This window comes from Oryctolagus cuniculus, chromosome 5 (assembly GCF_964237555.1).
Source record: "Oryctolagus cuniculus chromosome 5, mOryCun1.1, whole genome shotgun sequence".
NCBI classification, from domain to species: domain Eukaryota; kingdom Metazoa; phylum Chordata; class Mammalia; order Lagomorpha; family Leporidae; genus Oryctolagus; species Oryctolagus cuniculus.
The window spans coordinates 78,156,467-78,228,555 of NC_091436.1; the positions used below are offsets into that span (position 1 = coordinate 78,156,467).

General features: G+C 36.4%; 1 long non-coding RNA gene across 2 annotated transcripts; it reads right to left on the reverse strand.

Annotated features, from left to right (window-relative positions):
• Positions 1 to 15,362: 15,362 nt before the first annotated feature.
• LOC103349819 (uncharacterized) lies at positions 15,363 to 58,492 on the reverse strand. Of its 2 annotated transcripts, XR_007922879.2 has the most exons (12): positions 58,311 to 58,492; positions 54,496 to 54,585; positions 44,257 to 44,370; positions 42,095 to 42,218; positions 37,720 to 37,819; positions 32,787 to 32,923; positions 28,167 to 28,388; positions 25,569 to 27,766; positions 20,580 to 20,868; positions 18,623 to 18,808; positions 16,432 to 16,552; positions 15,363 to 15,608 (listed from the first exon to the last, which is right to left on the reverse strand). It is a non-coding gene; the product is annotated as an uncharacterized lncRNA (long non-coding RNA). The 2 variants fall into 2 exon arrangements; XR_011388966.1 differs by lacking the exon at positions 44,257 to 44,370.
• Positions 58,493 to 72,089: the final 13,597 nt, after the last annotated feature.

The window sequence follows — 72,089 nt, forward strand, 5'->3', positions numbered from 1 at the left end:
ACCCATTACTAACGTAGACTTAGGGTAGAATATAAGCTTGCATCATTAGAGAATGCTTAAGTGAAAATTAAAATCTGACTATAATTTAAAGAGATAGATGAGATAAAGAATGAGATTTTGGGCTGCAAAAACCAGCACAGGTATCAGTACAGGTAAAGGATAACCATGTTGTGGGAGACTATTGAAATTCCATTTTAAACAAGAGAGTTTTGCTATATATACTTGAACATGAGTTTAAAAAAGTGAAAACCTTCAGAGTGACATTAAGAATAGATTTGAATTGGTGTTAAGCAGAAAGTCTTAAGCTTTCTAAAGGTTATTCGCATGGTGATATTGTTTTATTTTCTCTAGTGAGGATATGCTTTATTTTCACTATAACCTTCTACCAAATGGGCCATTCTATTATAGGTGATAATTAAGTTTATGGAATTTATTCTAGAAAAACGGAGTTAAAACAAACAAGCAAGCAAACAAAAGTCCCATGGAATTCTTGACTTTTCAGTACAAATGACTAGAATGGAAAGATTTGACAGAATACAAAATAGACTACCAAGTGTAATGAAATCTTCCTCTTTTTCAGATGAATGTGGATGGAAGCATGAGAACTGAAAGGCAGTGGCAGTATTAGATCCTATCCCCACATTCTGTGTCCTCCCTCCCCCGAGAATAGAGTGGAGGTGAGAAAAAGGGAAGAATACTCTTGTTTGGGCAAAGGGCAAAAGAGACAAGTGCCTAGTGTCTGGTGGAGCATGACCAAGTCCTGTAGTAGTGCAGTGGCAACGGCCTCAGTAACAATCCTGATTTTGATAACCTTGACAGTTTTGAGAAGTCCTTGTCAGTTATTTTGTTAGAATATACCTCAATTTGTGTTTGTCTGATTTTTTTCCTATGATTAGATTGAGGTTATTATTTTTTTTTAGAAGAGAGATTATAGAAGTAAATGCCATTCTTATCACAACCTATCAAGGGCATACACCATCAACATGACTTATCATGATCCTAACCTTGATCACCTGGCTGGGGTAGGCTTTGTCATTTTTTGCCTCTGTGTATATTTTTTTTCCCTTTCCAACTTTTTGAAAGGAGTCACTTGCACAAGCCGCACATAATGGGTGAGTTGGAATGCTCGCTTTTAAATTAGAAAAAAATACTTAATTAGAGATTGGTCAGAATGAACGTTAAGGGCCAGCACCGTGGCTCACTTGGTTAATCCTCTGCCTGCGGCACTGGCATCCCACATGGGCACCGGGTTCTAGTCCCGGTTGCTCCTCTTCCAGTCCAGCTCTCTGCTGTGGCCTGGGAGGGCAGTGGAGGATGGCCCAAGTGCTTGAGCCCCTGCACCTGCATGGGAGACCAGGAAGAAGCACCTGGCTCCTGGCTTCAGATTTTAACAGCACCAGCTGTAGTGGCCAATTTGGGGAATGAACCAACGGAAGGAAGGCCTTTCTCTCTGTAACTTTATCTGTCAAATAAATAATAAAAAAAGAATGTACTTTAAGCTAATTAGAGAATAAAAGGTCTTATTTTAAAAACACATTGAGAACTGCAGTACTTCTGCAAATGTACCCCCCATTCTTAGGAAATAACGAATTTATGGAATAATAATAATATATAGTTTGTAAGTTGCAACATTTTTAGGGGTATGTTAGTTTATTTGTCTAACTTTATTACTTATCATGAAAGCATTCCATAAAACTGGAAAATAATTGGAGGTTGAATATGTATTAAAATGAATGTCTTTTACATTGAGCTACTCTAAATACTCTAAATATAAATCTCTATATTGGAACTGTTCAAGATACTTTTGTTTATAGGAGGATGAATCATTTGAAGAGCAAGCTATTGTACATGAAACAATTTTATGCGAATATCCTTGAACCCACTGAATGAATTGATGTGGTTGGCCAAACTTTCTTACTTATAGGCCAACTTCAAGAAGACACATAATTTTAAAATATCTAGACAGTCTCTCTGGGCAATAAAGCTTTAGAAACCTCAGGTATCCATTCAATGGTCAATTGTATTTCTTGTCTGCTTTATTTAGCGATTTAGGTACATAGTGGATTGATGACCAACATCAAAAGTTTGGCTGAAATAGAAAAATATTGTGTACAAAAGTCATTGGGTAATTCTGTGTTTTTCATCCTTATTACTGGACACAGAAAGGACTGCGCCGAGTACACACTGTCTTAGTTAGTGAACTGCTTTTTTATTACTACTGATTTTAGAGAGCATGTCTTCTAAGACCACCAAAGGTTGATCAGTAGTTCACCATAATATGGCCATCAATTTCACACAATAACCTCTGAATAAATTTCTTTCTACCTAATCCAAGTCTTCATTCTCTGTCCTTTTCATTTAACATTCTTCCTATCAGGTAAATATCTGGATTCAACTACTTAGCTGTTGTTACTTCTGGCAGCACAGTAATGTACAGAAAAAAGAGAACTTTGTAATTAATATACAATTATTCTTAGGTGTTTAAATTTTAACTGAAAAGTGATCCCTGTTAGGAATTTGGGAAACATTATGTTGAGTGAAATAAGCCAATACCAAAGGGACAAATACCACTTGTTCTCCTTGATAGGTGACAACTAACTGAGCACCAAAAAGGAAACCTGTTAAAGTAAATGAACACTATGAGAAATGGTGACTTGATCAGCCCTCACCCTGACTGTTGATGAGCAGCTTAATATGGTATCCCTCTTAGTATTTTTTTTTGTTTGTTCTACATAATACTTTTGGTTGAATACTGTAATCAATACACAATTCTTCTTAAGTGCTGAAACTTAACTGAAAAGTGATCGCTCTTAAATATAAGAGTGGGAATAAGAGAGGGAAGAGATGTGCACTTTGGGACATGCTCAAGCTGACTTACCTCAAACGGTAAAGTTAGAAACATGCCAGGGGATTCGAATTCAATCCCATTGAGGTGGCATGTACCAATGCCATCTCACTAGTCCCAGTGATCCATTTCTGTTCACAATTGATCATAATGATAGGACTAAGAACCAAAGGGAACACAGAAACAAGAATAGTGTCTGCAAATACTAGCTGATAGAATCAAAAAGGGAGAGAAAGATCCAACATGGGAAGTGAGATACACAGCAGACCCATAGAATGGCAAATGTCCTAACAGCACTCTGGCCTCAGAATCAGCCCTTAAGGCATGTGGATCCGGCTGAAATGCCCATGAGAGTATTTCAGGCATGGAAAGCCAAGACACTCTGGGGGAAAAAAAAAACCTAAATGAAAGATCTCCACGAGTGAGATCCCAGTGGAAAGAATGGGTCATCCAAGAAGGAGGTACCTTTCTCTGAAGGGAGGAGAGAACTTCCACTTTGACCATGGCCTTGTCTAAATATGATCAGAGTCGGTGAACTCAGGGGGCTTCCATAGCCTTGGCAGCTCATGACAAGAGCCTAGGGTGATTACTGATGCCATAAACAAGGGTGTCAATTTGTTAAGTCAACAACAGGAGTCACTGTGCACTTACTCCTCATGTAGGATCTTTGTCCTTAGTGTGCTGTACATTGAGATTTAATGCTATAACTAGTACTCAAACAGTATTTTTCACTTTATGTTTCTGTGTGGGAGCAAACTGTTGAAATCTTTTCTTAATGTATACTAAACTGATCTTCTGTATATAAAGAGAATCGAAAATGAATCTTGATGTGAATGGAAGGGGAGAGGGAGTGGGAAAGGGGAGGGTTGCGGGTTGGAGGGATGTTATGGGGGGGAAGCCATTGTAATCCATATTCTGTACTTTGGAAATTTATATTCATTATATAAAAGTAAAAAAAATGTAAAAAAAAAAGACAACTTTGCAATTTAAAAAATTAAATACAAAGCAACTGTGGTAGACATTTGGCCCAGCATTTAATCTGCCTCTCGGGACACCTATATCCCACATCAAAGTGCCATGGTATTTGGAAATTTATATTCATTAAATAAAAGTTTGAAAGAAAAAAAAAAGAGTCCCCCTCCCCCCCTCATCTTTTTATGTAGATGAAAATAAATAAATAAATAAATATTTTAAAAGGTTAAAAAAAAAGAAATGGCCCCTTAACACTCTAATATATGAAGTTAAATGTTAGTGAATTTAAAAACCTAATAAGTCAGAAAATGAAGTATGATACTTTTCTATTAAATATTTTGATTCAGCCAATATAAGTTGTATCCTTTTGTTTGTTTGTTATAATTTCATCAGTCATTGAAGCAAGATCTAGAACAACATTTTTATATTGATTTTTTTAATTTTAGTTCTTCCAGGAAAATCTAATTGAATGACAATTATTTATTTCTTAATTTTAGAGGATTTGGGGCTAGAGGTTTTATGAGTTATTGAATATTATAATTTCTTTAAAAAAGAAAAATAAGATAAAATAGTTGGTGAAATGATAGAGTACCCAGATAAATATTCTAATCATGTCATATGACAGATTATAAAAATGGAAGCCAGAATAGGTAAATTATTTCTTAGTATACCTGGAGATGTGATGTGACAGATTCTATTAAACATACTTAATAATACCCATGATGATATACACACAGAAAAAAGACCCAAGAAACAACACATAGAAATAAATTTGTTGGAAAGATAACTAGTAGAATTTGGAGCACAAGTTCTGTGGATAAGAGAAGAAAAAGCCAATCTAGATTGTAACTAGAAGTTTACAAAGAATTTGCAAATAACATTACCTTTTTGAGAATTTAATCAACCTGGGCATGAAAAGACAACCTGTCTTAGAAAGACAAAGATGCTTTCAGAAAAGTAAGCTCTGAGTAATTTCTGATTGCTTGAATTTACACTTCTAACAAAATATCTATATCAATCATAATGATGGTAGGTTAAGCATGAAAAAATAAAATAAGCAGCATTACAATGTCAAATAAAATCACTGCCCATCCAAGAACACTACAAGGATGTGAATACTGTAGGACAGATATCTCTGCCCTCTTTCAGCACCTTAACTTCACCTAATTCTGACAATTATTTCAATGTTACAACTAATTCACTGCTTTTTGTAATCCCATGTTAACTAACCTGCTTTCTGAATAAGCTATGCTTTCTCATTGAAGAATCAATCAACAAGAGTAGCCAATCCAAAGAAATAAGCATTATGTACACCAACATATATATATCTAATTGTAAATATATATATATAATTATAAATCAATAGCAAACTTATTAAAATTTCTCAATCCATGCACACAAAAATGTGTTAGCCAGAGGACTGAAATATCTAATACCTCAACGATTAAAGTTTATGCTAACAATAGCACACATATATGATGTGTTGACAACAGAATCACAGGCATGATTAATCTGGTTTGACCTTTTTATGCTAACCGATCAGCCTTTGGAGCCTGCAGAATGAGGACAGTTTCTGGATCACCTAATAAATTCATTATCTGAAAAATCAGGAATGAAACTGAGCTAGTTAAACTCCCAGTATCACCATTTTAATGGCAGGTATTATCTATACCACCCAAAATAAGTATAATTTATTTTAACTTGAATTACATGAAAAGTAGTTATTCTGGGCTCTGTTATATATGTGGGAAAACTAACATCACGTGAAGTTATACAAGTTTTTTGAATTGACACAATTAGTAATTAGTAATTAGAATTCGAGTCATATCTTCCTAGGCAGAGATTGCAATCCCAAATAACTGCAGAGGCAATAAGAGAGTAAAGATGGTGTAGTGTAATAAGGGCAGCTTAAACTTGCTATAGCAACACAGGTTTCCAGTATTGCATGGCAAATCAATAACCTTATTTTATACAAAACTTCTCTGGGCATTTTAGGCTGAGTAAAACACTTATATGATTCAATTTGTTGCTGTGTGACACAAATCTGTGGTTGTCAAAGGTCATTGAAGTTTTATTTGAAGCAATATTGCTTGATGAAAACTGGACTATTAATATTCCATACTACTTAATGCTGGTATATGCATATTCTTTAGAAACCAGAAGTATGACTGATTTTTTTGTACAAACTTGGGAGACCATATCCTACCTCTTTTGAATAGGAATTTCAGATGTACCTGAAGGCAAAGCTAGAATTTTCCTAGAGAAGTACTTACCCATTATTTTACCACAAGGGCAAGCAGTTAAATATTTTCTCTGAATTTTTATAGAATAAGCTAGGATATGATTTTGAATTGAGTTACTTTTAGTATCGGAATTGCCAACAAGACAGAATAATACTTTAGAACTATGTAATTTGTGGTGTATTTGATTATATATAAGTAGACTGCTTTGGAAACTACATTTTACAGTGTGTGTTCAACATTCTCAGTTACACTTTTGGTTCACTTTTCCTAAATCTAAAGTTAAAGAACTTCTGCATGGGGAGAATTCACTGAAAATTGTAATTAAACCAGATAAATAGTACCCTGTGGGCAATGATGTCTTAACAACACTTGGTTTTGTCCAGGTATTTTCTCGTATAAGCTTTCTTGCTCTCTCTGACACAAGAGGGAAAGTTATTTGTTTCACTTTATAATATTTAATATGATACAAATAATATAATTCAAAGTATATAATATAAATATTTCTCAATTTAGACTTAAGGAAATAACTTTTCATTAACAAAGAAACAATAAAGACATTATACAATAGTTTCTATAGATATCATTATATTATATTTCCTGCAACTTGCATAGTATAATTATAAAATATATGCTCCCTAACTGTTGAAATCTTTACTTAATATATGCTAAACTGATCTTCTGTATATAAAGAGAATTGAAATTGAATCTTGATGTGAATGGAAGGGGGAAGGGAGAGAGAAAGGGGAGGGTTGCGGGGAAGTTATGGGGGGGGGGAAGCCATTGTAATCCATAAACTGTACTTTGGAAATTTATATTCATTAAATAAAAGTTAAAAAAATATATATGCTCCCTGTGTCATTTAGTGGTCGAATGTTGCCCAGATAACTACATTGAAATAAAATGTGAAATTTATTAGAATATGACAGTTCTTATACTTCCTGTGACAATATATTCAGTTTGTATCTCCATAGTGTTAAGTTTAGAATAAATAAACACAAATCTGATTATCTTACTTTGTATATAGATTTGTATTCTTGAAAGGAAAATAATTGCCTAATTAAAGTAACAAATATTAAAACTAGGTAGACAACAATATTCTGCAGTACTTTCCCTGTTACATTTATAGATAAGAATGAGGAGAAAAAAATAGGGTAGGTCAATTCAGGGTAAGTGAATCATTCTTAGTTGAGAAAAAAATTGCCTGTTGACTGCAGCCTGGACAATTTTTATTCAAGTTTTCCACTCACTGAGGGACCCAACCTCAGAGACACTATCTACTCAATTGTGTACCAATGACGTATCCATCTTCAGATCAAGTCTACTGAGGTTCAAGTAATATCAGAAATTGACCCAGTGGTGGCCTGAATATTGTACTTATAAAAGCAAGTCTCAAGGTACAATACTTTTTCTTTGACTGTTTAAAAAGCAGAGTTTTGCTTCAAAAATATGAACTAAAATCACAAAACACATCACTACAAAATTCTGTAAAATTTTGTATAGAGGTGTTCTTGTTATTAACAATTTTGGTAATTTTGCTAAGAATCCTAATAGTGCTAATATTTTCTATCCCAAGGATTATAATTAATTAAACTATTGATACATCTTTCTTTTTAAAATGTACAGGATGTTATATCATTAAGTTAATAGCTATTTATTAAGTACCTACTGTGTGTCATTTACCTACAACTGTGTTAAGAACTTACATCTCCAAAATGAACATTACTTGATGTATTCTACTGTTAGAATGATAGAGCTGGGAGGTAGCAACAGGGATCTCATCACTAGGCTTCCCCTAAATTACTGTTGATTGATGGCTATCTTCTTTATCTATGAAGATCTCCTTGGGTGCAAGTGCTATCAAGTCATTAACAAATTCCATCAACGAGAAGTTGTCCCTAATAACCAATGTCATTCTGGAGCCAAAATCTATTTGGTCTAATTTTATCTCCATTAAAATTGTAAATAGCTAGACTATTAATGTGTTCTCGTAATTAAATAATATAACTTAACTATATTTCTCATTTCTTTTTTTATCCGTGCTTTCCTCAAAGAAAGCTGTGTCTGTTTTCATTTCTAACGTGCACCCATCAAGTTTCAAATACCACTCTCACCTTTTGAACTTTGCCCCATTCTTTTTCTAAATGTTAAGTTGCCCTTTTTCCTAACATGTAATTATGTGAAAATTTCTTTAATATTAAAAAAAAATTTTCATCACTCCTCTGCCTCTTAGATAGTATCCTTTATTTTTTTTTTCTTTTAGAAACTTACTTATTTGTTTAAAAATCAGAGTTATGGAGATAGAGGGAGAGACAGAGAGAGAGGCTTTCCATCCATTGATTCACTCCCCAAGTAACAGCAACGGCCAGGGTTGAGCCTGGTCAAAGCCAAGTGCCTGGGTCTCCTACATGGGTGGCAAGGACCCGAGCACTCTGGGACACCTCCTGCTGCTTACCCCAGGCCAAGACCATTAGCATGGAGCTGGATCAGAAGTGAAGTGGGGACACAAACCCCACCTTATGGGATGATGGTTTCACCTGCTGCAACACAATGTTGGCCGCTAGCTTTTATTCTTTCTGTGCTAGTCAGGTTGCTCTGCCTTCTCTTCCATTCTCCCCATAACCCTCAGTAATCTGACAACTTTTCTCACCCCTATACAGAAACTATACTTGCTTGCATCACTAGGATCCTAACTGAAAAGTCTAATTATTACTCATGTCTCTCTATAGCATGAGTGTACAAGATACTTAACACTAACAACCACTGCTAGCACTGTTAAAATGTCAGCTATTTAATTCAGCCTAGTACTCATATTCTCCTTTAAATTTGACTATGTCCTAGATTTTATGGCTAAAACATCTCCTGATTTAACTTTACCCTCTTAACCCTTTCACTGTTATTCATGGTTCCTCTTTTTCCACTCAGTCCTTAGATTTTTTTTAAAGATTTATTTATTTATTTAAAAGTCAGAGTTGCATAGAGAGAATAGGAGAGGGAGGGAGAGAGATCTTCCATCCACTGGTTCACTCCTCAAATGGCCACAACAGCCCTGATTTTGCCAAAGTGAAGCCAGGAGCCAGGATCTCCATCCAGGTATCCCCATGGTGCAGGGATCCAAGTACTTGGGAAATCTGCCACTTTCCCAGGCACATTAGCAGGGAGCTGGATTGGAGGTGGAGCAGCCAGTACTCTAACCAGTGCCCATATGGGATGCTGGCATCGCAGGTGGTGGCTTAACCCATCAAGCCACAATGCTGGCCACCCCCTAATTCCTAGATTTTTTAAAAGTAAACTTTATTTTTAATTTCAGAATAGCCTAAGGTTTACAAAAAAAATGTGAAGTAAATTTTTCATATATCTCATGCCCAGTTTTCCCTAATATTATCATCTCATATTAGTATTATTTATTCATAATAATTAGTAAAACACACTCAGCTTCCTTTATTATAAGCATCTACTATAGTGTGACATATTAGTCACAACTATGAACCACACCCAGTTTCCTGTAAATTTCTTTCCATTTTATTCCTGCCATCTCTCCAAGTCCTATCAGTCTTTATTCAGAGTCACAAGCACCTATTTCTTCATGTTTATTCTTTGTATAAACCCATGTACATACACAGATTACACATCTATTTATAAAAAACAAAATTTATACCCCAACTCAGATGCTTTTCTGTTGTTCACGTTCCAAATACCTCCTGAATTCAGCCTCAATCAGTTAAACATGTGAACTTTATTTTAGGATTTAGGATGGCCTTCCTACTTATATATCGATAAAGATATGAGTCATCTTTTTGTCTCTTTCCCCCTAGAATCCATATCCATTTGGATATCACACATCATCTGAATTATATACCTCAAGTTGCATATTCAATATCCTTTACTGATTCAGAATCAGCTCATCTCCCAAAAGGTGATGCTTTCACTTTCTATAGTTTCTCCTTCCTTTTTCTTGCTATTTTTCATATAATTCCAAAAGTTGTTGTCACAGTAACCTTTTCAAACAAATAATGTATGTATTTCTCTTATAAATTATTTGTTTGCCAATGATCATCCCCAGGTTTCATGTGCTGGTACCTTCAATAAAAAATATCATTTATGATTAATTTTCAATATTATCATTCCTCACTGTTAAAGCACACTTACCCTTGCATAGACATATGCACACATCCTGTGATTCACCTATAACAAATTACTTTAAAGCCCCTTGTATCAAATATGTCTGGTGCCAGTGCCACATCTTTCCTACCTCTGATATCAGTTACTACTCTAGGATCAGCTCCACACAGCCCCATTCTCTCTGTGCTACCCCAAATGCATCACAGCTTATGCAGCTTTTGCTCTCAGATCCTCTTCCCCAGCTGCAGGAGATGCATTATTCTACCACCATCACAGCCAGAATATGGTGATAACATCCCTTGTGGGCGGTACTCAACTACCAGTGATGATAATGTTACACCCTTCTTAGATGGACAAATATTGGAGACTTTTCCTTTGTTTCTATGAAATACTGATGGAACTGAATTTCTGTTGCCTACAGCAGGAAACTCAGAACGAGAACTTACATTTGCTTTCATTCCTCTGTCTTTCCCATGGTGCTTTCTCCCTTACTCCTGTTAACCAGTTTCACCCTCCAAGGAAATCATTTATAGTCAAACATAACTCAGGTGTTACCTTGAATGAAGTCAAGAAAGTCTCTGCTTATCATATCAGTTTTGCAAATGTAATTATCCTGGTCAAAACTACTCTGTCCATGAATGATTCCCATGAAAAAGTCCCATTTCCCCCCACATTGGGATCTGGGATCATATATTGACCCCTCAGTAAAATTTTGTTTATATTATAAACATTTAAAATTTCACCATATTGAATGAATGATTTTTGTATGGCATTTGACTGAAGGAGATGAGATATTATTCCTGTAACAATCACTGATTTAATCAATGCTTCTTTAAATTGGAGTTTAAGGAAAAATGTTAAAGCTTATCTAACAATAGATATATACATACTTTCTAGGAGAACATGTAAGATGTAGAAAGAGGAGCATTTATAATGATCCTCACATTAAGAATTTAGAGAATGTAGTGCTAGCTGGAGTCAAAGGAGAAAGAAGAGAAAGCATTAGAGATTAAATATCAAGTAGAACTATTTGCCCTTTATGTAGAACTAGAAAGAATGTCTTGAAGCTGTGGAATTAAGATTTGTCAGCAAGTCCTCTCACATGGCATGAGAAACTAGGCAAAAGAGGAATAAACCATGTGCAAAGAATAAAATCAATTATACATTCACAAGAACGAAGACTAAGTTTATGGGGACTATTGAACTGTGGAAGACAGCCAGTTTGTCAGAGATCGACGCACACAGGGAGAACAAAATTAAGATGAGCCAAAAATCTGAATAAACTTGCTTTAAAAGATGACAGTCATCAGAGTGACTTAGAGAAACAAGACAGAAGTTGAGTTAATTTGACTTTTTTTTTTTTTTTTTTTTTTTTTTGCTGGAGTCTCAGGCTACTTTGAAGAAGCTCTTTCAGCAACATTCCTTCTGGCTTTTCAAAGGGCTATTCCCAAAGAGGTTGTGAGGAAGTATAAAGTCAAATTGTTGTGAATTAATGTTAAAATAGTGGGTATTTTAGTATATTTGACTTTGAACACAGTTGAGCGGGTGCACTTCACATTATAGGTTATGACATTTCAAGGATCTACTTACTTACGAAGGAACAGCACAGATGGTATTGAGAAATGAAGTACAAATTTTCTTATTTTTGTTCCAAAGTTTACATAGAAATATGCAATGAAAAGAATAGGTATGATGGAAATTAAAGATCAGTGTAGAATCAAAGAGAAGTGATTTAAATATGGGAGTATATTACGTATTGCTCAGCCAATGAAGATTAATATATATGTAGTTAAAATTACATTTGATAACTTTCCTTGAGACAAGTTGCGGTGTGACAATCCCAATTGACTAAAATATATACTATTTGAATGTTAATATATATAAAAGCAATACATCACATTTTTGTCTTCAAATTTAATTACATTTAGGCATTGTGGTGCAGGGGGTTAATCTGTCACTTGGGAAGAGCACATCTCATATTGGAGTGCTGATTTGAGTTCTGGTGGCTCTGTTTCCAATCAGGGGATATAGCTCAAGTGTTTGGATCCCTGCCACCCACTGGGGAGACTTGGGTGTAGTTCTTGATTTCTACTTCAAGCCTAGCCCACTCTCTGCTGTTGTACATTTGAAGGAGCAAGAAAACATGGATGTCTGTCTCTCTTTCTCTTGCTTTCTCCTTGTCTCTGTCTCTCTCTCTTCCTTTAAAGTGATGAAAACGGGCCAGCATTGTTGCATAGAGTGTAAAGCTGATGACTTTGATGCTGGCATCCCATATGGGTTCTTGTTTGAGTCCCAGCTGCCCTGCTTCTGATCCAGGTCCCTGCTATTGGCATGTGAAAATGGCAGGCCAAGTATTTGGGACCCTGCCTTCATGAAGCTCCAGGCTCCGGGCTTTGGCCTGCCCCAGTGCTCTCTGTTGTGGCCATCTGGGGAGTGAACCAGTGGCTGGAAGCTCTCTCTCTATATATAACTCTGACTTTCAAAATAAATTAAAAAATAAAGCTTAAAGAAATAAAGTGATGAAAGTAAACATGGGGCAAGCGCTGTGGCGTAGCAGGTAAAGCCTCCGCCTGCAGTGCCAGAATCCTATATGGGCTCCAGTTTGAGACCTGGTTGCTCCACGTCCAATACAGCTCTCTGTTATGGCCTAGAAAAGCAATGGAAGATGGACCAAGTCATTGGGCACCTGCTCCCGCGTAGAAACGTGGAAGAAGCTCCTGGCTTCTGGCTTTGGATTGGCGCAGCTCCTGGCTTTGAATTGGTGCAGCTCTGGCCATTTTGGCCATTTGGAGAGTGAAACAGTGGATGGTAGACCTTTCTCTCTCTGCCTTTCCTTTTCTCTGTGTAACTGACTTTCGAGTAAATAAATAAATCTCTTTTTTTAAATAAACAAGTATTTGTTAATTTAATTGCAAATCCTTCCAAAATATCCAGATGTGTGTATGTGTGTATGTTTCTGTGTGTGTGTATGATAAACATTAAACATCATGATCAATTGGGAAGTATCCAAAAATCTCAAAGTTTATTTAACAGATTATAAATCATTATATCATATGTACTAGCTTCTTATTGCTATATAAGGTATCATTTTTCAGGATCCATTGATTAGGGCATGAACATCTTTGAGGGCTACTATTTAATATGCCAAAAACCTTCATCTAATTAGAAAAGGAGCCATTCCATATGCAAAATGTATCTATCATATCCCATGGTCCGTAACAGCTCAAGTCCAAAATTTCATCTAAGGCTCCAGAATTTCATTATCCTAGCCATTTAAATTAGCAATGGATGAAGCTTTCAACATTATCCATCCTGGGAAAAAATTCCTCTCCATATGTGCTTCTCAAAACTAGTAAACAAGTTATTTGCTTCTAAAATGTAACATTAGAAAAGACATAGGAAAGTAGCTATAGACATCCTCATTCAAAATGGGAAAAAAATGAAAGTATAATGGAAACAATTTATTGCAATAAAATTCTAAATGTAATCAAGTAAGCATCTCTATATTTCAAAGACTGTGAACAATCTTCTAGACTTGCTATAAGGAACAAGGAGAAATGCTGCCATGTCAACACTTTGCTTGGAAATCTCATTTGAATACCTAAGTCTGTTACCCAACAATTTCTACTTTTCATATAACTCATTAGACACAAGTCATCTGACTTTCTTGCACTGTAGAACAAGGATTTCCTTTGCTTCAGTGTCCAATAACAGTTGAACCTCCAATAATGTTTCTCAAGCTCTGTCCAGAAGAAATTTTAACATTCATATTTCAGGCCGGCGCCGCGGCTCAATAGGCTAATCCTCCACCTAGCGGCACCGGCACACTGGGTTCTAGTCCCAGTCAGGGCGCCGAATTCTGTCCCGGTTGCCCCCCTTCCAGGCCAGCTCTCTGCTGTGGCCAGGGAGTGCAGTGGAGGATGGCCCAAGTGCTTGGGCCTTGCACCCGCATGGGAGACCAGGAGAAGCACCTGGCTCCTGCCTTCGGATCAGTGCGGTGCGCTGGCCGCAGCGTGCCGGGCCGCAGTGGCCATTGGAGGGTGAACCAACGGCAAAAAGGAAGACCTTTCTCTCTGTCTCTCTCTCACTGTCCATTCTGCCTGTCAAAAACAAAACAAACAAAAAAACAAAACAAAACAAAACAAAAAAAATTCATATTTCTACCAACAGTCTGCTAATGACTATTTTAAGTAATCTCAATGACAATGTAGCTTTTTTATCTCCCATGTTCCTACTTCATTCTGAGTTCTATCTAGGGATGTCTTTAATACCCAATTTCTTCAAGGTGATCCGAAATATCATGTTCATCAGACCTCTCCCAGCTGGACTGCTGGACTAAAAAGCCAAAAATGTGTTAGTTATTCTTTACAGCATCACCCATTTCCAGATCCTAATGTCTATACTAATTTCTTGCTGCTATTTATGATATCATAGTCACAGCTCTCCTGAGTTGAGTGGTAAACATCTTTGTAAGCCATTATTTAGTCTAACACATCATACTAATAAATTTAAAGAACACATGATCATTTCCATAAATTAAAAAACAAGCCTAACAGACTTTAATATATTCATAATAAAATTTCTTGATAAACTAGAAATAGAAAATACTATCTTCAATTTGATAAAATACTAAAATCTGAAGATATATAGAATACTATAAGGGTTTAAATTGGGCAATAACTATACTACTTATGGTAACTTTGAAATAAATGTTGTGCAGAACTGAAAATTTGAGATGTAGTGGTTTAATGGTAAAAGCATGAATGTTTTCCTATAAGATGGAAGGTATGCAAGAATGTTTGCTCTTCCACTTCTATTCAACATGGTACTAGGTGTTCTAGCCAATGCATTTAGACAATTTTTAAAATAATGTAGCATAAAACTTGAAAAGGAAGATATAAAAGTGCATTAACAGAAGATATGATATGTGATTCAGTATGTAAAAAAATTTCAAGACATACACACACACATAATACACTATTAGAACTCAAAAATTTAGTAAGGCTAGAGAATGCAATATCAATATATAAAACTGTTATGCTTCAATACTCTAAATTTGAACAATTCAAAAATTAAATAATTACATTCATAATAGAATAAAAATTAAAAATTAACAATACATTTTAAATAATAAATATATAATTTATTTGAAAAAAACACAAAACTTTGTGAGACAGGTAAAAGTACATTCAAATGTATGAAGAGATATTGATTATTGCTGATTATTTTCAGTCCCCTCTAAATAAAGTTTAATTGTTGCACTGGCTTCTGCATCCACCCTAGGATAGGCAGTCACTTCTGTCCTGTGACACACACATAGGCACTCTTCTCTTCTTGGTTGAATCGAACAACCCATGCTTTTCTGTCATTCCATTCCAATGAGAAAACCTGCCTTGATCAGTCCAACCTAATCCACTGTACTCTAAAACCTTCATTTTTGGAAGATATCAGAGAAGGAGATACAGAGGAAGCAAAGAAGAAAGAGAAGATGTTAGATATTCTTGCCTTCTAAGTGATCATTCTTTGGCTTTATATCTACAGGAAAATAGTACCATATTCCATGTTAGTTATATTAAGAAGGAATATTACATTTAAAACATATATTGCATTTAAAGAATGTGAAGAAGATAGCTGAGTGGATGGAAGTGGAAGTTTCATTTACATTGGAAATATATTAGGGCCTGGCTCACTTGGCTAATCCTCCATCTGTGGTGCCGGCATCCCATATGGGCACCAGATTCTAGTCCTGGTTGCTCCTCTTCCAATCCAGCTGTGGCCCAGGAGGGCAGTGGAGGATGGCCAAAGTGCATGGGCCCCTGCACCCACAAGGGAGACCAGGAAGAGCCACCTGGCTCCTGGCTTCGGATGGGTGCAGCGCCGGCCGTGGCGGCCATATGGGGAGTGAATCAATGGAAGGAAGACCTTTCTCTCTCTCTCTCTCTCTCTCTCTCATTGTCTATAACTCTACCTGTCATATAAAAAAATGTATTAAGTGGAGTCATTAATTATCTTTAAATATTTGAAACAACATCATAATGGAAGGGAGGTGGTATAATGGTTTTAACAGGCAGAAATGAAACACAATCTCTCAATGGAAGTGCCTAAGAATGGAAATTAATGATCGCTAGGATTTTCACTCCTGGAGTCCTCAATCATAGACTATGATTATCTCTCATATTAAAATATGCCATTGTTCTCTTGTGCCAATTTGCTGTAAGTTTCCTCTAATGTTAGTGTTAAGAAGATACCAACCTAGGAGTATGCGAAACTTCTGGAGGATCTCAAACTTCCTCAGTATGCGTCAGCTGCTGATTTTATAAATGTTCTTGAACACTCCGCTGGTATCTGTTAGTGGTTCCTGGGGTCATTTCCTCTGCAGTCAGAGAAATATGGATTTGAAATCACACAAGCATGTTAGGCTATAAGTCAATTTACATGGCACACATGGATGTCCAGCCCATGTTGGAAGGGATAGTGTCATTTAGCTGGTGTTATAAACACCTTCAAGTCAATTCCTGGAGAGTAGAAATGAGGAGCTGTAAGTATGGACTACTTGCACAGGTTTTTGCCTTCTTGATGAATTAAAACACATATGAAGCTGAAAAAACTTCCCAACCTTATAAAGCTACTTTTACAGTGTTGCAGCTTTAAAAACATATTAAAAAAAAAAAAAAAAACATGGAAAGTTCAGGCACCTGTATTTTCTTCCATTAACTTACAGGATAAATAAATGGTATAAACAAATAGCGTGATGCAGAATAAATGAACTCAATTTAGTAAGCCATTCATAAATGAGAAGCCTAGATAGGTTTTATTCACAAATATGTCCAGTCTTTATATTTAAAAAAAAAAAAAATTCTTGGAGCTGAACCTTACTTTTACTTGGTAACATAGTTTTGATAAATATAAAATAGCTGCCAAGTACACTTTTATATATCAAACAGGCCTCTTAGGTTTTCACCATATGCACTGAGCAAGAAACAGGTTTACCAGTTTATTCTGGCGACGGTTTAGTGCTTGAACTCCTTGAGAGGAAGCAAGCAATATTAAAGGCACTGTTTGACAAGGCACACTAATATTTGAGTCATTAAATGAGGATTTTTTTTCTTAAGGTTCATAATTTAAATGAGACAGCAACCTGATTAGGTAGCATTAAAAATGAGTTTTTAGCTGCTAATAAGCTTCCCCTTGGTTACACAGCCTGTTGTTTTCCTGAGGCAAAGAGAAGAGGGAGCTGCATGAGCCACTGTTTGCAATGCATGAATAAGATGACAAATGGGAAGAGGGCGTGGATGTTGATGAAGAAGGTTTGATTAGCAATTGGCAGCATGAAAACTTCTGAATTATTTTGCAAATTTAAAGAAAGGTTACACATGCAGTTGGTGAGCAGAATTATAGACACAAAAATAGAACTATCTGAAGAAGCAGACATTTTGTTTTCATGCATGTGATTTGGGTATTTTTGCATCTCTTTATCTTTAATCAAAACTCAGGCTAGGATCATAAGAGAAAGCAAGTGGAATTTACTTACATGATGCTTTGGCTATCAAACAAATGTCACTAGCATTTCCCTAGGCCACATCAGTCTGGGATAATAGTGGACGTGAAAAAGTTCCAGAACATAAATGATAAGTGCAAAGCTTCAGCAGACTGTGAGAGCACATGAAGTCACATTTACATGAATCTACCAAAGTTCTAAACTGGAACCTCCACCTGTTTGACTAGCACGGGGAATTCCGGGCTATACCAAGTGTTTTTCCTCCCCAAATATTTGCAACACCCCAAATATGCATATCACTTATGATTTCTTTGCAGCAAATAACAACAAAATGTAAATCAACTGGAACTAGCTAAAACAGCAGGAAGATAAAATATTCTCTAATCACAAAAAGATTAGAGGCAGTGTAGTTTCATCCTTGGCTCAGAAACATCATCAAGGAACCAGGCTTTTTCCACTGCTCAACCTGCCATGACTGGAGACCTTTGTGTATTAGTTTCCTTGTACTATCATAATGATGTATTACAAATTAGTTGGCTTTAGAAAAATGAAAATTTGTTCTTTTATTGTTTTGGAAGCTGCCAGTCAGAAATCAACTCACTGACTACACCGTGTTCCCACCACGAAGCCGTTCCTCCTTGCCTTTTCCAAGTTCTGGTGACTTCTGATAATCCTTGATGTTTCTTAGCTTGCAGCTACCTCACTCCATTTGCTGCTGCAGTTGTCACGTGGCTTTGTCCTTATGTGTCTCTGTGTATCTACATTTCCTGCCTCTAATAAGGACACTCACCATTGGTTGAGGGCCTGACATCATCAAATATGACTTCACCTTAGTATGATTACATCTGCAAAGACCTTCTCTCCAAAGTCACATATGTGAGTTCTAGTTGGACATACAACTGACGTGCACATCATTCAACTCAATCAGCTTGGTCTCCCACTCACATTCACAAAGAAGCTGTTGTTGTTGCAAGGGTCAGATGCTCGACACAGTTAGATACAAGGCACCAACAATAACTATCTTTCTTGTTTTCATTTTTTGAATGAAGAGTCCATTTCTTGAAGTTCCATCCATTCTTTTGTATGTCTCTTATTAGAGACAAATGGTTTCTTTTTTAGATGATCAATTTGCTTGGAGAAAAAAAATTCCATTATTAGAATATTAAGGAATCAGCTTTCAATGAAGCACATAGTTACCCAATTATGAACAGAATTAGTATTCCTTCACAAAGAAGATATGTGACAAAGGAAGAGTTTAAAAATGAATGTAGGGGCCAGCACTGTGGCATAGTGGGTAAAGCTGTTGCCTGTAAAGCTGGCATTAAGTATGGATCCTGGTTCGAGTCCCAGCTGCTCAACTTCCAATTCAACTCCCTGCTAATGCTCCTGGGAAAGCAGCAAAGGATGGCACAAGTGCTTGGGCCTCTTCACCTATGTGGGAGACCCTGAAGAAGCTCCTGTTTCCTCACTTTAGATTGGCTTAGCTCCAGCCATTGTGCCCACTTGGGAGTAAAACAGCAGGTAGAAGAGCTCTTTCTCTCTGTCTTTCCTTCTCTCTGTAACTCTGCTTTCAAATAAATACAACTTAAAAAAAAAAAGGAAATGAATGTTTGGGTGGGAATAAAAATGTCTTCCATAGTCAACCATCCTTGCATCTGTGAGAGATCCATTAGTAGTTATTCCTGTCACAAAAAATAATAATACATCAGCTACATATTTTAAGTGTATATTTTCTAATACCAATTATATATTAGTCCTGAGAAATTGCCAATGCACCCATCATCCTCACACTGGTTTCTTTTGATGGTTTCTAGAGAACAGCCAGAGCTTTGGATGCTCTTGCTTTTAGCTTTGTTGCTAAAAAATAAATAAATAAAAAAATAATAGAATACTCTTAGATTTTGCCTTTATTCTACAAGGAATTCACAACCTGTGTCTGAGCAGCCCCAGTTAATCACTCCCATAAATAAGCCTTTATAAGCTTTCTACATTCGTGGAAAATATGCTATTATAGATGAATTGTGTCTCACTTAAATGCACATTTTGAAGTCCTGACCCTAGAATCTCAGAGTGTGACTGGAGGCAAGACCTTTAAAGACACCAGTAAGGTGAGACCAGTTCAATTGGGCAGGTCCCCACCAGAAGGGATGAGGACACAAGTGTAAGCACGCATAGAGGGAAGACCACGTGAGGACAGAGGGAAGGCGGCCATCTGCAATCCAAGGAGAGACCTTAGGCTAAACCGAACACATTGACACCTTACTCTCGGACTTATGTCCTCTAGCACTATGAGAAAATAAATTTCTGTCCTTCAAGCTGCTATGTCTGTGGTATTTTGCAGCAGCAGCCTTAAGAAACTACTACAGATAGTTTCAGGAGCTGAGGGAATAAGGACTCAGAGCTATGTGCAATTCTGGAATAACTCACAGCAAAGAGGCCGAAGAGGTAGAACTTACACATTTTTACTGAATCAGATCTTTTAAAACACACACACACACACACACACACGCACAACCATTCCTGGGGCTGGCACCGTGGCTCACTTTGTTAATCCTCTGCCTGTGGCACTGACATCCCATATGGGCACCAGGTTCTAGTCCCGGTTGCCCCTCTTCCAGTCCAGCTCTCTTCTGTGGCCCGGGAGTGCAGTGGAGGATGGCCCAGGTGCTTGGGCCCTGCACCCGCGTGGGAGACCAGGAGGAAGAACCTGACACCTGGCTCTGGACTGGCACAGCTCCAGCCATAGCGGCCATATGGGGGGTGAACCAATGGAAGGAAGACCTTTCTCACTTTCTCTCTCTCACTGCAACTCTCTCTGTCAAATTAAAAAAAAAAAAAAAGCCTACTGCCCACACAACCATTCCTTCCAAGATGTCCCCTGGGTCACAGCATGTTTTAATACCTATCTTATGGTATTCACTGAAGTGGCAATTGTGTTCTGAAGTCCCCCTTGTTACTTTGCTCATTCCTCATTGCCTGGATTACTTGAACCATTTTTCCTTATGAATGCACTGGTTTACCAATGCTCACTGACGGGTGTACTGGTGACAGACTTCTTGAAGACAGGGTACATGGTTCTTAAGTGAACAAGCTCTGACATCACTTCTCCTGGGTTTGAATCTCTGCTCTTTCATGGATCACCATCAGTAAGTTACTTAAGGCCTCTTCATCTCCATTACATCATCTGCAAACTGGGGAAAATAAAGAGGTTTCCCTCAGGATTTTTAAGGTGAAATGAAGTAATTTATGTAAATGCATATGAAATGTTCAGTAAAAGGAAACTAGAAAATAACAATGGCAATGGTCTCTCTGTAGGGGGAAGCTTTACCGCACTGAATGGAGCTGGAGACTTGGAAGTGAGGAATTACTTCTCTCTCCAACCCTCACTTTGATCACGAAGCTGCATTTACCATGCCCTGAACTTCCTTGACTACAACATCCTTTGTATTCTTCCATATATATGTTTTCTATCCCCCTCTGCTTTTCCTTCTTACTCTCACTTCCTTTCTTTCCTTCAATCTCCAATGGCAGCTCTATTTCCATCTCTAGCTCTAGCTCAAACCAATCTTTAGCACCCAATGGGGAAAGGAGTTGGATTATAGTTGTTTATTAATTTAGACTTTCATTTACATCAACAGAGAATTACTGAGCACCCACAGTGAGCAATGAGGAATGAACTGTCTTGATATGTTCTCTGTCAGCATGGGGCTTACTACCTAACAGATGCTATGGAGAATTTACAGTTTTTTCAAGTATGGTGAGAGCTGCAAAGAAGCACATGTTCTGTGGGTACACAGGGGAAGGGTAGTCTACTCCCTGACCTGAAATGTGGTTGTCAGTTAACTAAATGATGATGGGAGGGCAGAGTATTCCAGGTAGAATCAAAGTGCGAGCCAAGATCTTGAGACAATATAGAGAAGGATAATTCTGGGAAAGTAGAGGACAGCTTGTATGACCAAAACATAGAGAGTGTCGGGGGAAGAACAAAGATGCTTCAAAAGTCAGCAGGGCCCTGATCTAGCAAAACCCCACAGGTTCTGCTAATCATATATTTTTATCTTCATCTAAAGAAAAAGATATTATGAAATAGACCAATGTAATAATATGTAAGCTTTAAAAATGATACTTTGGGGGCTGGGGCTGTGGTGTAGCAGGTAAAGTTGCCACCTGCATTGCTGGCATCCCATATATTTGATGGGTAGAGTCCCGGCTGCTCCACTTCCAATCTAGCTCTCTGCTACAGTCTGGGAAATCAGTGGAAGATGGCCCAAGTCCTTGGGCCCCTGCACTTACTTGAGAGACCTGGAAGAAGCTCCAGGCTCCTGTCTTTGCATCTATGCAGCTATGCCCATTGCAGTCATTTGGGGAGTGACTCAGCAGATGGGAGACATCTCTGTCTCTCTCTTTCTCTCTCTCCCTCTGCCTTTGTAACTCTGCCTTTCAAATAAATAATCTTTAAAAAATGCTACTTTGGCTGCAATATAGGTATTGGGAAAGGGGAATTATGGGAAGCAGTGAACAATGTTCACAGGAAAGTCCATGATGAGATTATAAAAATAGTTGAGGTACAAGGTGCTTAAGACACTTTCAGGAGGAAGAATGGATAGATTTGAGGAATGATTAAATGATAACACATTTTGGTGATTGAATAAATATTCTAGAGTTATGGCTTGGTTCTGTTTGGGTGGTGGTGCTATTTACCAATACAGACAGGATGAACAAATGAGTGGTAGAGGATCAAATGACAAGCACATTGGGGCTTTCATAATCATGATGGGTCTTGCCCATAACATATATGTAGGTATGAAGCTCATAAGGTTTTGACTTAAGAGTACAGTTTTGGGAATAATTAGTATGGGAGAGGCAGCTACTACCTATGAAGTGCAGTCAATGTAGAGAATTTGGTACAGTGTCAAATAGTTACTATGAAGATAAAATTAAATGAGCAAACATACTTGGCTTAGTATGTGATATATGATTTGATACCTTCAAAATGGAATCCTGTTATAGTTATTTTTATTTATATTCTTGTCAAGTAGGTTAGTACTAATATCATTTCCATTTTACAGATCAGGAAGCATGAAGAGCTAATTTATTTGCTACAATCACACATTAGTATGATTTGGAGCCAGAATATATTCACATACATGTTGTCTAAATCTAGAGCCCACACACCAAATCTCTTTTTATTCTGCTTACAAATAATTAAACTATGTTTATTACCAGTGCAATATTTCTTTAAATATCAATTTTTCCTTGAAAAGAGGCTAATATATTACCAGGTCATCTTAAACAGGCTAATATATGATGCTGCTTTTGAAAAATTACACTCAGTAGGTAGAGTATTTTTTTAAGAATAGTATGAGTTTCCCATTATTCATGTTGCCAGTATGTGAAATCGTGTGCTTCTAGCAAAATATTACAGTTTTTATTACCGTAAAAGCCAGTTATAATGTGGGATATCATTGGCTTGAAAAACATTTTTGATTTAATATGGAAGAATCACCTCTTAAAACAGAGAGAGAAATGAGCTACATCTTTGGCATATTCATTTTGAAGTTCATTGAGGGAGCACCTGGAGGGCTCCCAAGTCTCACGCATTTTCAATTGCAGTGAGTGGTGCTCAGTCCTGCATTGTCATTTGCAAGGTGCTTGTTTGAGTTATCTGGAGCTGAATTATGAGAGCAACTCCATCATTTAAGTGTTATTGCTCTTTCTGTCTGGCTCTTCACTCTCCTTCCCAGCCTCTGCTAAAGTACTTCAGTGGTTATAATGAAGTGAATCCAAATTACTAGTTTGAAACTAGCTAGAGACCTGACATGCACACAAAATATTCTTTTAACATTTCACTGAACTAATCATCCTAAAGGATTTACTCTGTCTTTCATAAGTTCTTACTCAGCCTTGATTGTTTTTTCTCACAGTGTGCCTTAGCACTATAGGTAAAAGAAGTTTCAAAATGTCACTCTGAATCTTTCAGTAAAGTTATCACACAATATTCTATTGTTAATATATTTAATGGATGATATTAAATTTATAGAAAATGCAAAATAAGATTAGCCATGAGCAATTCTCTGTGTTCATGTATATTTAAAAATATGCAATGTCATTTTCATGACTAATTACTAAACTCTGACAAATATACAGAGCAAGAAAAACAATGCATTGGATTTCAATGGACGGTTCTTTGGTAAAAATTATTAATTCACAGGAACTTTGGTGAAGATGTTAGAAAATATAACATTTTTAAGAGCTGTAGGATTATTCAAGCACAAGCTGTATATAGTATTGATGTTTTATGGATTCACATATGAGGCCTTATCAAAAAGTTTGTGAAAATGGAATTAAAAGATAAATTTGGGGCAAAACCTATACTTTTTTAAAAAACATGTAATTATTTATTTGAAAGGCAGAATTAGAGAAACATAGATACAGAGATAGAGAATGAGAGAGAAAACTTATATCTACTGGTTCACTCCCCAAATGGCTGCAAAGGCTGGGGCTGGAGATTCTTCTGGTCTTCCACATGGGTGCAGGTGCCCAAGAACTTGGGCCATCTTCTCCTGCTTTCCCGGGTGCATTAGCAGGGAACTGGACTCAAACTGGCACCCATATGGGATGCTGGCTTTGCAGGCGGCAGCTTAACTGGCCCCAGTCTTTTTTAATAATGTACATTTTCTGTGAATTTTCTGAATACCCTTCTTAGGTATAGACTTCAAAATTTTTCTGAAGACAAAATAAAAATTAGGTTTTAATTCCATTTTCCATGAACCATTTATTTATTTAAGAAACAGAGAGAGACATAAAGATTGACTGAGAGCTCCCATTTGTGGGTTTATTTCCCTAATACCTTCAAAATTGCAATGGCAGGATCTGGAGATTTAAGTAGTTCCCCCACATGGGGGGATGGGACCAGGTATTTAAGCCACCACTTGCTCCCCTGGATGCACATTAGCAGGAAGCCGGAGTGGAGAATAAAGCCAAGACTGGAACCCAGGCACATCAATATGGAACGTAGGTATCTTAACCACTGTGCCAAATGTCCGGGTTCCATGAACGATTTGGAGTACTTTAACATATCACTGCCATCCTTAACCCTTCAACTGCTTGGAAATCTTTCAGGACTGACGTGGTAGTCATAAAGACTAGATCACATGCTATGACTTATTCTGTTAAGCACCTGATCTTGTCCAACCTGCAGCCCTAAAGGAATATTCCCACTCAGTAAAGAATGCAGCTGGAAATTCATTGCCTTCCCTAAGAACACTTCCACATTAAGCAGTGGTAAATAGGTGTTTCTACCACATAGGCATATTTCCTAAAAAACAAGGGGGCCAGGGAGAATCTAAGCAAGCTTAGTGTTTTTCTTTTAAATTGATAATTCAAATAAACTAATTTTTCTCACTGAAAGGAAGGAAGAAGGAAGGAAACTGGGGCCAATGTTATTAGTCAAATGGTCGTCCCTCTACTTGAAGACTTGAGGAAAAGCAAATAAATATTCTCTTTAAGAAAGAACTTTGGGGCCAGCATTAAAACTTAATGGGTTAAGTCACTGCCTGCAGTACCAGAATGCCTTGGAAAGCAGCAGAAAATGACTCAAGTATTGGGTCCCTGCACTCATGTGGGAAACCCAGAAAAAACTCCTGGCCCCTGGCTCCTGGCTTTGGCAATGGCCTGGTCCTGTCCATTGCAACCATTTGGGGAGTGAATCAGCAGATGGAAGTCCCTCTCCACTCCTGTTTCTCCTTTTTCTCTGTAATTCTGCCTTTCAAATAAATAAAATAAATGTTTAAAAGCAAAGAAAGAAGTCTATATATGCTTGCAAAACAGAATGTCATAATCTTTATTTCTGTTACACTCAGTTAAATTGAAGAGAACCTTGAATACATACCTCCTTGAAGTTTGAATTCTAAAATAAGAAATGGCTCTACTTCTACGAAGCACTGATTAACAGTCTGTTAAACTTTGAACTTCGACAACAATTGCAAGGTGCTTTTTGATCTATATGCCATTTCTGGTTTGTCAATTGGCATCCATTCAATTATTACCAGCAGAATCTTATCTCTGCAGATTCCTCCATCAATACCCCGGGAAGATTTGCCATGCAACAAGAAAATTTATTCAGAGTTGATGATGATTGTGCATTTATTTGACAACAAATATGAGTTACATGGTTTAAAATATTTTTGATTCATTTTAGTTTGCTCTAAATTTTCAGGAAAGGTTAATACCACCATGAAACTGAATTGTGGTTATGTGATAGAAGGGAAAAGACAGGAATATAAAGAGAGAATGTGCCATACTCCAATACCACTACTGTCTTTCAGCAAAGCTTGGAAAAATGGTATAGTCTTGCCCAAGTGTAATTGAAATACATCAGTTCTGCATACATGTGAATGGGTAGGGAGAGAAACTTCTCGGTAGACAGGGAGAAATACTCAGTCTGTTAAGAGGTTTCAAGGGAAAACTGCTAAAGTCAACAAAACATACCTCTTTTCTCAATGTAGATTAGAGAAAATAATACTTTAAAGAGGGGAGCAAACCAATACTTGACTACAAATACATCATTAAGATACAAATACATAATATATATGACATTTTATTTTAACTGTAATTATTTAGTGTGCCTATTTACAGGGATTTGGAAAACTTTGGTGAACCAAGAGGACTGCCTAACAGAGTCTAAATAAAGAGAATAAAAGAGAGTAGGCAGAATTTATTGATTATCATGTGAAATGCATGTGAAACAGAAACAGAACCATGGCATCAAAAGTCAGCAATTTCCTTGACCTCTTTAATGAAATAAAAGATCTCAAAATAAGTGAAGATATTTTTTTCTTCCACAGACTTCTTCCTTGTGAAATTACCTAGGGGAAAAATGTTTCTATGGATAGTGCTGCCAGAAATCCTGGTTTAACACATGGTCCTGATTTCCAATATTGCTATCAGCAGTATCCCTTCCATTCTCAGTAGTCTTGACTAAGATGGCAAATGATCTATCTACTGCAAATACAATCATATCATTGTGATAAGGCTAAAGTTTGTATCAATGTACTGAGCAAGCTTTGCAGTTATAGGCTGCAGGTTTGGCCACTGCTACATATAAATGTGATCTTTGGTCCAAGAGACAATATAGGGGCCGGCGCTGTGGTGCAGTAGGTTAATCCTCTTCCTGGGGAGCCAGCATCCCCGTGTGGGCACCAGTTCTAGTCCTGGCTGCTCTTCTTCCCATCCAGCTCTCTGCTGTGGCCTGGGAAAGCAGTAGAAGATGACCCAAGTGCTTGGGCCCCTGCATGCATGTGGGAGACCAGGAAGAAGCACCTGGCTCCTGGCTCTGGATTGGAGCAGCTCTGGCTGTTGCAGCCATTTTGGGAGTGAGCCAATGGAAGGATGACCTTTCTCTCTGTCTCTCCATCTCACTGTCTGTAACTCTACCTCTCAAATAAATAAATAATCTTAAAAAAAAAGAGACAATATAATCTGATGTTAAAGTATGTTTCTTCATTGTGTTCATCTATCTGAAGCCCAAGATGAATTTTTGATTTCCCATATGGATTAGGAAACTTGTCTTGCTCAAGTTCCATTTGGGTTTCAGTGAGCACAAATCCAGGTTAAGATTGTCATTTGTGAACAGCGGCTAGGCCACAGGGGAAAGTATTATCTTAAATTCAGTCTTATTTCTGATGGCCAGGATCTGGAAAACCAAAATATTGTCATTTTAGAAGAGTAAGGCCTGATTCAAGGTGGACTCACTTTACTCATTTGTTATTACATGGCACAAATATTTGTGAAGCATTAGCACATACTAGGCTATGCTGGTGTTCAGCTGCATAACAGTGTTGGGCAAATGAATTTGTTACCTTAACATGATCCTGATTCCTCAGTGGGAAATTGAATGATTTTTTTTGGCAGCAAGGAATAGAGAAATGCAATTCCAAGAGTTATGTAGTTCAGTACTTTAAACCAGAAATCTTTTGGTCATGTCTTGCATGCTATTGAGGTCTGAATTATCAAAATTATATATGTTCACATACAGATTGATGAAGAAAAAAAAGTCAGATGGAACCCATGCGTGTGTTTCTCAAGAAACTGCAAAGAGGCAAGAAATATTTTGTTACTATCTTGAGTACCAACATCTGAAGACTCAAAATATAAAGAAAAGTGTCATCGGATATCCATTTCTGTTTTTCATCATGTAAATGTTACTTCATTTTTTCTACTCATGAAACAGAATCAAGCCTTCCTATTAAAGAACAATTTATTAGACAATGTTCTGGGTATGCACTTGGTGAGTGGTTCTTGCAGGCTTACCATAAACAAAACCTGACAGTGACAGAAGCATGTGGGATTCTGAAAGCCCCTTTTCTGAGTACATCTTCCTAATAGCACTCATTATCTAAAGCAAGTTTGACTTCACAGACATCAGCACATTCACTTTATAGCCCCTTCTGTAAACACACAAACTCCACTCTGCAAACTTTCAACTCACATTTTTATTTGTGCATCAGACACATCAAAGAACCAAAGATCTGTGAGAAAATTATGCACCAACGCAGAACTCCTTTTGTCAGAGCATAGAGCCTGAAGAAGTCTCCTTAGAGTCTTTAATCCACAGCTTTGTTCCTAAAATGAGTTACACTTTCCACTCCCTCTTCATCTTCATTTGTCACCTACTTTGTGGCTTTCCTACTTATTTGTTCTTTTCTAAATTCTGATGACACAAAGGAAAAGGAGAAAGAAATAATCTGTTAGAAAATGTAGAAATACTATCATGTCACAATATAAATAATTATTTGTAAATGCAACAAGGGAAAATATTCCACTATTACAGCTTTATATAGTTCACCTTTCAAGAAAAATAAGCTCTCCTAAAATGTAATCAAAGTATCACACATGAGGTAAGGACCAAATTTGACTAGGAAATAAAGCAATATAAAAAATACACATAACTTTAAAGCAATCAGAATGTAAGAGAAGGGCTAATGAGAAAATTGATCTGTTTGCATGGTAGAGAAAGTGAAAATAATTTCTTTCACATTACACAAATCAAGACTTCATAATTAGATTTGACACAAATACATTTAAAACACCATTGCATGGTGTATTAGGTTGTACTACAAAGCAATTTAAGTTGAAAATGTAAGTTCTGTTAAGAAGTAAATTCGCCAACCTCACCAACCTAATAAGAACAGGAAAATTTTCATGATAAAGAAAGAGAAATTAAATATCACTTTTTCTAATTTAAATATTCCATGTAGCCTGGAAGAACATAATAGTGGAAAAGTACTGAGGAAAGTATTTTATTTTATTGCATCAATTAAATGAAATGTGAATGTGAACAAACAAAATGCAGCTAAAAAACTATGGAGTGCATTTTTTCCTATTTTACCCCAAATTAATTGTGTTGTACATTAAGTAAGTACTAGTTTGTTCCAAACAGTGAAGAAGGAAGCTGGTGACTTTTTGACAACTTTGTAATATCAATTACTTGTATATTTATTATTCTGAAATCTAGTAATCATTTTGGGGAAGAAAAGGATATACACAGTTAAGTTTGAGAGAATACTGAAGATGTCAATAAAAAGTAAACACTCTGGTCTTATACCTGGTTCTAATAGAAAAACAAACATATATATGCATATATTATTTTGCATTCATTTCAGAGTGATAGCCAAAATAAGGTGTATTTTTTATTTATATCAGAGCTATTAAAATTGCTCAAAAGAGAAGGAATTTATTTAGTGTCTCTTATATGTTTTTCCTGAAAATGTCAAACAGTAATGAATTCATTTTCTCTCAAAACTAAATTCACTCACCAGTCTCTCATTTAAGATAACTAGCTGGACTATTTCAGCCTTTCTCTTTTACAGCGAATTTGAGGCTAAACATTGTCAGTAAAGGGGAAGAAAGCAGGGGCTTATTTTTCTAAGACTAAGTGCTGTTTTTGCTGTGTATTGTTATTGCTGCATGGATTGCCAGCAAAGTTCATGTTGAACATTCAACTGCAAGTGTGTGGTTCATCAGTTACCTTGCAGCCAATGGTCACATCCCTGAAATTACCTTGCCCTGGCCCTCTTGATACCTGCACTGCACAATCTAGATTGCACACAATCTCACAGTACATAAATTTTCTGTATGGCCACACGTCAGCCTTAGCTTGAGTGTGTCTTACAGGGTTGTCTTTCTCAGCCTTCCCAGTATAGAATGAGGGCTCTTAGCTTCCTACAGATAGTGGCTTGCTGGCTTGGTGTGTGTACTCACCAAGTTTGTCTTGCCCATGATCTAGAAGCCAGTTTCCTCCTTGCGCAGCAGATCTGATCCAGAGCTAGCCTGAGCAACCCAGTAAATGGCCTGGCACTCATTATGCTGCAACTATAATTTTCAATAAGATCAGAGTTCCCTTGGTGATGGGGCTTTCCTTCTAAATTTGTCCTTTCTGAAGTACTTTCTCTCCACTCTGGTGTCCTACAAACTTCCTCTCACATTTTTACAGAAACTCTATATCACAGATCCCCAAGATCATGTCTAGTTTCTGTGATTACACAGAAGTATTCCCTAAGCAAAAGGATGTACCATAGCAAGAATTAATTATAAGAAAAGGAAAATCAACAAAAGAAAAAAGGTGCACTGAACCAGGCTCAAAGTAACATGATTCTTCAGACTGAGTCAGATAGCAACCGATTCTTCCTTATCGAAAAGTATCAACCAGTGGCACCAATACCATGGTGTGGCAAGTAAAGCCTGTGGCACCAGCATCCCGAATGGGCACCGGTTTGAGTTCTGGCTGCTCCACTTCCGATCCTGCTCCCTACTAATGTGCCTGGAAAGCAGCAGAAGATAGAAGATAGCCCAAATGCTTGGGCCTCTATACCCATGTGAGAGACACAGAAGAAACTCTTGGCGCCCTGGCTTTGGATCAGCCCAGCCCCGGCCATTGCAGCCACTGCAGCCATTTGGGGAGTGAACCAGCTGTTGGAAGATTCGATTCTCTCTATTCAAGTAAAGAAATAAATCTTTAAAAAAATCACCCAATGGGAGGTATCACCCATTAGGTGAGCTCATTAGAAACTCAGCTGCCAGGGTTTCACCAGAGGCTGGTCACATAGACTTTGTCTGCTGAGTACTTATCAAAATTCCAGATGTCCAGAAAGAAATCATGTGTCAGCACTAAGCATATTATTTACATACATAGCTTAGGCACGCTGAGCCATTCTGATCAGGTAATGATGGAAATCCTTCCGAAATTCAAATTCCCACTAGCCAGCCAAAGGTTAACTTAGAAACAGCTTTTTCAAAGAATATGCATTAGAAATATGTTGTATTAATTCAGTTCTGTGCTCCTAGCATAGTTTAATAATTCTTTCTTTTAAGCTTTCTCGAAATTACTGTGTGATTTCTGTGTCTTATCTGGATTTAGACCAATTTGTTATATATGTTATTTCTTGGGACATGTTGAACTTTTTCAATGTGACACTAACTTCTAATCTCTTAAGAAGATATTTTAAAAATTAATTTTGTGGAAATCTACATATTATCAGCAGTTAGGCTCATGACACCAAACAACAATTCAATTTAGACAATTTAGAAAAAGAAATCTGGACAGCTGGTAGCTAGGTTTATGTCTATACCCAAAAGTCATTTTAGACTAGAGCAAGTAAAAAAAGGAACAAGTGTGAAGTCTGTGAAACATGTTCTTGTTTTTATGTAAAAAACTTTTCTTTCAACTATTTTGCTATATTTTGAATATTCAAATTATTTTAAAATATTCATTAAAGAAAAGGATTGGCTACTTTAAAATTCCATGAGCTTAAAAATGGGAAATGAGAAAAAGCTAAAACTGGAGATAGCAGAAGCAAAATGAATTTTACACATGTCCTAAGAAGCAGGTGGGGAATTGAAAAAGCAAAGCGATCATGCAGGAAGCTCATTCTGGGTGCTTTCTGATAAGGCAAAACTGCCATCAAGCCAGGGTAGGACCCAGGCTGCTAGCATTTGAGTTGTATTTATTTGGCTCCAGTAAATGCTAACAAGAAAAACTGAGTTAAAAGGGGTCATTTTTGTCTGTGGATTTCAGATTCCTTGAATTCTTGGAAAGCAAAACAGAAGAATCCCTGACTAGAGGCTTTCTGGTAAGTACCTATGAAAGGCTGTGATTCCTATACATAACAGGATGGAGAGAGACTAGTATAAGCCTCTCTGGTGTTGCAGAGTAGATAAAAGGTAGAGGCCATCTGTCATCAAAATTCCCCCAAGAAAGTAACATCTAGTTGGACTCTGCTGGCAAAGAATCAAATAATTTCAAAGGGTAAATATCCTATGCTTTAAAAGTCAGCCAGTCTAACCCTATACTTCTACAGAGAGGAAACTGAATTCAGGAGAGATTAAGTAATATGCCAAAGGATGACAGCTAGTTAGAGGCACATTCTAGTTAGTAGCAGGCTGGCAGAAACAGAGTTCAGAGCTATAAGGCACTACACACAAATGCAGCACTTTTCATAGATCACACCAACATGTCTCAGAGAAGAGACAACATTAGAGATATGTGTGACTCTTTGCACAGGAAAGCTGAACATGAAAACAAAGTGGTTGGTATGACAGAGGGGTTTGTGTTAAAATCATGAAATACTTGACACATTAGGGAGGGCCTCGTTTTGGATTTTAGACTTCATGATCTTTCTATGCCATGTATCGATTTTATCAAATGTTTTAGAGGTAATTTTAATTGTAACTCTCTGATGATGTACAGGGTGGGTCTTTTTAAAATAAATAACTCGATGTGTTTGAGAGGATTTTGTCCTTCACTATTTAAACTTCTCACATGAAAACTAATGTATTAAATGCCTCACATCAGTAGGTCGGTCTGACATTCAGCAAGACTTCTCATTCCACTATGGTTTGCACTTTGTGACAGCCTGTATAATCACCATTCTTGTTATCTTAGAGCAGTAATTTAATTATGGCTTAAATGTTTAGTTCAATTGCCAAATTAAAAATTCACATGGTCTTGAGGTAGTCCAGTTTTTTTTCCTGAGTTGTGTAGTGACCTCATTTAACATTTAGAAACACATTTTATCCAATGAAAATTATTTCCCCAAACAACATGGCTTACCTTGCTTATCTTCATAAATGGAGAATTGAAATGTTATCCACATTTTTGGTCAATTCTGAGGGTAAGAAAGATCACCCTTTTGGTTAGGCATGTGTGTTTTCATGCAAATTTCTCACAACCATTTTTAATCCTTTCCTCTAAAATAAAAAAAAAAATAAGATATTGAGCCAAATTCATCTCATAAATCAATGAAGAACTCAACAATATGTTTCTTGCTTTGGTAGCATAACTAGTAGTAATAATTAATATATGATTTTGATGTTTTAAACAATGTTTCCACAGTTACTGAAACTCTTGAAGCATATCTCTCACAAACAGCTGTAGAATTAGAGTCTCTTATTATTTCTCTGTAGTTAATTTTATGAACATGAGTGCTCGTCAACTTTTTTCTATAGATTGCACTTGTTAGATCTTAATGTTCGTTAAATCCTAATTATCATGCATTAGCTCTTCTAATTCAATTTTTGTATTCGCGTGTTTTATAAGAGCTATTTGTGTTCATTCAAAAAGCCTAGATGAAAGTAACCATTAAGGGTCAGAAAACTCATCTAGCTGGTATCAATGTGATGTATAGGGAAGTTTGGGGAAGAAACCCAAAAGCATAATCTTCTATTATACACAAAAAGTATTTTACTGGATCTTCTAATTTGTGCTCATTTAGCATGTTTACTTAATGAAATACAATCTCTTCACAAAATTCAGCTCATATTCTCTGGATTAACACAAAGATAAGAAAAAAAGCTTTGAAAAGACCATAACGAATATATTAATATCCTGGAAATTGTGTCCATAGTTGATACTTCAAAATAACTTATGCAAAATGGAAGCAAGGTTGATTTTTTTGTAAAATATCTCATATTGTCCTTTGGTCTTTCTCAAAACAGAGAAACTGAATGATCTGAGAGTATATCTCATTGGAAGTCCACATAAAGGCATGCTAGGAGAGCTATATGAGGAAAGATAGGATCTATTTGATTTCCACAATTGGAATCCACTACTGAAGATAAAAATAAGTATTCAAAAAATTAAGAAACATTCAATTCTGAATTAAATTTGAACAGTACTCTTGGAAATACTGAGATAAGTAGATATTAGTTTGTTGCTAAAACCTCTACAAGTATATGGAAATAGGTCTTCCAGACACAGAGAAACATGTTTCATTTGAATAACAGCAAAACAAACTATGGAAATAAAGTGATTTAGAGTAGTACAGCAAGGGTGGATGAAGGAGCCTACTGCTGAGGCAGAAAGACTCTATCTTGGTGGAGGAACCAACACTAACCCCAGGGACATCTAAAGAACCAGTAAGACACTGAGGAGCATGATTTGAAACTGCTAGATAGAAATATTGCAGTGTATCTTGCATTTTTATAATTTCTTAGAGATTCATAAACCTAATGTAAACATTATTTAACAAGAGATTAAAACCATGGCATTAGCAATGGCACTAACATTAATAAAACCCAAATATAGTCCTCATGTAACTTACAATTTAGTTGGAATATCTTAAAGAGTCCAATGTTGCAAGTTCAGTGTGTGAAATGCTATAGAAGATACCAATACAGGGTGTGGGGTGAGTGAACGCAGCAGGAAGAGATGGAAAATTTCACGGAAGATAAAACCTATCGAGTGACTCTCAGAAGAGTAGCATGAGTTAGGACCCAGAGTGTAGATGGGGAAAGAGAATTCTAAAAATATAAACCCTCTAGCATTCCAATTAGTAATTACTTGATGATATGAATCTTTTCACATTCTCCAAGGGCCAGATAAAATTTCATCTTCTCTTAGATGTGTTCCACTTTTGGGGAGATCCATGTTGAGTTATATAGTCCAGAATGTCATGGGTAGAATGAACCATAACCACAGAATAATTTATTTGTGTGGGAATTCATAATTTTAATCTATTTTCATATCTTTATCTAATTAGCTCTAAAGTAATAATAGACAAATAATTATTTCTGGTCAAATAATTGTTTCACATATCTTAAAACTGCACAGAAAATCAAATGGTCCCTGTGTATTGCAGAAGTTTCTAATGTTTTAGAGATTTGTATTACTGATTTCAACAGGCAGGTTCTCTGGAGAGTGAATAAATACCTACACAAAATGAAAGAAAACCTTAGAAAGGAAAATTTGATTTCTAAATAACTGATTCTTTCAATGCTTAAACATTTGACCTTGAAGAATGAAGGATTGAAAAAAAAAACATGAACAATAGGGCACAGACGATTTTTCTTAATAATAAAAGATAAAGAATCAAGAACAGATTTTGCAAGTACATATGAATTCAGGCTAACCCAATTTAAGAACTGTTAGAAACAATGCAAAGAATTACAATCTGTAAAAAGCAAAAGTAAACACCATAGATAAGAACATTAATAAATAAAGAGAAAAAAATGAGAACTGCATATACAGAGGAAAGAGAGTACATAAACCTTTAAGATACTAAGTTAGAAAATTATCTTTTAAAAGCATTATCTGCTGAAAGTATTATACTCACATAATAATCATAGTTATCTTAAAAATACTGCTGTATTAATGTTGACTTATTGTCTATACATTTTCCTTCAAGCTGACAGAAATATATGGGTTACAGACTGTGGAGAACTCAGAGTATTACTTCTTGATGTTCATTGGTGTCTAGTTGATTTATTTGTGAACACTATGCTGTGTCTATCCTGATGGCATGTGCTATAATGATCAATGTGAATGAGATGTATTTCCTGACCGAGCCAATATAAAAAGCATGAAAGTGAAACATTGCAAAAGGGTAAAGTCATTTTTACTTCTGTTTGGAAAAAAACGTACTTTACTGCCTTTGACCTTTTAGTGTTTTCTTGTGGTTAGCTATCATATCATCCAATTCTATAAAAACAATCATTTTTAAAGTGGCATAAAATAAACCAAGATATCAGGTAGAGAATGAAAGTATTCAGTATCACTTAATGTATAACAGAAGAAGAAAATTTGCAAATCATCTGTTACAATGTATTTTTGTTTAACGTTTTCCTTACCTCAAGATTTAAATACATTTTAAAGTGCTTTTTCTTAATTTTTGTCATATGTCTGAATTTCTATTATTGTCATGAACTCTTTTTAGATATCATACAGGACTAAATACCCAGAGAGTGATTTAATCCTGCATGGGGTTTATTATAATTTAGATAATCATGAAATTATAGAAATTAAAGGATATTCATATTTGTTAAGTTTTGATTATTGGTCAGATATCTTTTTTTTTTAAAAAAGATTCATTTATTTATTTGAAGGGCAGAGTTACAGAGAGACAGAGGCAGAGAGAGAGAGAGGTCTTCCATCCTCTGGTTCACTGCCCTGATGGATGCAATGGCTGGAGCTGTGGTGATCTGAAACCAGGATCCAGGAGCTTCTTCTGGGTCCCCCACCCGGGTGCAGAATCCCAAGGACTTGGGCCATCCTCCACTGCTTTCCCAGGCCACAGCAGATAGCTGAGTCAGAAGTGGAGCAGCCGTGACTGGAACCAGTCCCCATCTAGGATGACGGCACTGCAGGCAGTGGCTTTACCTGCTACACCTCAGCACTGGCCCTAAATATCTTATCTACATTATTCTATGTAAATCTCAAATTACTGTGTCTTAAAAAGAGATTCTTGACTCAAGTTAAAACTCTAATAAATGGTTTAATGAGTTTTTTTTTTTTTTTTTTTTTTTTTTTTTTTTTTTTTTTTTTTTTTTTACAGGCAGAGTGGACAGTGAGAGAGAGAGACAGAAAGAAAGGTCTTCCTTTTCAGTTGGTTCACCCCACAATGGCTGCTGCAGCTGGCACACTGCGGCTGGCGCACCAGGAGCCAGGTGCTTCTCCTGGTCTCCCACGTGGGTGCAGAGCCTAGAACCCGGTGTGCCGGCGCCGGAGGAGGAGGATTAGCCTGTTGAGCCACGGCACCTGCCTAATGAGGTCTTTCTAATTCTTGAATCCCTCATCCTTCCAAATATTATATCCTTCATATATAGATATACAGATAATAGATAAACATTATCATATAGGTTAATTATAGATGATAGATAGATCTATGATAGATATCCTTCCAAATCCTTCAATCAATCAATATCTCCCTAAGAGGAAACCTATGGGACACCCAGTCACAATTTCCTTGTTTCAGGAAATTGAAAGGCTAATAGATGATGTGTGGGATCCAAGTTCAATGAGAGGGATTTTGTGAGAGCCAGAATTGAGGACATGTTTCCTCATCTTTTCTTTTTATTTTTTTCTTTCTCTTTTTAGGGAACTTTCCATTACATCAGGCTGTTTCTGTATCTTTACTATAGTTAATTTTTCCTATTCAACTTGACATGCTAATGTGTGCTTTTCTGAGGTGTGAAAATAACAGACCTTCTATCACTTGGCTAACATTAATAACGACCCCAGATATTTATGGTTCAGTGATTCTTAACCCTAGCAGTGTTCTAAAATCAATCATTACATATAATTATTGTAAATATAAATATTTAAATGTCACCCTTGGAATTTCTGACTTAGTTGGCCTAGTTTGAAGCCCTAGAATCCATATTTTAATGAATTTCTATAGACATCAATAGCAGCATCAATAAAATTAGCTAACACACAATCAGGTAACAAAGGTTTCCAAGTGTCAGAAATTAAGTCCTTTAAACCTGATAACCCATTTCGTCCTCTGAACAACGACATTATGTGAGTACTGTTACACAGAAGTCTTCAGAAGAAGAAAGATTGAGAGAGTTAGATGGCATCACAAGATCACACAGCAGACAGGGGAGAAGCTGGAGTTATTCGTCATGATCAGGCAGCTTAAGAGATGCACTTCTAAATCTCACTGTAATTCATTGGGAAGAAAAAGTATTTTTAGATTAATGGTATCTTAATATTATGTCTATTCACATATTAAATAAAAATATAGAAAAATCTCTTTTCTACTCACAACATAAGGAAAGACTTAATATGCTACTCCAGGTGCAATGTTTTTGTCTTTGTCTTTGTTTGTGTTTTTCATCATCATTATGAATATAGTTCAAAAGATTCTTGGGAAAATAAAAATTAAAGGATATGTTACTGTTTTGTGAAAAACCATTTTTAAATTCATCCATATTTTTTCCAAAGTGCATATCTCCCATGAACATTTTTTTAATTTTTATTTAATGAATATAAATTTCCAAAGTACACCTTATGGATTACAATGGCTTCCCCCCCATAATGAACCTCCCACCCGCAACCCTCCCCTTTCCCACTCCCTCTCCCCTTCCATTCACATCAAGATTCATTTTCGATTCTCTTTATATATAGAAGATCAGTTTAGCATGCATTAAGTAAAGATTTCAACAGTTTGCTCCCACACAGAAACATAAAGTGAAAAATACTGTTTGAATACTAGTTATAGCATCAAATCTCAATGTACAGCACACTAAGGACAAAGATCCTACATGAGGAGTAAGTGCACAGTGACTCCTGTTGTTGACTTAACAAATTGACACTCTTGTTTATGGCGTCAGTAATCTCCCTAGGCTCTTGTCATGAGCTGCCAAGGCTATGGAAGCCTTTTGAGTTCACCGACTCTGATCATATTCAGACAAGGCCATGGTCAAAGTGGAAGTTCTCTCCTCCCTTCAGAGAAAGGCACCTCCTTCTCTGATGACCCATTCTTTCCACTGGGATCTCACTCACAGAGATCTTTCATTTAGGTTTTTTTTTTTTTTTTTTTTTTTTTTTTTTTTTTTTTTTTTTTCCCCCAGAGTGTCTTGGCTTTCCATGCCTGAAATACTCTCATGGGCTTTTCAGCCAGATCCGCATGCCTTAAGGGCTGATTCTGAGGCCAGAGTGCTGTTTAGGACATCTGCCATTCTATGGGTCTGCTGTGTATCTCACTTCCCATGTTGGATCATTCTCTCCCTTTTTGATTCTATCAGCTAGTATTTGCAGACACTAGTCTTGTTTATGTGATCCCTTTGGTTCTTAGTCCTATCATTATGATCAATTGTGAACAGAAATTGATCACTGGGACTAGTGAGATGCCATTGGTACATGCCACCTTGATGGGATTGAATTGGAATCCCCTGGTATGTTTCCAACTCTACCGTTTGAGGTAAGTCAGCTTGAGCATGTCCCGAATTGCACATCTCTTCCCTCTCTTATTCCCACTCTTACATTTAACAGTGATCACTTTTCAGTTAAGTTTCAGCACTTAAGAATAACTGTGTATTGATTACAGTATTCAACCAAAAGTATTAAGTAGAACAAACAAACAAAAAATACTAAGAGGGATGACATATTAAGTTGTTCATCAACAATCAGGGCGAGGGCTGATCAAGTCACCGTTTCTCCTAGTGTTCATTTCACATTAACAGGTTTCCTTTTTGGTGCTCAGTTAGTTGTCACCTATCAGGGAGAACAAGTGGTATTTGTCCCTTTGGGATTGGCTTATTTCACTCACCATAATGTTTTCCAAATTCCTAACAGGGATCACTTTTCAGTTAAATTTAAACACCTAAGAATAATTGTGTGTTTAGAAACCTCTTCCTTGTATGAAAATTTTTGCACCAAATTAAATTTGTCTTTCTAATGCACTTTTATTTTTAAATTAAATTATTTTTAAATTTATTTGAATGCAGGCACTGCAGCTCACTAGGCTACTCCTCCGCCTTGCGGCGCCAGCACACTGGGTTCTAGTCCCGGTCGGGGCACCAGATTCTGTCCCGGTTGCCCCTCTTCCAGGCCAGCTCTCTGCTGTGGCCAGGGAGTGCAGTGGAGGATGGCCCAAGTCCTTGGGCCCTGCACCCCATCAGAGACCAGGATAAGTACTTGGCTCCTTCCATCGGATCAGCGCGGTGCGCCAGCCACAGCGCACCGGCCGTGGCAGCCATTGGAGGGTGAACCAATGGCAAAGGAAGAACTTTCTCTCTGTCTCTCTCTCTCACTGTCCACTCTGCCTGTCAATAAATAAATAAATAAAATAAAAAAATTTATTTGAAAGTTAGTGAGGCAGTGAGAGAGACAGAAATCTTCCACCCATATAAGATTTTCACGGTTTACTTCCTAGAAGTTTTCTTTTTAAAATTAATTTATTTATTTGAAAGGTAGAACAAGAGAGAGAGAAAGAGAGAGAGTTTATCCATCCACTGGTTCACTCCCCAAATGGCTGCAACTTCCATGGCTGGGCCAGGTTGAAGCCAATTCCTAGGACCTGGATCCAGGTCTCCCAGATGAGTGGCAGGGGCCTAGGTGCTGGAGTCATTTTCTGCTACTTCCCCGGATGTATTAGCAGGGAACTGGATTGGAAACATAGCAGCTAGGACTCAAACCAGAGCTCTGCTATGGGATGTGTTTTCATTGCAGGTTACTGTTTAACCTGCTGTGCCACATTGCTGCCCACCACTAACCATTCCCAAAAGTGTGCAATAGCTGAGACTTGACCAGCCTGAAGCCAGAAGCCAGGAGTCCTTCCAGGTCTCCCACAAGGGTGGCATGGACCGAAATACTCAAGGCATCATGGCTGCCTCCCCTTGTCTGCATAAATAGGAAACTGGAGTAAGGAGCCACTGCACCCAGGTACTCTAGTATGGAGTGGGTATGTCTGAACCACTAGGCTAAAGGCCCCCATTTCCCACAAAAGTTTTGAAATACACAAATACTATTGAGTCTTAGCAATATTGGTTTTCTCTATGTACTGTATTATATATAACTCTCAGTTGAAAGCAACAGAAGCTATATTTGGTTCAAAAATGCAGAAAGAGTTCATTAGACATATATAGAGAAGTGCAGAGAATTGTGAGAAGGGAGGCTAAAAGTTTAAATTCCTAAAACAGTGGACTTAAAACTTCAGCAACCACCTGAGCTAAAAATGGGCTAGAGATGCTGTTGCCTCTATTGTACTCTACTTTCAAGAACTTAATTTGACTGCAATCAAAACTCTTGTCAACAATGTTACCAGTCTACTGAAGTTAAAACAGCAACTACTGCCAATCCCAGGAATCCAATGTCAAATTTACCACCTGTCTATGAAGTGGACCTACACAGAGCGCATTTACCCAGTAGTATTGCTGCTAAATAATGATTCATCTGAGCAAGCACAATTGATGGAATGCTTATTCATGGTCTTTTGCACCATGCTAAACAGGGGTAAATATGTGTATAATTTTTGGGCTTCTGCCTTGAGAAAGTAGAATTTCCAAAGCAAGCAATTCAGAAAACATGGCAAGGATTTTGAAAAGATGCTAAGAATCTAGAAAAATCTGTGGAGTAAGAAAGGATTTAGAAAAAGATGAGTTTCAGCCGGCGCCACGGCTCACTAGGCTAATCCTCCGCCTAGCGGCGCAGGCACACCGGGTTCTAGTCCCGGTTGGGGCGCCGGATTCTGTCCCGGTTGCCCCTCTTCCAGGCCAGCTCTCTGCTGTGGCCAGGGAGTGCAGTGGAGGATGGCCCAGGTGCTTGGGCCCTGCACCCCATGGGAGACCAGGAAAAGCACCTGGCTCTTGGCTCCTGCCATCGGATCACCGCGGTGCGCCAGCCACAGCGCGCCGGCCACGGCGGTCATTGGAGGGTGAACCAACGGCAAAGGAAGACCTTTCTCTCTGTCTCTCTCTCTCACTGTCCACTCTGCCTGTCAAAAAATAAAAAAAAAAATTAAAGAAAAAAGATGAGTTTCATGCAGAAAAGCATTTGAAATTTGAAATTCAAAAGTTAAGGCTATATATACAATTTATAATTAAATATTTTTTCTTAAGATTTATTTTTTTATTTATTTGTTTGAAAGTCAGGGTTAAAGAGAGAGGGAAGGACAGAGAGAGAGAGAGAGAGAGGATCTCCCATCCACTGATGGCGTCCTGATGACCATCTCCCATCCTGATGGTGTCATCTATGAGGATTGGGCCAGTGAAGCCAGGATCCAAAAGCTTTTTCCAGGTCTCTCCCATGGGTAGCAGATGCCAAACACTTGGGCCATCTTCTGATGCGTTCCCAGGCTATAGCAAAGAGATGGACCGAAAGTGCAGCATTGAGAACATGAACCGGCATGTGGGGTGCTTGTGATGCAGGCAGTGGCTTTACCCACTATACCACAACACCAGGTCCTTATGTAAATGTTTGAAATGTACTTATATTTTTCTGCCTTCACAAAAAAGTGAGGGTAGAAAAGTCTGACCAAGTTATATGTATCTATATATTATATTATCTACATCTGATAGTTTGTTATATATTTATAGTCTACCTACATTTGGCTACCCAGTATTTGCTATTTCACAGACTTTAAGAATGAGGTCATGTTCCTTCCTGTTGAAGTTTATTATATGCAGGATCTACCTTACCTTCTTTGTCAGATTTGCCTGGTCCATTTACCTTTGGGTCATGGGCTTCTGTTAAACTGAGAGAGTCTGATGCACATATGCTTCTTTCGCTTCATCTCCCAGCACATTGGCTGGCTGGACATTCCTGGGGTGAGAGACCAGCAGCAGGACAATCTTCTGAAAGTTGTATTTGGCTCAAGAAAATATAACTATTTCTTATTGTATAAAATATTTACTTTGTGGCAAAACATGGCTACGTGAACACTTTACACTTGTTATGTTTGTATCTAAAATAGGGGCAGGTGTTTGACCTGATATCAGTTGGGATGAGCACATCCCATGTGGAAGTGCCTGGTTTGGGTCCTGACTCTGCTACAGATCCCAGCTTCCAGCTAATGTACACCTTATGAGGTAGCAGTGATGATGTCTGGGTCTCTGCCAGCAACTTGGAACATCTGGATTCCTAACATCCACCGCCCTAGCCCTAACTGTTGTAGCCCTATGGAGGGTGAACCAGTGGATGGCAGTTTTCTCTCTACCTCTCTCTCTCTGTCTCTGTCTCCCTCTCTCTGTTCCTCTGCCTCTCAAATAATTTAAAAATTAAATAAATAGCAATTAATTTTTAAAAATAAGAGAATAAAGCAAAAATATTAATTTAGAAATGAAATATTTTCAAAATTAAATGTATACCTACATATATATTTTCTAATTTTAAGTAATGTCCTAATTTTGTCGTTTCTTTATATATTAGTACATTGCAAGAAATCTATATTTGAAATTAATTTGAGAATATTCTTTTATAATTATTCAAGTAAATAATGAATATAATTTAGTATAGGTGAATTAGGTCAGAGGTTATGAAGAGAAATTAATAACTTCTATGCAGATGATACTTTATAATACAGTTTATCTAGGGAATATTTCAGATTAGATGTTTTAATTGCTCTGGAGGTCTGAAACAGCATTAAAATACATTTCTTGATTATAAAGTAATTACATTTTTTCAGCACCATGGAAACACTTTACTGAAAACATCAAAATGAGAGGGAATTGAAATGTTTATAACAAGTACCCAAGTATTTCTGAATTATCAAAAGGCAATCACTGACTCCAAATAATCAACTGAAAAAATCAGAATATTTATGAATAATATAATAAATAAGTAAACAATTATTGAGATGATAGCTTTTATAAAAAACTATGTGAGGATACATATTTTATAGCAATAAAAAGATAATATGTACTAAACTATTTCAAAGACATGTTTCACTAATAAATTGAAAAGCCCTAGAGTGAAAACCAAGCCTCCACCTGCCCTGAAGCACTTGATGATGTCACGTAAACTGGAAGTGAAATTCCCTGGTTTATAGTAGCAGGAAATACATGGTTTTTATCTTGATTTTAGTATATAGATTTTATGTTTCTATCAATGGATAGCCATGGAAAAATTTAAACAGAAAATGAGTATCTGCATTTAAATGATCTTGTTGTCTATACTAGGGAAACAGAAAACAAAATTCACCTGGATGAGTGAATATAGGAATATCAAGTAAAAACCTGTCCTCAGGGGTGGGTGTGCAGTCTAACAGTTAAGATTCTGTGCCAGTTAAGAGATCCACATCCCACATCAGAGCAGAGCAGTTCTAGTCCCGGCTCTGACTCCAGATTCCAGCTTTCTGCTAAGGTAGACATTGCAAAGCAGCAGAATTGGCTCAATCAATTGAGTTCTTGCACGCATATGGGAGACCTGGATTGCTTTCCTCATTCCCAGCTTCAGCTCTGGCCAAGGCAGGCTTAACCCCTGTTGTAGTCATTTGGGGAGTGAGTCAGCAGATGGGGACTCTTTCTCTTTCTCTCTGTTTCTTAAGCATACACACACACACACATACACACACACTAACAAAACCCAATCTACTGCATTTCAGTTCCAGAAATCAAACGTAGAGCATGGGGAATATAATTAATAATAATGTATTATATATTTAATATTTGATAAGAGCACCGATCTCAAATATTCTCACCATTAAAATGGGTAAGCACATAAGTTGAGAGATATATTAGCTTGATTATGGTGATCATTTCGTAATTTATCTGTATATCAAATCTTCATATTGCACACCTTAATTATATATAATTTTCATATCTCAAGGATTCCTCACTAAACCTAAGGGAAAAAAACCTACCATAAACTCCCTTGTTCAGAAAAGTTCCAAATAATTTATGCAAATATTCTGTCCCCCAGAAATGGAACAAAATTCTCCACCACCTCTTAAGTATGGAATTTGCATTCTGACTTCCTTTAATGGAAAGAGAGAAAAAGTAAGTTTACAGTACAGAATCTTGACAAATACTGTCTAAACTAGATAACCCAGTTTATTGTCAACAGTGATCAGTCATCTTTAGAGCATGCACCTTTAATGAAATGTGATAAGAATAGTAATTTACTTCCATAGTCTTTTTTCCCAGAAGCCAATAATTCCTATGAAATCCTTAGAAAACCATCACTTACATCAACTTACACATATAGGACCAGTACTCCACCAAATTTTCAATGTTATTAAAAACAAGGAAAGGACCGAGAAACTCACACAGTGACAAAGAATAGTGATAGAGATTTAGATAAGTCGATGACAGAGTAGAATGAGAAATTCTGGTTGTAAGAAAGGAACATCTGGGTACTTGATGGAGCCATGACGTTCAGTTAACATTAATTGGAAACATGCTTTGACTTTAACCAATGCTTGTTAGTTTAGGGAAATAGGAACTCTTACAACATAGCCAATTCATGCAGTTGAAAGAAAATTGGGCAATGTATTTGAAAATAATGAACTCATTTACCTAGAATTATTCCTGATAAATGCATACCCTGACAACTTGTATGCTAAATGAATATTAAGGTGAAAAGTAGGAATATGAAGAAGTCAATTAGTGGGCCAAGCTAATTAATTTCTTATTGTTGGTCATGATAAGACAGATTGGGAAAAGGAAATAACATTAAAATGTTAAAAAAAATCAAAGTAGAATGGAAATTGATAGAAAAGAAGGAAAAATTTGGCTGAACTTATTTTATAACACACAAGTTATTTGGTAAATACTCATATACTTTTAATGGATTTCCCTTTTAAAGAAATGACTTTAAATTTAGTTATTTAATCAGAGTGTAATGTACCCATGGGTTAACATCCTCTTGGAGCAGGACTCAGCATATGCCTATGCCCACCTCTGGGATCTAATTATTAAAAGATAACCTCAGAGGTGAAGCATACTGGACTTGCTCTCTAGCCCTCAAATATACTCTAAGACTTCTGGTTCTCTGAGTACAGAGAAGAATCTCTGTCATCTTTTTCTCCCTAAATTTTAGTAAAAAGAAAATTCTAATAAAGTCTAAGGATGTTCAACAATATTTGTGCATCACTTTCTTAACTGATTGAACAACTAATTATTCTGTCCATCTCAACACATCTAATTGTTCTGTCATTCTCAAACTCTATCATACCAATGCAAATGTCTCTGTTATCTCCTTATGCAGAAAGAATGCTTCTTTTTCCCCCTGGAATTTATAGTGCTAGTCACTCAAGTTGAGGAAACTTTCAACATTGCCATTTGCTCTTTCGATTTCAATCAGTGATTCTTATTCCTGGTTACACATTAAAAAGACCAGGGAATCTTTCAGAAATAAATAAGGACACTCATAGATTAATATGGACATCCACATATTATGATTAAATTAAATTAAAATGGAGGACATCTTTTTATTATTTAAAGATTATCGATGAGGCAGGTGTTTAGCATAGCAGTTAAAATGCTGCTTAGGACACCCCAACCCCTTTTTGGATTGTCTGGTTTCAAGTCCTGACTCTACTTCTGATTCAAGATTCATGCTGGTTTACACATTAGTAAGTAACAGGTGACAGGTTAAGTACTTGGGTAGTGCCACCCATACTGAAGATCCATATTCAGATTTTGGCTCTGGCTTTGGCTTACTACAGCCTCCTGGCTGTTGGGAGGATTTGAAGAATGAACAAGTGGATTGCAGCTCTCTCTCACTCTTTCTCTCTCTTTCCATAGCTATAAATTAATAAATAAATACATAACAATTGCTCAAGAGTTGCTAATACACAGAATTTAAAATGATTGTTATAGATTCTAGTGAAGGAATAGAGGCAGTAAGTCTTGACTCTCTGGTCTGTTGTTCACTCTCTATTGTTTCTCTGCTGTCAAGACTTCTTTTAACTCAGTCTTTTCATCCCTTTTGAATTTCAGTAACATTGCAGCAACATTTCTACACAAGACACAATTATTTATTTCTTATCTTTGTTCTATATCTCTACGACTTTTTTTTTTTTCTTCTGGGAGCATGTGGGATTGAGTGCAGTCCTCTGAAGACCAGGCAAAACTATCAAGACTGGCAAGTACCTTGAATGTATCAAAACATTTTCCCCATCTCTCTCCATATAGATACTGAATAAATATCTCATTACCTTAAGAATTTATAAGACAATTTTAGGATGATGTTTCTTAAATTTTCTCAACATTGTGGACATGTATAATGGGGCATGTACCTATTTCCCACTATAAACTTTCATTTTAGTGTAGTATCTCTTCAATTTTGATGTGAAGAATAGCTGACATTAATTACCTCTGAATCTTAAGATGTATACTTAGTACCATGATGGTCTCTGAAATGTCTTTATTCACTTGTTTACATCATAAGTTTAACAACTTGGACCTCATGGTGAGTTGTACTGTTGACTTTTCTTGACAATTATTTAATCATAGAAGCAGCTGGATACCACATCTGAATTCAAAGTCCCTAGTGATACATCTCTGAATAGAACATGAACATTGCTGGATGTGTTTTGGTCAGCTGTACTATCATGCAGACCCCGGCTAGAGATTGATTTTAGCCATTGTTTGAGGAAAGGGAGAAATAAGAATAGGATTATGAAGAATAGAGTAGGAAAACTGATGATTTCATCGTGAATGAGGATCCTCAAGTTGAGTGTGGGATGAAGTACATTAAATGATTTATCATATAACAAATCTTCCTAATTTTTTTAAAGATAAATTTAACTGTTTGAAAATCAGAGCTAATGAGAGAGGAGGAGAGAGAGAGAGAGAGACAGAGAGAGAGAAAGAGAAAGAGAGAGAAAATTCCATCTGCTGTGCTGGTTCACTCTCCAGATGGGCACTACAGCCAGGATTGTACCAGGCTGAAACTAGGAGTCAGGAGCCTTTTCCTGGTCTCCCACACACAAGTATTTGGCCCATATACTGCTGCTTTCCCAGGCACATTAGCAGAGAAGTGGATCAGAAGTGGAGCAGCTGTGATGTGAACCAGTGCCCATATGGGATACCAGCATTGTAGGTGGCAGTTTCACCTACTACACCACAATGCTAGACCTGTAATCATCCTAAAATAAGAATTAAGCAATTTGATCAGTGCTGACACATTATGGATGCCCTTGCAATGGGAAAATATTTGACTGGTTATATCCAGCACTACATTGGTGTGGAATGTATTTTCTCTTCATGACATTCACACACCATCAAGTCTTCAACTTTCAAAGCTCTTTGGAAAGTAGGTTGTCAACAAGCACAGTAGGACAAGGAGACAAATGGTGGAGAAAGAGAGGGGAAAAAATTGGGGTTCAGATCTTTAGGCAATGAGTGAATGATCTCTTGTCATATATTTTCTTCCTTCTTTCTGCTTCTCAACTGTACTTTAATTTAAGCTGTGGTTGGCACCAGTGAAAAATCAAAGAATTTGCTTAGGATGCATCTTTCTCAAAAAGAGAGAATGAAAGACCTTATGACATATTATTTATCTGGGTCATGATCAGACATGCCATTCAAAATTTTGGAAGTTTCTGAAATTGGAAAATGATGTAATGAAAATCTATGAACTGTACCATCAAATTACTAGAAGAAAACATTGAGGAAACTGCAAGACATTGGCATGAGCAAAGACTTCTTGGAAAAGACCCCAGAAGCATAGGCAATCAAAACCAAAATAGACAAATGGAATTACATCAAGCTGAGAAGCGTCTGCCCTGCAAAGGAATCACTCAATAAAGAGAAGAGGCAAACAGTATGGGAGAAAATATTTGTAATCTATTCAACTGATAAATGATTAGTACCCAGGATCGCCAGAGATCAAGAAATTCAACAAGAATAAAACAAATAATCCAGTTAAGAAACGGGCAAATGGCATGAACAGATATTTTTCAAAGCATGAAATTTAAATGGCCAACAGATGCAAGAAAAAAGCTCAGTATCACTAGCCATTAGGAAAATGCAAATCAGAACCACAATGAGGCTTTACCTCACCCCAGTTAGAATGGCTCTCATCCAATAATCAGCAAACAGTAAATAATGGTAAGGATGTGGGAAAAAGGTACCCTAATGCACTGTTGGTGGGACTGTAAACTAGTTTAACCACTATGGATACAGTATGAAGAATTCTCAGAAATCTAATAATAGATCTACTGTATGACCTAACATCCCACTTCTGGGAATTTACCCAAGGGAAATGAAATCATTATATGAAAGAATGATTTATACCCCCATATTTGTAGCAGCTCAACTCACAGCATAAGCTAAGGAATCAACACAGATGAGATCAACTGATGATTCAATGAATTAAAATATGTGGTATGTATGTACCATGGAATACCACACAGCCATAAAAATGCATGAAATCCTATTCCCGCCTTTTGCTACAAAATGGATGCAACTGTAAACCATTATGCTTAGTGAAATAAGTCAGTCTCAAAAAGACAAATTTTCCCTGATTTGTGGTAGCTAATATACTAAGTGCAAAAATGTAATGTATATGAGAAATTGACATTTTGAGATTTGATTATTGTTTACAGACCTTGTTTATACTCTCAAGGAATAGTGGTTTTACTATATATGTACTCCTTGTTGAAGCCTTAATTTAGTGGAAGGTTAAGTTTGTGATTATAAAATAAACTGAGGAGTCGGCGCTGTGGCTCAGTGGGTTAAAGCCCTGGCCTGAAGTGCCGGTATCCCATATGGGCACTGGTTCTAGTCCAGGCTGCTCTTCTTCCGATCCAGCTTCCTGCTATGGCCTGGGAAAATAATAGAAGATGGCCCAAGTCCTTGGACCCCTGCACCCATGTGGGAGACCCAGAAGAAGCTCCTGGCTCCTGGCTTCAGATTGGTGCAGCTCCCGCTGTTGCAGCCATCTGGGAAATGAATCAGCAGATGGAAGACCTCTCTCTGTCTTTACCTCTCTCTGTAATTCTGTCTTAAAAAATAAACTGAAAGGATTCATTGTAAACATTAAAAGAAAAAAAATAAGAAAGGAATGGAGGTGAGGACATGGGCAGGAGGGAAGTTAGGGTGGGAAGTATCATTAAGCACTTAAATCTGTATATATGAATCAATTGTATAAAATTTGTTCACCTATATAAGTAAAAAAATTAAAAAAGAAAATATTTGAAGAATACAACATCTTCACAGCAACCTGTTAAGTCATTGATTGATTACAATTGCAACTAGGAAAGTAGTCAAGAAACTGCAACTTCAGTCTAAGCAGAAGAAGATTACCAGAAATTAGGTTAGGGTTTAAGTACATGTGAGAGATAATTCAGCATTAAGAGACAGTGAGAAGGAGAAGGAAGAAGTGTTAGAGCATAGGTGGGAGAGAGGGTGAGGAGGAAGTGTCACTATGTCCCTAAATCTGTATAAATGAAATACATGAAACTTATATAACCTAAAAATTTCAAAATAAAATAAAAAAGAGATAACTGATTGATGAAATCCCAAAAGAGGAAACAAAGAAAAGATTTAAAGTGATATTTATATGGAGACAAGCTAAAAAATGTGACAAAATAACCAAAACATCTCCAGACTGTTTAAGTGATTCCATTGTGGTAAATTTAATTATTGCAAGACCTCAGTTTCTATGAGAACCTAGGAACTGTCTTTCTGCTGGTACCCAGCCTCTTTGACTACATAACCCACAAGTCCTCTCTCATTTAAATATTACATCTGCCACACTAAAACTGGAGGCCATGCAATGTATGTAATTCAAACAAATGAAAAATATCCACCCAGAGAAATCCATGGGACTATTTTCTTCTCTCTCTCTCTCTTTTACTTTTAAGCTCAGTTAATAAGCAAGATTTTTTTTCTCCTTTGAGTCATGGCCTTTTATCTTCTCTTAGATTCACTGTAGTATTTTTTTCCTTCCTGCTGAAAAAGTGGTACAGAATACAGATGAGATAATGCTCATTTTAAAACTGCTCTTTTTTTGAGCATAGAAAACCTGATCTACATTTTTCCCAGTGTTATCTAAAAGATTTGTTAAGGGACTTAAAGGGAGACTTAGACCCCAATACAATAGTACTGGGGGACTTCAATACTCCACTCTCAGAAATAGACAGATCAACAGGACAGAAGATCAACAAGGAGACAGTAGATTTAAACGACGCTATAGCCCAAATGGATCTAACAGATATATACAGAACTTTCAATCCTACAGCTAAAGATTTTACATTCTTCTCAGCAGTACATGGAACCTTCTCTAGGATTGACCACATACTAGGCCATAAAGCAAGTCTCAGCAAATTCAAAAGAATTAGAATCATACCATGCAGCTTCTCAGACCATAAAGGAATGAAGTTGGAAATTAGCAACTCAGGAATCCCTAGAGCATACGCAAACACATGGAGATTGAACAACATGCTCCTGAATGAACAATGGGTCATAGTAGAAATTAAAAGAGAAATCAAAAATTTTCTGGAAGTAAATGAGGATAACAGCACAACATACTAAAACTTATGGGATGCAGGAAAAGCAGTGTTAAGAGGAAAGTTTATATCAATAGGTGCCTACATCAAGAAACTGGAAAGGCACCAAATAGATGAGCTTTCAATTCACTTCAAGGATCTAGAAAACCTACAGCAAACCAGACCCAAATCTAGTAGGAGAAGAGAAATAATTAAAATCAGAGAAGAAATCAACAGGATTGAATCAAAAAAAAAAAAAAAACATTACAAAAAATCAGCGAAACGATGAGCTGGTTTTTTGAAAAAAATAAACAAAATTGACACCCCATTGGCCCAACTAACTAAAAAAAGAAGAGAAAAGACACAAATCAATAAAATCAGAGATGAAAAAGTAACGTAACAACAGACACCACAGAAATGAAAAGAATCATCAGAAATTACTACAAGGACTTGTGTGCCAGCAAAAAGGGAAACCTATCAGAAATGGATAGATTCCTGGACACATGCAACCTGCCTAAATTGAACCAGGAAGACATCGAAAACCTAAACAGACCCATAACTGAGACAGAAATTGATACAGTAATAAAGGCCCTCCCAACAAAAAAAAAAGCCCAGGACCAGATGGATTCACTGCTGAATTCTACCAGACATTTAAAGAAGAACTAACTCCATTTCTTCTCAAACTATTCAGAACAATCAAAAAAGAGGGAGTCCTCCCAAATTCTTTCTATGAAGCCAGCATCACCTTAATTCCTAAGCTGGAAAAAGATGCAGCATTGAAAGAGAATTGCAGACCAATATCCCTAATGAACATAGATGCAAAAATCCTCAATAAAATTCTGGCCAATAGAATGCAACAACACATCAGAAAGATCATTCACCCAGACCAAGTGGGATTCATCCCTGGTATGCAGGGATGGTTCAACATTCGCAAATCAATCAATGTGATTCACCACATTAACAGACTGCAGAAGAAAAACCATATGATTATCTCAATTGATGCAGAGAAAGCATTTGATAAAATACAACACCCGTTCATGATGAAAACTCTAAGGAAACTGGGTTTGGAAGGAACATTCCTCAACACAATCAAAGCAATCTATGAAAAACCCACAGCCAACATCCTATTGAATGGGGAAAAGTTGGAAGCATTTCCACTGAGATCTGGTACGAGACAGGGATGCCCACTCTCACCACTGCTATTCAATATAGTTCTGGAAGTTCTAGCCAGAGCTATTAGGCAAGAAAAAGAAATTAAAGGGATACAAATTGGGAAGGAAGAACTCAAACTATCCCTCTTTGCAGATGATATGATTCTTTATTTAGGGGACCCAAAGAACTCTACTAAGAGACTGTTGGAACTCATAGAAGATTTTGGCAAAGTAGCAGGGTATGAAATCAATGCACAAAAATCAACAGCCTTTGTATACACAGACAATGCCACAGCTGAGGAAGAACTTCTAAGATCAATCCCATTCACAATAGCTACAAAACAATCAAATACCTTGGAATAAACTTAACCAAGGACGTTCAATATCTCTACGATGAAAATTACAAAACCGTAAAGAAAGAAATAGAAGATGATACCAAGAAATGGAAAAAGCTTCCATGCTCATGGATTGGAAGAATCAATATCGACTTCAACTATTTTTCAAAATCCATATCAAATCGATGGGTGAAGATGCTTTTGTTAACAGTCTCATTTAGAAACTGCAAAGATGTTTATCAATTTTTAATTGGTTTGAGAGATTTGCAATTATCTATCACTTTTGTCTAATTTAAAATATACTTAGAGCGCCAGCCTTGTGGCACAGCAGATAAAGCTACCACTTGCAATGTTGGCATACAGTATGGGCACTGTTTCAAGACCCAGCTGGTTCTCTTCCAGTCCAGCTCCTTGCTAACATTCCTGGGAAAGCAGTGGAAGATGGCCCAAGTGCTAGGGACCCTGCACCAGTGAGGGAGACTTGTAAGAAGCTCCTGGTTCCTGGCTTCAACCTGGCCCAGCCCTAGACATTGCTACCATTTGGGGAATAAACCAGTAGATGGAAGATATCTTTCTCTCTCTCTCTCTCTCTCTCTCTTTCTCTTTCTCTTTCTCTTTCTCTTTCTCTTTCTCTTTCTCTCTGTAACTGTGCCTTTTGAGTAAATACAAATAAGTATTCTTAAAAAATACACTTATAATTGAAAAGAGAAAAGAAAAATTCACAAAGAATATTTTGATAGTACTGGCCATTTTACTGTCTGAAATCTCTCTAGTGTCTATAAGAACTGACAGAGGCAGCATAGTAGGCTTGTGTTGACTCCACTGTGAGAAACACAGTGGGAAAAATGCAGTGAGGGTTGGGGCTGGAGTTGTGGCACAGTGTGGTAAACAGCTGCTTGGGAAACCTGCAACTCAGAGTGCTAGTTCAAGTCCATGGAGGATCCACTTTGTTCTAACTTCCTGCTAACATGCCTGGGAAACAGCAAATGAGGGCTCAAGTACTTGTGTCCCTGCCATTCATGTAGGAGACGTGGATGGGGTTCCCAGTTCCTGGCTTGAGCCTAGCTGTTGGTGGCCATTTGGGGACTGAAGCATCAGATGAAAGACCTCTCTCTCTCTCTCTCTCTCTCTCTCTCTCTCTCTCTCTGTTTTAATCTTTCTAATAAACACATACATAAATCTAAAAAAGAGAGAAACACAACAAGGCTGTTTGCATTAATCTAAGGAAATAGCAATCAGACAGTAAAGTGGGAGCCAGTCATAGGTTAAAACTGATTACACAAAAACAGATGTGGCAGGAATTAACCTCAGCCACTAACATATTTGTTAATAGGAGTTCTAGTAAAACAGTAGATGTGGAACAGCCAGTTGCTAATTTTTTGAATTCTTTGTAGTACCTAATCATACTATCTGCTGTTTAGAACCTTTAAATATAAATAAGCACTTAAATAAAATTTACCAATTTATTCTTGATTATTAAGCTTATGTTCCTGGTCAGCTTATGACACGTGCACATGAACACACACACACACACACACACAAATGCGCATGCATGCATGCATACCCCATTGGGTAAAGTCAACCATGAATTCAGGGAGGAAGATATGACAGAACACACTTGTGTCTGGGACTTTGGCCAAGGAATTCATGTTAAAAAGAGCTTAGGAGATACTAATTGCAGTTTTAACCTACTTTACAACCTTTTTGAGTCATTTATACTTTCAATTCTCATTTATGGGATAGCATAATAGTAGCTCAATATCTGTATATTTCTAAGTAATAACAAGAAATATTATATGCACATATATATGATTTATGTAAACTTTTCATTTATTTATTCAGTCATTCAACAAGTATTACATGCAAACTCTTTATGAGGCACTAAAGAAAAAAATGAGTAAGATGTTCTCCCAGCCAACAAAATACTTTAATTCCAGTGGGAAAAGTGTACAATGAATGCTTCAATTCTAGTGGAAGAATTTTCACTGTAGACTTAATCCAGTCTTAAAGGATTAATTTTTTCAAATATGTCTACATATAGCCCTGTAATTTTTTTCCTAATGTGCTTCTAATCATTTTTAATTGAGCACTGAGCTTGCAGGTGTCAATTTAAATGATGAATGTTGCCAAAGTGGAGAGTATCTTTCAAGGAGAAAATTATCCTGAAAAAATTGTACCTTGTTGCTGAGAACATATTATGGGAAATCTGACGGTCCACGTAACTCTGTTAATATTCCATAACAGAATAGAACAATAGATTGTCACACCTAGAAGGAAATTCATAAATTTATTAATTCAATTTACTTATTTCATAGAAGAAAAAAGTTAGATTCAGAGGATTATGTTTTCTCAGCCAGAACCATAGAAATTGTTAGTGACATATATTCACACATAAAGGTAAATATAATTTACATATCATAATAATCTCAAAAAGATTGAATGATTAGAAATTGATTTAAAAGTGAATGAATTAATAGAATTAAATTGATAGCTTATTTACATAGGAAGATTCCATATTTGTTGAGTTCCTAAATATAAATATTCTACTTTTCTTGGATTTGGAGGCTAACCAAACAAAAACAGTTAAATAAGCTTAAAATATTTTATGAAAGAGTAATTATAACCATGAAGATTTGTTTTCTCTTATAAATTTTATAAATCCATTTTTGGCAAAATGAATTTGCACTGAAACAAAGACTTAAGGTCACTAATGGAGACTCAATGACCTTTGGGCCACATAACGTGGAGTATTCATTAAATGAAGAAATCAATCACTTGACATTTAAAATAACCACTTTTTATCTACTTAGCAACAGGTAGCATTTACTAGACTCTAGACACAAGACTGAACACCTTGAAAATACTATATCCCATTAAACCTACAACAAAATTGTGTCTCAAGCTAATTTTTAAAGATCTGTACATAATCAATCTGACCCTAAACAACTATAAGTGGAGAAAGGGGATAGGTAAGGGGAAAGTAAAACTTTTAAGTATATAAAGCAATTGATTCCTTATCCCATCCCCCATGAATATTTGGATTTTGGAGAGTACTATTGTATGTATATACAGGGTATAGGGCAAAAGGTGGGTGGATGTGACTCAATAGTACAGAGTATATATGCACAAACAACACATTTTGTATCATGCTACCCCATTGGTTCTCTTTATGCATTAAGATAACAAAATTTATTATTTATTTGACAGGTAGAGTTACAGACAGTGAGAGAGAGAGAGACCGAGAGAAAGGTCTTCCTTCTGTTGGTTCACTCCCCAAAGGCTGAAGCACTTCCTCCTGGTCTCCCATGGGGTGCAGGGCCCAAGCACTTGGGCCTTCCTCCACTGCACTCCCGAGCCACAGAAGAGAGCCGGACTGGAAGAGGAGCAACTGGGACTAGAACCCGGCGCCCATATGAATGCAGGCACAGCAGGAGGAGGATTAACCAAGTGAGCCATGGCACCAGCCCCAAGATAATCAAATTTATTCTTCTTAACATCTGATTCTACAGTCACCATGGAAATAGCTCTGAAAATAATTTGCCCAAAATGTTCTCAAATAATTTTTATATGTAATTTTTATGTAAAGACATAAGTTGAGACTTATTCATGCATCAATCTTCCCATTAGAAAAGAAAATATTTGTTTACAATTCTAAAGGCAGAAAGACAGAGAAAGGAGAGAGAGAGAGAGAGAGGGAGAGAGAGAGAGAGAGAGAAACTCTTCCATCTACTCTTTCTTTTCCAATAACTGCAACAACCAGGTCTGGGCCAGCAACCAGGCACTTAATGCCATTTTCCCACATGCTTGGTAGGCACCCAAACACTTGAGCCGTCATCTGCTGTCTTCCCAAGTTTATTAACAGGAAGCTAGATCAGAAGCCCAGCAGCCTGGAATTAAACCCTCACTGCAATATAGGAAGCTGTTGCCACAAGCAGTGGCTTAACCAGCTGCACCACCACACCAGCCTCAGCCTTTTCATTTTTCTGTGATTCTTTTTTAATTTACTTATTTTCATTTTATTTGAAAGATGCACACACATGGATACAGTCACATTGAGACAGAATGAAAGAGAAAATTTTCCATCTGCTGGTTAACTCCCCCAAATGTCTACAACAGTTAGTGCTGGTTTAGGATTGAACCTGGAGCCCAGAACTCAAACCAGGCCTCCCACATGGGTGCCAAGGATCCAATTACTTGATTCATCATCTGCTACCTCCCAGGGTGTGGCTTAGCAGTAAATGCAAGCAGAGGAGCTGGAACTGAAGCCAAGTATTTTAATATGGAATGCAGGCATACCAGGTGACATATTAACCACTGTTTCAAGCACCTATTCCTGTGGCATTCTTTGATTCCTTAAAACAACAACAACATCAAAGCCATTTTCTGACTGTGGAGTCCCCAGGAACTCTCTGATGTCTGTGGCACAGACTTGCAAATAGGTGGTGCACTACACACAAAGCAGGCTTGCATGATAGGGGAGGCAGGCTGGCTAATAAAAAAAACAAGTAACATTAGCTGAGTATTGTAAGGACATTTTATTAGGAATAGAGGCAGAAATAGAGAGAAATCCAAAGTCAGGGAATTTTGTGCAGTAGAGCTAATATTTGTGCTGAACTTGAAAGGATCGCAAAGTTTGTCAGAAGGACCCTTTGGAGAAGGTATTCCAGTTAGAGAAGTGTTATGTGAAGGAATGAATTCCTGAGTGAGCAGAAATTACAAATATTACAGTTTTTCCGGAGGATCATTTGTGATTTGGTAAGCATATTAGGCCCATAGTAGCTTGAAAATTTGGTGATAGCAACCAAATCATGTCTTTGCACCTAAAAGCAGTAATTCAGTCCCTACACCATCGTAGCCACCAGCAGAACAGCATCCTGTGAGGCTTTGCCTGGGCATCAGCTGGTGCCTACAGATAAATCCAGTTTGAATTTCTTCCCAAATGCTGCAAGAGCCGACACTTTCAAATTACAGATAGCGAAATAGGAGTCCTCTTCTAAAAGAAGAATGAAAAATACTCTCCTTTCAAAATTGCTAAAAATATATTGATTGAGACAACCATGACTACTTTTTATATCTTTTGTGATTTTTAGGTAGGAAAGTTAGTAACGTAAGTTACTATGTTTTTTTTTTTTTTTTCAGATTGTTTAGCCTTTCACATTCTCACTCCCTTTCCTTCTTCCTCTTCCTCTGCCTCCTCCCCCTCCTCTATCTCTCTCCCCCACTTCTCACACACATCCACACACACAATTTCTAGGTTATATGACCTCCCAAGGCATACCAACTGTTTGTTCATGTCTTAGGAAAAAAAATGGAAATGACTATGGGCAATGCGGAGCTGTGGTGTTGAAAGATGGAGCACAAAGAAGAAATTTTAGTCTTGCTTTAAAGGCATTTGACTGAGATTCACACAAATATAGTTTCATTTTATACTCCAGTGATTCTCAGAGAGGGCTAAGTAGTAGACTACATGAATCACAAATACCAGCCTGTCCTTTTTCTTGTTCCTTTTTTTTTGCATGACACCATGAAATCTTTGCATAATAAACACATAATAAATTTAAAACTAATTTTGCTTGTAGGAAACAAACATCACTAAAATATCTGGATGCAATTAAATCATTAAATGCGTAGAAAGCAAAGGGCTATCAAATTTATGTGGACAGCTCTTTCTAAGTACTGCTATTTAATTCCCTTTTCTACACGTTCATTCATTTTCTCAGCTGCTCTTGCTTTCTTGCAAGTGGCAAAAGTGTTTTTTTAAAGCTAAGGTTAATCTTAATTTTGAGAAAACTTTACTTATAATTTTAAAAATAACTATAACTCTTGCTATAATTTCATTTGACTTGGTCAACACAGTAGAACAGTAGAATTTTAGTTTGCCAATTTTATAAGTTTATTTGAAAGGCAGAGTGATACACACACACACACGCGCATCTCTAGAGAGAGAGAGCACTCTTCCATCTACCCGAACACCCTCCACAGCAGGGCTTACCAGGCAGGTGTCAGAAGACCAGAACTCTCACAGGGTGACAAGAATCCAAGCACTTTAGTACTTTAGCCATCATCTGCTGCCTCCCAAGGTGACTGTTAGTAGGAAACAATATTGGACGCAGAGTCAAGGCTGGAACCCGCATGCTCAGATGTGGGATGCAGGCATCCAAAGCATCAGTGAAACCTGTTTATGTCACAATGTCCAACCTAGTGTTCCAATTTTAGAACTTCATTATTGTATTAGAAACTGGTGACTTTCAGGCCAGAAACGAAAATATTTAATTAATCATGTCCTCTTCATCATTATTGACACAAATGTTCATGACTGCATTTGACCTGGTCATGGAAATATATGTACCTTTGCACATGTACATATTAAATAATATATATTTTGTGATTTATGATACTAATTTTGTGATATTCTTCTGAAAAGAATAAATTTGAAACACAGTATTAATTCCAAATAAATAGATATAAAATATGTTCTGAATTCACTGATTTATTATTCCACAAAATTTATCAACAACATTCAGCAATAATAAATTTTCTTTAAAAAAGATTGTATTTATTTATTTAAAATTCAGGGTTACAGAGAGTGAGGTAGATAAAGAGACAGAGAGAGGCATTCCATCTACTGTTTCACTCCCCAGATGGCCACAATGGTAAGAGGTGGATCAGACTGAAACCAGGAGCCAGGAGCTTCTTCCAGGTTTTCCACGTGGATGGCAGGGGCCCAAGCACTTGGACCATCATCTGTTACTTTTCCCTGACTACCACCCAGAACAGAAACTGGTGCCTACATGGAATGCTGGCATTGTAAGTGGCGGCTTTATCTGCTGTGCCACAATACCAGCTCCAATGATAAATTCTTGATTATCTGAGGTCTTTTTCTCCTCCCAGTTTGTGAGTTCTCTGAAAACAACACCCAGTCTCACTTGCACAATTAATGAACCTAAAAATTGAGAGGGAAAATGAGTTAAGAATTATTGCTTCATTATGAAAACAAATATATAAAGGGATTTCAACAAAGTAATTTTTTTACAAATCAATTCTTCACTTTCTACAAATGTTTAATTTTTTATCTATATAAATGCAACAGATTTCATGTATTTTATAAACACAGTTTTCAGAGCATAATGATACTTCCCACCTCACTTGGCATCCCTGCCTCACACCTATCCTCATCTTCTCTTATTTTTCTTTTATTTTTTTAAAATGACATACCTCAATTTAATTTACAATTACAAATTCAAGCATCCTGCTCTATGAAAAAATTAGTTTTCCAGTTATTTGAAATTTTTTCACAAAAATTTTATTTTAAATGGATTTTACCCAGAGTCACCCAACAGTGATCAATGAATGCTTAAAGTTTGTGAAGAACAATTTGTAATATTTTTTATCAAGTTTGGTCATTGTGCTAAGCACATGAATACATTATTATTTTTCTTCACTATATTTTCCCTTTACTATCTCTTATCCCTCCTAAATTGATCAAGACATACAGGGAGTAAGAGTCAGAACTGGAAAGTCATGTGTATCATAGGAATCAAATCCATGTCTTTGTTTCATTGACATAATACATTGTGCTACATAATTATATAAAACATATCAGAAAATGTGCATACTTATTTTATTTCAACAACAGAAAAACCAGTGCTACAGGAATAATGAAGCTGATGATAACATAGAAAAAAAAAAATAGATCCTATAAGAGAGTCTTAATAGATGCTACTAAAAAGCTTGGCCACATTGGAGGATTAGGTTGGGGAAATGAGATGTCACTGATGGAAACAGTGAGAAAGGAGACAAAAGAAAAATATGTTATTCAAAGTTTTCACAATAATAAAGCATCTCAGTGGAGCAGACCAAGGGTTAAAGGAAGGGGTACTTTGAAGGGTGGGGAGAGGAAGGAACATTAAAAAATTTATGTAAATATAAGAGTGGGAATAAGAGAGGGAAGAGATGTACAATTTGGGACATGCTCAAGCTGACTTGCCCCAAACGGTAGAGTTGGAAAGATACCAGGGGATTCCAATTCAATCCCATCAAGGTGGCATGTACCAATGCCATCTCACTAGTCCCAGTGATCAATTTCTGTTCACAATTGATCATAATGATAGGAATAAGAGCCAAAGGGATCACATAAATAAGAATAGTGTCTGCTAATACTAGCTGATAGAATAAAAAAGGGAGAGAACAATCCAACATGGGAAGCTAGATACACAGCAGACTCATAGAATGGCGGATGTCCTAAACAGCACTCTGGCCTCAGAATCAGCCCTTAAGGCATGCAGATCCAGCTGAAAAGCCCATGAGAGTATTTCAGGCATGGAAAGCCAAGACACTCTGGAAAAAAATATAAAAAAAAAAAAAACACCTAAATGAAAGATCTCTGTGAGTGACATCCCAGTGGAAAGAACGGGTCATCAAAGAAGGAGGTACCTTTCTCTGAAGGGAGGAGAGGACGTCTACTTTGACTACGACCTTGTCTAAATATGATCAGAGTCGGTGAACTCAAAAGGCTTCCATAGCCTTGGCAGCTCATGACAAGAGCCTAGGTTGATTACTGATGCCACAAACAAGAGTGTCAATTTGTTAAGTCAACAACAGGAGTCACTGTGCACTTACTCCTCATGTAGGATCTCTGTCCTTAGTGTGCTGTACATTGAGATTTAATGCTATAACTAGTACTCCAACAGTATTTTTCACTTTATGTTTCTGTGTGGGATCAAACTATTGAAACCTTTACTTAATATATGCTAAACTGATCTTCTGTATATAAAGAGAATTGAAAATGAATCTTGATGTGAATGGAAGGGGAAAGGGAGCAGGAAAGGGGAGGGTTGTGGGTGGGAGGGAAGTTATGGCGGGGAAGCCATTGTAATCCATAAGCTGTACTTTGGAAATTTATATTCATTAAATAAAAGTTTAAAAAATTTTATGTGTTTAGTTAGGATAGGATTTGACGCAGTGACTCACAATAATTTTGAGTGAAAGAAACTAGAATAGTGACTACCAAGAGCAATGTGATGAAATTTTATAAGATTTTAAAAAGCTTCTAGGAATGAGTGTGGATGTATAAACATGATTTAGGAATGAAGCTCATGAGGAAAAGAAATAGGGTGCAAACAAGAATTCAGAAAGCCCGGTGCTGTGGAGAAGACTGTGCTCGTCTTTCTAGTTCCTCACTTCAGAGAGCAGCTGTAATACACAGTTCTTGAACTACAAGTTGAATCAGTGCCCCATTGCTATCCTCCTGTATTTCATTAAAAGCAGTTTGACTCTTTCAAAGGATCTGTCTAAAAAGGTGTATTGCCTAATCCTTGACATATTATGAATACCAGAAAAACATGACAGTATAGCCCTGTGAGGTACTGGATTATCCATAATATGAGAATATTTTCCTTTTTCCATTATTTGAAGTGAAAGACAAATCAAAACGTTTAAGGTTGCCTAGAAGTGAAAATGGGAAGATGGGGACATGGGGAATGATTGCTATTTGATAAGAAATTCCTTGTTTATGATGAATGAAAATCCAAGATTGTGATGATGACTGCACAACTCAGTTGATAAGCTAAAAATCATTGATTATAAACTTCAATTGGATGAACTTCATGTTATGCAAATTATGCCTCAATAAAGTTATCCAAACAAGAAAAGTGAAAGAAGCAGCTTCAAATGTTTTAGGTCAAGCAGTAATGAATTGAAAACTTAAAACCTCACCTGCTGGTGAATGAATTTGCCTTTCCTAAAAAACTGCCTGAGCTCATGACTCTAGAGACAATAAGATTAACACTAATGGTAAAACCTTCCAGAAAATACCATTGTAATTTCTCAAAAAGCTCTTCAGTATTTCCATGCTATCAAATGGTCTTGAAATAGTCATCTCATAGTATAGCTATAATCTATTCTCATGTAATTTTCTCTTAGCACAACAGAAAGACTCACAGGGAAATTTTCCAATATAATTACAGTTGATCTAGTATTATGGATTTGGGTTTTCTGATTGACTTTTAACCTCCAATTAATTGTTTTCATTAATTTTCCATAAAGACCTTTGACAATCTTTTTCCCGCTTTCAAGGCATATTAAGCTGTCAGCCTTGTATATAAACTAAACTTATTCTGTTTAACCATGTAGCTAAATATTTAAACAACTAGATTATTTAGCCTAGCATTTACTACCTACATCTGATCTTTAAAATATGTAACTTTGTCTTCCAGTTTCACCTATTTACTCTATATATTTTTTGACACAGACACATACCTGTTTAGGGATGCGGCAGCCATTGTTTTGTTGTGGTGCTACATATTACTCATACGTTTGTGGCCATTCTGATATAAATAAACCTACTACACCACCACTTATAATGCATGGGAAGGGTGTTTGGTACAGCAAATAAAATGCACCTTAGTACACCCACAGTTTAGAGTTAGTGCCCGGGTTCTAGCCTTGGCTCTGTTTCCAATTTTAGCTTTCAGCTAATATGCACCACAGGAGGCAGCAGATGACATTCCAAGTATATGAGTATCTCTGGCATCATGGGACACCTGAATTGAGTTCTGGGCTCCTGGCTGCAAAATGGCCCAGAACTGGCTGTTGTGGTAATTTAGGAAGTGAATGAGCAGATAGATTTCTCTTTCTCTCTCTCTCCCCCGCCTCTCCCTTTCAAATAAAGTATTTTTTAAAGCAGCATGTTATTTTGCACTAGGGGCAACTCCTTTATCCTGTGTTGACTGTTTCTTATCTATAGAGGCCATGATGCAAGATGATGGACCTATAACATCTATGTTTGTGTACACATATTCTACAATGTTCACAGTCACAAAGTCATCAAATGCCACTTTTTTTTTAAAGATTTATTTTTATTTATTTGAAAGAGTTACAGAGAGAGGTAGAGACACAGAGAGAGGTCTTCCATCTGCTGGTTCACTCCCCAGATAGCTGCAATGGCTGGAGCTGAGCCTATCCGAAGGAAGGAGCCAGGAGCTTCTTCAGGGTCTCCCACATGTCTGCAGAGGCCCAAGGACTTGGGCCATCTTCTACTGCTATCCCAGGCCATAGCAGAGAGCTGGATGAAAAGAGGAGCATCTAGGACTTAAACACCTTATGGGATGCCAGAGCTTCAGACCAGTGCTTTAACCCACTGCGCCACAGCACCGGCCCCCCAAATGTCACATTTCTTAAAACATACCCCTGTCATTAAGCAACTGATCAACTATATATATATATATATATATATATACATATTTATATATATAATTATATATATAATAGAAAAGTTAAAATAAATTTACTGAATTTTATTATTGGATTTTTCTGTGCTTATGCAATACACTTGGACTTTAAAGAAAGACAGCCTGGGATTGAATCCAAGCTCTTTCACATACTAGCTGCATAATTACTTGCAGTGCAAATAAACTACTAATTTCCCTTAGCCTCAGTTTTCTTATGTGTATAGTGGATATAAAGATTTTAACTGAAAGTTTTGCTGAGAAAAGTAGGTGAAGCATCCTATAAAACATTTATATTATTATGAATGCAATAAATATTTTCTAATTAGCTCTCTATATGCTCATATATATATATATAAAACATTTCATTTGAGATTCAAATTTTCTAACATGTATTTGTGACATGGACAAGAAATTCTATTGATTATTACAAACTGTTTCAGGAGACACTGTCTCTCAGATATTGTTCTATGTTTCACTCTCAGAATCAAGGCAGTAAAATGAAATTTTACACGTTACCCTGGATTGTAAGCAAAGGGATACTTTGCATTATATTCTAAAGTACATAACATTTTATATTTATATTTGCTTGATAAATTTCATACCAACCTGTGGCTGCAGTAAAGCAAAACATAGACCTCTTAGAGTATAGTTTAATTCCTCGTCCAATTGAATCTGGACTGGACCTCGATCATATGAGAAAAGAATGCTAGAGGTGGTGTACTCATCTGAACCTACACTTTAGCAGCTCCCACTTCCTGTATTCTATAATTCATCTGTCATCCTGTGAGGAAATCCAAGAAGCTGCACACACACACATCTGGCAGATAGCTAAGGTCTCCAACTGACCTCACCAAAAACACTAGGCACAGTCAGGACCAACCGCCTTACACATGTGAATGAGTCATCTTCAGACACTATTGAGCCTCCCTCCCTAAAGCAAATAAGGAGAAATCCACATTAAGTGGCACCCTTAAGCCCAGATGAAATTATAAAACTATGGATGCCTCAGTGATTGTTGTTGCTCTAAGCCATTACATTTTCATGCAGTGATATGTAGTAATAGATAACTGGAGCTCCATCTAAGAAGATAATCATTATTCATTAAGAACATGTGAATACTCATTTGAAAGCATTTATAAAACTTCATTGTGATCATTTTCCTATAACTAAAATTCTCATAAATTTGCGTGAATCCTCATAAAGTAATTTTTTTCTCTCAGATTCTAAATAGTCTCTGATACCTAATAAAGAGGCATTGTGTGTTTGTTAAGTGAATGAATGAATGAATGAACGAAAGGTTTAACAAAAATCATTGTCTTCTTTGTTATTTTAGGAAGAAACGAATGATTGTTAAACCCAGATTCCTATAATTTGAAGGAATACCAAATAAGCTTTGATTTTTATAAATCAAAATAGATTCATTCAGTTAGAAAATAATAATATTGATCATGTGATGAGGATGGGGAATTGAGAATATAATTAGTTTAGTGGTTTTGATATTAGAAGAAACTAGTAAATCTAAAGAAATTAATGCATAGGTATTTTAACAAATATGTTAACAGTAGTTTTCTTTCATAGTAACATCCAACCAAATATTTATTTGAAGGATTGAACATAAAATTCCCGGGATTTCCTAGATCTTTCAAACAACAACAACTAGTACCTTATAATTAGCAGCAAAGAGTTTGTGTACCGAGTTATTATAATGTACAGTCATTCCATTAGGTGCATACCACCGTGTGGTGTAAGGCGGGAATAATTAGACACCAGATGGTGACATCAACTCCAATAGAGAGTGCCTATGCATTATGCATGAGAAGTGACTTTATTGTTGTTTTTATCCATTTGGTACCATTATGCAGCTCTTGGACCTCAAACCATGTCTCAAAGAAAAAAAAAATTTCTTTGGATCTGGAGTTTTTCTGTTCTGAACAATTTGTAACATCACCTTGTCATATTCTGATCCGTTATCTCCTGTTCAACTTGCAAAATTTCTAAAAGCACATTATTTTCTGGCAGTATCATGGGACTGAGCTTATCCATTATCCAGAGCATCTGAGCTTACTGGCTATAATTTTATGTTTCTTCCTGCAGTATAAAGTTTAAGATTAGTATCTTTGAAGATTGAATATGATTTTTAATGATTGTGGTGTCACATTTCTGAGCTGAGGTGCTTTTAAAATGTCATTAGTAGATATGTGATTAATCATTTTATGGCTTTTGACCACTAAAAACATCTTTTATTTTCAATATAGATAAAATTAATTTCAAAGAGGAAAAGAGGTAGAATGTATAGTAATTATATAGTAGTTTTCAGTAACATTGTTCAGTCTTCAATAGGAACTCAGCAAAATGCTTGTTTACCTTGATTGATTTTAGAAAATGACAGCTTTCAAGAAATGTTCAAGAATTCTGTACCAGAAATCAAGGACATGTGTCTTCTAATCCTTGGACACCCTGATTGATTGGGTGACCCACAGACCTTGAAATAAGGCAGTTAGTTTTCCATAAATACTATTTTTAATAAATTGCCCTAAAAGACCACATATTTGTTGCAGACAAGATATAAGCTATGAGATTTTATTTTATGTGTTTTACCCTGTGCCATTTGTGAATTAATTAAACAGTTTATGTTTGTGTGTTGCTTCAGCCACTGTGGATGGACCTAATTTTAGCAGACCAAGTAAGAATGTGGGAAGATAAGAAGGACATAAAACAGGGAGTAGAAGGGGCAGTGTGGAACCATGAAAAGGAATAGGGGCATAGATGCACTGACTATGGCCTCCAAACATCCCACCTCAATTGTACCAGTGGTGTGTGGGATAATCTGATGCTCTGTATCACAGAGCTAAACACAAACTTGGCTCAGGAGTCAGAAAAGCTGAAGAAGGAAATTGGAAAGAACCTAGGGATGCTATGGCTGGTCTTTTGCCCATGTGGACAAGATGAGCTAACAGATCAGTAGCAAAATCTGCAACTCACAACAGGGCTTTGTGCCCCACACTCACCATCAAAAATTATTTTGTACATTAACTTTTTAAAATTTTAGAAGATATTAAATTTACATTTACAGAAAATTTATGAAAATAGTTGATAGCTTCCAGGTAACTCACGTCTGATTTCCCTTGTTGTTAATATCTTACATTACTGTGGTACATTTGTCAATATTAATAAACCAAAATTAATAACACATTATTAATAACTGAATTTCACATGTCAGATACAGTGAGTTTTCACTAATACCTTTTTATGTTTTAAGATCCCTTCCAAGAATCCATGTTACATGTAGTCATCATGTGTCCTCAGCCTTTGTGTGACTGCAAAAGTTTTTCTTAGTCATTTTTAATGACTTTGATAGTATTGAAAGTACAGGATCAATATTTTGTAAAATGTCCCTGTATCAGGATTTGTTTGATCTTTTCCCTTCAAAGTTAGACTGGAAAAGGAAGCAAAGCTTAAAAATTACCCATAACCCTACCACCAAGACTTCATGTATGTTAACATTTTGCAGATTTCCTTCCTTTAATATCTGTAATAAGGAAAATTCTACAATGTATTTTGCTTTCTTTCTGCAATATTGTTTTCTTACCTTCTTCCAAGCCTTTAAGAGACTTTTAATTGCTATACGTAATAACTTTGCAACATACTTGTGCCACTAGAGTAAAAAAGCCTAGAGTACTTAAATCAGATGGATAATTATTTATCTCTCACATAAAAGAAATATTAGATGGCCTAAGAATTTTCTGCATCCCCCAAATTACCAGGGACCCAAGGTTCATTTAGTTTGATCCTCTGTAAATCCTGCTGTCATTTCATGAGCCCAGATTTCTCTAGCAGCTCCTGACAGCCAGCCCACACTACAGCTCTATGAGAGGCAAAGTAGAGAGCTACCCTTCCTCTTAAGACCACAGATACTGAGCATATATTTTATACTTGCATTCCAGTGGTGATTCTTTTCGTGTAAACCTCCTAGTTGGAAAAAGGCTCACAGATAGTCATTATTATAGATGACATGCATGTAGTTCAATATTTCAGTACAGCTTTAATAAAAGTAGTACAGAATGGATCATTGAGTAATGTCAACAGTATCAACACAGATGCTTCTGTCTTGTATTTCCTATTTGGGGTAGCACATCAGTATATGTATATGTGTATACACATAAATATATATATATATAATATTCAATTTAATTGCTGTAAATGATGTTGTGTCGGTCTTTAAACAACAGGTTTGTCTACATTCCTAGTTTTAATAAAAAGTGTCAAAAGAATGAATTATTTTAGGAAGCTTGGTAAATATTGCCAAATGACTGTTTAGAAATTTGGGGCCAAGATTATAACTCTTTGGCAGTGTTTGAGAAATCCCACAATATCATTTAAATTAATTACTTAATTTATTTTGGTTAACCTGATTAAAATATATCTATATATATTCATTGACTTATTTTGAGTTATTTTAATCACTCAAGAGATTGCATTCTGTTTTCATTTGTCACCATTTCACTTTATAAGCACCTTGCTCATTTTTCTTTGGGGAGTTTTATGTTTATTTGTAAAAGCTCTTATGTATGAAGCTTGAAGAATTTATGCAATCATGCACTCATATATCAATATGACTTTTAGGAAGTCAACTTAGAAGTATTTATCAGGAATATTACAGTACTCAAAGGTATGATTCATTGTTATATCCAATTCTAGTAATTTACTTCATAAAATTCAGCATGCATGAAACTGCTTTTACAGTATTGTTAATATGTAAAATCAAACTAGTGAAAATCCTTAACAATAGAAAAACGGGTAAAGAAATCTATGTATTAGCTGATTCTATAGCTGTGAAAAAATATTTTCAAAGATAAGTGAGTATAACAGACAAACACTTATGGTGCAAAGTGAAATGAAAATGTGCCTTAGAAATCTCCCAGAATGCGATATAATGTGCAGAAATCCATAAATTTCCTGTAATACAAAGCATCTTTTTTTTTTTTGAGGATCACTGTTAATGAAGTACACTCTGTGGTAAATAATTAGTGCTTCACTTAGGTCATTTAATAAGGTTTGTTCCTACATCCCTGTCAACTGAGGATGGACATGAAAGAGTCTGTGCAGCTCATACACATAGGAAGCTATTAAATCTTATTTTCCTATATAGGCTAAGAAAAGAGTCAAAGTTGTATTTCCTATTCAGGGACATATGATGGAATGTCAAAATTTCATGGAAGAATAGAATTAAAAGCTAAGTTTATTTTTGTACAAAAAATTTTGAAATCATGGCATACTCCAACTACCATCCCTTTCTATCCCTTTGTCCTATGTATAATATTTATATTTTGAGTCCTATGGTAAGCAATAGTTAGGATCTCTTCTACCTGTTCTATAATCAGTGATCTATTTTCTGATTTAAAGAGTAAAGCATAAGAGGAGTAAATTACTAGTGTTAGTAAATTTACTTTTTACTTTTCTGGAGTTGAATTTAGAGATTATGCAGACAAATGTTATCTTCCTGACATTTGAAAAATTGGAGATATTAAAGAAAATTCCAGTTTGCTAGCACCATACAAAATGCAATTCAAGATGGATCAGAGAACAAAATTTAAGACCCAAATCTATGAAAATGTAAAAAGAAAATATAGAGGAAATACTTCAAGACATTAATGTGAGTGATGACCGCTTGGATAGATTCCCAAAAACACAAACAAAAAAGCAAAACCTGATAAATGTGATTATATCAAACACAGAAGTGTCTGCATAACAGAGGAAACAATCAATAGAGGGAAGAGACATCCAATAGAATTAGAAAAATTATTTTCAGGTTACTTTTCCAACAAAGGATTAACATACAGGATACATCAGCAACTTAAAAAAAAAACTCAACAAAATACAATTAATAGTATTAATAGGTAAGAAAAGAGCAAAAGATGTGAATAGACAGTTCTCTAAAGAAGAAATACAGTTGGGTAGCACATATATAAAAAAATGCTCAGTGTCACTAGCCATTGGGGAAATACAAATCAAGATCACAATGAGATACCATCTCACCCCTGTCAGAATGGTTATTATTCAAAGACAGAGAGTAACAAATATTGGCAAGGATGTAGAGAAAGGAGAACACTTACATAGTGTTGGTAAGAATATAAATTAATGAAGCCACCATGGAAAAAATATGAAGATTTCTTTAAAAACTAGAAGTAGTCTTGCATCTAATTCAGCCATCCCACTACTAATTATGTACCCAAATGACAAGAACACAATGTATCAAGGAGATTTCTGCTTTATTATGTTTATAGCAGCATTATTCACAATATCCCAAATATGGGATCAACCAATATGTCCATCATCAGATGAGTGGATAAAGAAAATTTCACACACACACACATATACACACACAAGAATATCATTTCAGCTGTAAAAAAAGATTGAAATTTTATTATTTGCACCAAATGATTAGATCTAGAGGACATCATGCTGAATAAATAAAATATGGTTTAAATGATTTTGTGACTATTTAAAAATTTACATGAGTGAAGCTGAAATTCTTTTCATTTGATTATTATTTAAAACCTTTGCCTATTTTTCTGATTAGCTATTGTCTTTTTTATTTGTTGAATTCCGTATTCAGCAGAGTATTAAGCCTTCGACTATAATAGAAGTTAACAGTATGTTATCTCAAAAATAATGACTAGATGTCAAGTTAAAATTTACAGTCTTTAAGTTTATAGCACCATCCAAAATTCTCCCACATTTTATGATATCAAACATTTGATGGTGTTAAGATATTGTTTTTCTTTTCTTTGGAGTGCTGATATTATTGAATAGTTAAAATAATTTCACTAATACCATTATGAAAATTTCTAATTGTAGATTTATTTTGTTTTTTTTTTTTAAGAGTTATTTATTTATTTGAAAGTCATAGTTACAAAGAAAGGGAGAGACAGAGATCTTCCATCCACTAGACGACCACAATGATTTGGGATGGGCCAGGCCAAAGCCAGGAGCCAGGAGTGTCAGCCAGGTGTCCCACATAGGTGGCAGGGGCCCAAACACTTGGGCCATCCTCTGCTCTTTTCCAAGGCCATTAGCAGGGAACTGGATTGGAAAAGAAGCAGCTGTGATAGGAACCTACATCTAAATGGGATACTGGAGCTGAAGGCAGCAGCTTTACCCACTATGCCACAATGTCAAGAATATCCAGTCTAAAAATGATGGAATTTATTGAAAATCTTTGCTTAATGGAGAAAAGGATTATAAATTTACACTATCAAAATACTATCTTTTATGGAGGTAGATATTTTCCAAAAAGTGTAGAAGCAGAATTTCTTAATGACATAGTCTTTGATGTATGATATCTAACTATGATTTTGTAATCTTTAAAAATCAATAATCTAGGTTAACATGCTCTGTAAAGTATAGACATTTATGTTATGTGTGTGTATGAAAAAATAGATTTTTCTTGATCTTAACAGGGAACCATCTGCCCCTCCACAAATAATGTATTACTTTACAGTAATATATATTCAGAATAATTAATCATGGTATTAAAATTAATCATTGAAAGAAATAAATAGGCATCACTAGAAATTCATGCCTATAATTAAAAAACCTATTATGGCTACCTTACTGAAACAATGCCTACCTGAAACTGAAGATATTAGTCACTATTTTAATTATACATTAAAATGGCAATGTTTCATTTTACACTTCAATATATTCAGACTGCAATCTGCAACTCACATTATGATTTTCCTTCGTGAATAAACTAGAGCTACTGTCATAGTTGACACAATATGTAGATTTCAGATTACAATAAATTAAATGACTTTTTCCAGAATACTCTATATTTCAAATTAATGAGCTTTTTTCAGTAGTAATATTCAGGGAGGGAACCACATCCCCTGAGAATAAAATTGCCACGGTGTATTCATCTGTGGGGGACCATTCATTGTCCATTTACTTATGCACCTGTGAGTTTATATTTTGTATGCTGAATGATTTTCAACATAATTGTTTCATGTTCACTTAAGAAGGAAATAGTGGATATATGAAAGCGTGAGCATTATATTTTCTCAATAATACATTTTAGAATCATAGCACCCTTGACTATTTTCCTGAATAGCTATTTATCCATCACTTATCAAAACACATTATATTTTTTCTTTCTAGTATTATAGTATTGTGCTTTTGTCATATATGTCTTCTTGACTTCATTAATCATTGTTGCCTATACACACACACACATACACACACACACATACATACACCCCACATCCTTTTTTGCTTTATCTATGGCAATCCAATATTCATCTAGAAATTTTTATGGATTTCAAGTAAATATTACATGCATTTACATTTTTATTTGGAATGCACCAATAATTTCAATAAAAATGTTTCCTATTGTACTCTAAAATAATAGGCAGCAGAGTTTCCTTGATGGTATTTGTAAATCAGTTGAGGTTATTAATTATTATATGGGTCTGTGAAGCCTCTGAAAACCAGTTAGACTGCCACAATCATGTTCTCCAAATTCACTCTAATGATTTGTCTCATTT